The sequence below is a fragment of the Apodemus sylvaticus genome, chromosome 7 (genome assembly GCF_947179515.1).
Source record: "Apodemus sylvaticus chromosome 7, mApoSyl1.1, whole genome shotgun sequence".
Taxonomy (NCBI): Eukaryota; Metazoa; Chordata; class Mammalia; order Rodentia; family Muridae; genus Apodemus; species Apodemus sylvaticus.
In genome coordinates this window covers 92,655,933-92,728,021 of record NC_067478.1, presented here as the reverse complement: position 1 = coordinate 92,728,021, position 72,089 = coordinate 92,655,933, and the positions used below count along the sequence as shown (strand labels likewise).

General features: G+C 35.3%; 3 protein-coding genes, 1 non-coding gene and 2 pseudogenes across 4 annotated transcripts in view; all 6 read right to left on the bottom strand.

Moving 5' to 3' along the window:
- Positions 1-8,967: 8,967 nt before the first annotated feature.
- On the bottom strand, positions 8,968-9,903 carry LOC127690063 (olfactory receptor 145-like; annotated as a pseudogene).
- Positions 9,904-23,265: 13,362 nt separating this feature from the next.
- Positions 23,266-24,198, bottom strand: LOC127690061 (olfactory receptor 145-like). The gene has a single exon (XM_052189620.1). The coding sequence runs from the start codon at positions 24,196-24,198 to the stop codon at positions 23,266-23,268; it is 933 nt and encodes a 310-aa protein (XP_052045580.1).
- Positions 24,199-34,658: 10,460 nt separating this feature from the next.
- Positions 34,659-34,787, bottom strand: LOC127690405 (small nucleolar RNA SNORA17). The gene has a single exon (XR_007979107.1). It is a non-coding gene; the product is annotated as a small nucleolar RNA SNORA17 (small nucleolar RNA).
- Positions 34,788-42,683: 7,896 nt separating this feature from the next.
- On the bottom strand, positions 42,684-43,616 carry LOC127690060 (olfactory receptor 145-like; annotated as a pseudogene).
- Positions 43,617-54,065: 10,449 nt separating this feature from the next.
- On the bottom strand, positions 54,066-55,001 carry LOC127690059 (olfactory receptor 8B3-like). The gene has a single exon (XM_052189619.1). It carries the CDS (start codon positions 54,996-54,998, stop codon positions 54,066-54,068), a length of 933 nt encoding a protein of 310 aa, XP_052045579.1. The 5' UTR covers positions 54,999-55,001.
- Positions 55,002-71,335: 16,334 nt separating this feature from the next.
- Positions 71,336-72,089, bottom strand: part of LOC127690058 (olfactory receptor 8B3-like) — a 933-nt gene continuing 179 nt past the window's right edge. The window contains exon 1 of the mRNA XM_052189618.1: positions 71,336-72,089. This exon is cut by the window's right edge and continues 179 nt beyond it. Coding sequence (XP_052045578.1) covers positions 71,336-72,089 — 754 coding nt within the window.

Here is a 72,089-nt window from a genome sequence, read left to right as displayed (position 1 = left end):
GAAAGGAGGAGTGGCCCCTGGTTCTGGAAAGACTCAGTGAAGCAGTATTCAGCAAAACCAGATCGGGGAAGTGGGAAGGGGTGGGTGGGAGGACAGGGGGGAGAGAAGGAGGCTTGAGGGACTTTCGGGGAGTGGGGTCTAGAAAAGGGGAAATCATTTGAAATGTAAATAAATTATATCGAATAAAAAAAATTAAAAAAAAGAAAAAAATAAATTCTGAATATTAATAAAAAAAAGAAAGTGAATATCCAGTTTTACTTTTACTTACATGAAGTCAGAAACAAATATTTAACATTGTGTAAAATATGAAGACTCACTTGTTAACTGTTCTAATCTACTTAGGTATTAGGTGAATGATTATGGACAGTTTCCTATATATTTGATTATTAATTCTCATCTATTTAGGATACAGGACTGTGGTAAAGGTCGTAAATATCCCCTATGATGCTCTGGGTTTATTGGATATCACTGAATAAAAAATTGTGAATGGTCAGTATAAGCCTGCAGGCACTAACTTTTACTGCTGAACTGAAAGTAGATGATGCTATTTCATTACCTTTCTATTTAAGGTGGTATTTAATATGACAGTGTCCTTTCTAAAACTAAGATTTCAGTGCATCACACTTCTTAAAAACAGAGTCACTTCACATATAAATGTCAAATTTTTATTTGTAAACTAAGTTCAGTTTTTGGATTTCTATTTCACTTTATAAGTTTCAATGCTTTAATGAATAATTGATTTTGTATATTTGAATAATGCACACTATCAAAAGTAAATGTTTCCTTCAAGTAATGTATTCCTTGAAACCATTAGTCCTTCTGTATTCTTCATTGTTTTGGTCTAAATGTTTATTTAATTATAAGTTATATGTAAGACTATAGTAAAATGATCTATAATTCAAATTATTCAGAAGCTATTTCTTTCCAATTTTCTGAGAAAATGCCAGATTGATTTCAAGAGTTATTGTACAAATTTGAACTGTCACTACCAGTGTAGCAGCATTCCTCCATATAATCCATAGCACCAAGGAAACAATCGACCTTTGAAATTATTAAACACTTTGTCAAACTTTCTCCCAAGTGAACCAAAGATTAACAAAACTTAACATAAATTGAAGATAAAAATAAAATATTATTTTAGCTATCATTGGAAAGGAGAGAATCAATAAGATATGAGAAATTCTATTACAAAATATTATAAACTTTTAAATTTCTTACATGAAATTATGACATTGAAAAAGAGCATATAAAAAATCTCTGAAGCAATTAATGACAAATCACAGGTAAAGATTGATTCAATAATAAAAGTCTCCCATCAGCTGGGTGGTGGTGGCACACGCCTGTAATCCCAGCACTCTGGGAGGCAGAAGCAGGCACAATTCTGAATTAGAGGCCAGCCTGGTCTACAGAGTGACTCCAGGACAGCCAGGGCTATACAGAGAAACCCTGTCTCAAAAAAATCAAATTCAAAAAACAAAAAAACCAAAAAAAAAAAAAAAACCAGAAAACAAACAAACAATCAAACAAAGGTCTCCCATCAAAGAAGAATATAGGGCAATGTGAACACATGTATAAATTTAACCTGACCTTTAAGGAACAACTAATACCAACACTTCTAAGAACTATTTAATGATTAGATTCTAAATATGTCCAATTTATTCCTATGAATATACCTCTAACCTACACCAAAATCAGATAAAAACAACCAAAATAAAAAAATGTGGACTAATTTATGGATTCGCATTTTAAAGCCAGTTTTCATCATCATATTAAAAACATCAGACACCATAATCAATTTAATTCACATAAGGCTGGTTCTATACACAGTCAAAATTAGATTATAGCATCAAAAAATATAAGGCCAAATTCACATCATGATTTCAGCAGGTCCAAAAATATTTTAATAAACTCTCAAAGATACTTAAAATAAAATATATGAATGACAGAAAAATATTATTCTCACAACTCAAAATAATAAAGGATATTTACGACTTAACCATTAGCACACTAAATACAGTAAAAGTTGAAAGGATTCCCTCTGAAGAAAATAGGACACACTAGATAGAACCACAAGTACTATACTGAAAAGATATGGAGAGAGAGGGCAGCCTTGTCTAGTCCCTGATTTTAGTGGGATTGCTTCAAGTTTCTCTCCATTTAATTTGATCTTGGCTACCGGTTTGCTGTATATTGCGTTAACTATGTTTATTTATGGGCCTTGAATTCCTGTTCTTTCCAAGACTTTTAGCATGATCAATTAGACAACATAAGGAAGTCAAAGGGATACAAATTGGAAAGGAAGAAGTAAAATTACCACTATTTGCAGATGACATGTTAGTATACTTAAGTGACCCAAAAACTCCACCAGAGAACTCCTACAGCTGATAAACAACTTCAGCAAGATGTCAGGTTATAAAATCAACTCAAACAAATCAGTTGCCTTCCTATATTCAAAGGATAAGCAGGCTGAGAAAGAAGTTAGGGAAATGACACCCTTCACAATAGCCACAAACAATATAAAGTATCTTGGTGTGACTCTAACCAAACAACTTAAAGATATGTATGACAAGAACTTCAGTTCTCTGAAGAAGGAAATCCAAGAAGACCTCAGAAAATGGAAAAATCTGCCATGCTCGTGGATTGGCAGGATTAATATAGTTAAAATGGCTATTTTGCCAAAAGCAATATACAGATTCAATGCAATCCCCATCAAAATCCCAACTCAGTTCTTCACAGTGTTAGAAAAAGCAATCCTCAAATTCATCTGGAATAACAAAATACCCAGGATACCTAAAACAATTCTCAATAGTAAAAGAACTTCTGGGGGAATTAGTGTCCTAGACCTCAAGCTATACTACAGAGTAATAGTGTTTAAAACTGCATGGTATTGGCACAGGGACAGGCAAGTGGACCAATGGAATAGAATTGAAGACCCAGAAATTAATCCACACACCTACGGTCACTCGATCTTCGACAAAAGAGCAGAAAACATTCAGTGGAAAAAAAGATAGCCTTTTCAACAAATGGTGCTGTTTCAACTGGAGGTCAGCCTGCAGGAGAATGCAAATTGATCCATTCTTATCTCCTTGTACTAAGCTCAACTCCAAGTGGATCAAGGACCTCCACATAAAACCAGACACACTGAAACTAATAGAAAAGAAACTGGGGAAAACCCTTGAGGACATAGGCACAGGGGGAAAGTTCCTGAACAGAACACCAATAGCTTATGCTCTAAAATCAAGAATTGACAAATGGGATCTCATAAAATTACAATGTTTCTGTAAGGCAAAGGACACTGTCAAAAGGACAAAACGGCAACCAAGAAATTGGGAAAAGATCTTCACCACCCTACATCGATAGTGGGCTAATATCCTATATATACAAATAACTCAAGAAGTTAGACCCCAGGGAGCCAAATAACCCTATTAAAAATGGGGTACAGACCTAAACAAATAATTTTCACCTGAAGAAATTCGGATGGCCGAGAAGCACCCTAAGAAATGCTTAACATCATTAGCCATTAGGGAAATGCAAATCAAAACAACTCTGAGATTTCACCTCACACCAGTCAGAATGGCTAAGGTTAAAAAGTCAGGAGATAGCAGGTAGTGGAGAAGATGTGGAGAAAGAGGAACACTCCTTCACTGCTGGTGGGATTGTAAGATGGTACAACCACTATGAAAATCAGTATGGAGGTTCCTAAGAAAACTGTGCATGACACTTCCTGAGGACCCTGTTATACCACTCCTGGGCATATACCCAGAATATTCCCCAGCATGCAATAAGGACACATGCTCCACTGTGTTCATAGCAGCCTTATTTATAATAGTCAGAAGAGGGAAAGAACCCGGATATCCCTCAATGGAGGAATGGATACAGAAAATGTGGTATATATACACAATGGGGTACTATTCAGCAATTAAAAACAATGAATTTATGAAATTCTTAGGCAAATGGATGGAACTGGAAAATGTCATCCTAAGCGTGGTAACACAATCAAAAAAGAATACACATGGAATGCAATCATTGATAAGTGGATATTAATTAGCCCTGAAGCTCTGAATACTGAAGATACAATTAGCATATCAAATGATTCCCATGAAGAAGAAAGAAGAGGGCCCTATTCCTGGAAAGGCTTGATCCGGCATTGTAGGGGAGTACCAGGACAGAGAAAAGGGAAGGAGAAATATAGGAGAATGGATGGAGAAAAGAGGATTTATGGGACATATGGGGGAGGGGATTGGGAAAGGGGAAAGCTTTTAGAATGTAAATAAAGAATATAGAAAAGAAAAAAAAAAAGAAAGTAGGATCCAGATGTCCACTCCCAACTTTCATTTAATATAGTAATTAGAATCTGTTCTGTAAGTACAACAAGAGAAAGAAATGTAAGAGAAAACTTGGAGAGTCACAGCTTAAAAATGTGTTTTTATTAAGAGATGTTATGATCCTCTCTTTATAATCCATGAGATACTCTCCTAGCTTTGATACATACTTTCATTAAAGTAGCAGTTATATGGCCCAATGCTGAAGCCACTATGAAATAAAGCAGGAAAACAATGCTATTTCAATATCCTGTAATAGAAGAAAATAGAGGAGTTGAGCAAAGAGGTGCATACAAATCATCTAAAGAAAAAAACTGCATAACATTGAAACCCAATGATTTACACTCAAGAAAATGGAAAGACCTCCCATGTAGTCAGCTAGCAAACATTAAATATAACAAATTGGACAGTATCAAAAAGTCTACTGGTTCAATGCTATAGACAACAAAATTAAGGACTGTTCTTCAAAAAAGTAAAAAAAAATGACAAAATCACTCGAACCAGAGTGCAAAAATTGAAAAGAAAATTAAAAAGAAGAGCATTGTAATTGGCATGGTGATACCTATTATCATACTATGCTATAGAAGCATAGTTTTTGAGATGAGACAGTGCTAACACAGAAACACACAAACAGATCAGTAGAATATGATAAAGGACATACAAATAGAATCTCAGCACTACAGATTTCTAATGCAAAAGTCCTCATAAACATATGTGAGAGCAAAGACAATGTCTCTAAAGTATTGCTAGAGATAGGTGAGATAACAAACATATTCTTGTAATCTCCTCACTTGGGAGATTGAGACGAAAGGATCAGTAGTTTAAGTTACTTTAGGATACCTAGGTAGAAACAATGTAGAGTACACTATGTCTTGCATCTACATTTAGGAAACATAAAAAAACAACACTAATATAAAAAAATACACTAAGGTAGATATTCACATGTAAATGAAGAGAAGTGCATTTCTCATTGTGTAATATGAAACTTATGATAGATCTTTATGAAACACTTGAACGTTTGAAGATAATGGGCAAACATGAAGAAAAACCTACAAGAAATACGCAGAGTAAATTAAATTCCATGTAAGTCTTTTAAAAATCAATTTCTTTATTTTTAAACATATATGTTTATATATGTTATATATATAATATACATGTTGATACATATTAAAAAGTTTATGTGGATTATATAAATCCATGCATATACATGTATATGTACATATATATAAAATGCTTCATTATTTTTATTACATATTTTCTTTATTTACATTTCAAATTTACCCCCCTCTTGCAATTTCTTCCCCAAAAACCCCCTATTCCCTCTCCCCTCCCTCTGCTCAGCAACCCACCCACTCCTGTTTTCTGTTCCTAGCATTCCACTACACTGGGGCATCAAGCCTTCACAGACCAAGAGCCTCTGTTCCTATCGATGACCAACAAGACCATCCTCTGCTTTAGCCATGTGTCCCTATATCCATAGTCTGGCTGGTGGTTAGTCCCTGGGAGCTCTGGCGATACTGGATGGTTTATATTATTGTTCCTTCTATGGGAATGCAACCTGATTCAGCTCCTTGGGTCCTTTCTTTGACTCCTTCATTTTCAGTCCAAAAGTTGGCTGTGAACATCCAATTTTGTATTTGTCAGGCACTGACAGATCCTCTCAGAAGACAGCTATTTCAGGCTCCTGTCAGCAAGCACTTGTTGGCATCCACAGTAGTGTCTGGGTTTGGTAAGTGTATATGGGATGGACCCCCAGTTTGGGCAGTCTCTGGATGGTCTTTCCTTCAGTCTCTGCTCCACATTTTGTCTCTGTATCTCCTCCCATGAGTACTTCGTTTTCCTTCTATGAAGGACCAAAGAATTCACACTTTCTCTTTCTTCTTGAGCTTCATGTGGTCTGTGAAATGTATCTTGGGTGTTCTGAGCTTCTGGATTAATATCTACTTATCAGTGAGTCCATACCATGTGTGTTCTTTTGTGATTGAGTTACCTCCTTCATGATGATATTTTCTATTTCCATCCATTTGCCTAAGAATTTCATGAAATCATTGTTTTTAATAGCTGAGTAGTATTTCATCATGTAAATGTACATTTTTCTATGCATTAAAATGTTCAAGCAGATTATTTAAACACATGAGTATATATATAAATATATACATACATTTTATACATATAATGCTACATTTTTGTAATCAATTTTTTATTGTAGATGTGTTATGTTTACTGGTGTTTATTTAATCCAAGCTATAATCTTTTTTGGATTATAATATAATAACATTAGTGACACATTAACACTTTCTAAACCCTTATAAATACTGCTCCCTGCTTTCTTTCAAATTCAAGGTCTCTTTTTTATTTATTAATAATAAAACTAATTAGCCAAACTAATGAAAAGTATTCCATCAAAACTTTTCCTCCACAGAAAGTGAAACATGAAAAAAAAAAAAAAAAACAGAGAGATGTGTTTGCCAAGTTGTCCTTCAATCATCCTTTATCAGTAACTGGAAAGGAATTCAAACTCAAACATTAATGACAAGACAAAAGTTGATCATTAAATGTTCACAAGAACTGAATATTTCTTCCAAAAGTAAATAGAAAAAGCTAAACCACATGCAATTCAACACCTGTAGCCATCCAAATAGAAATCCAAATTATATTGATATACCATCTCATCTAATTTCTAATGTGAATAAACAAGAAAATTGTGTAATAGGCAACAACAAAGCTGTGATAAAAATGTCACATATGTGCTGCAGCAGGAAATGTAGATATAGAAATTGTTAGGAAGATAGATACTAAATACATAAAAACAGGAGAGTATCACTACATAAATGATCATTAGATAACTAGGGAATCAAATTAAACAAAGAGTATAGCTAAAGATACATTCAAAATTACTACAGTACAGTACACAATAACAATTTCTGGAATTGGGCTAGGAAGCCATCAATTTAGTTTCAACTACAATACATTAATTTAACTCTTTGTATTGTCCTCCTTCTGATTGAAGAATAAAAATGTGTCCAAATTTCAATCATTCTCTACCTGTCTGTTAGACTATAGTATTCAAGGATAAAAAATTCTACTAAAGCTTTATGAAAAGTGAAAAGGAAGGATAATTGTTGGGTTGTGTGTCCCCTGACCAGTCTACTACAGGGCTCAACTCCTTGGCAAGACAGGATATGGCCAGTTTGACTGTGTTTTCCCCATGCCCTTGCCAGCTGGGTGTGAGCCATAGGCCTGCCCAGGATACCACTAAGTGGTGGAGAAGTGCAATCTGAGGTGCAGGACAGCCTGAGCTGGCTTAAGGGTTCCTGGTCCTGCAAAGATGCTGGGGCTGTGTAGTTCTCTGGCTCTTGGACACCCAGACTCTGCGGGAAGTGATGGAAGAGCTGAGAACAGAACCTGGGTCCAGTGCCGGGTAGAAGGTGGGTTCCAGCTTGTCCCACAGGGAGAGTTCTTGGCTTGAGGCAGCAGCAGGCTTGACTTGGTGGCAATTGTGGCTGGGAATGCAGAGGACTTTTAGGGGAGATTAGACAGATGTTCTGTGCACAAAGGCCTTCTCTATGGCTCTCCACAGTAGATTCTGGTGAAAAGAGACAGTCTGTCATCCCAAATTATTTACTGCTATGGTGGAATGTGGATATATATATATATATATATATATATATATATATATATATATATATAACTCAAGTTCTGAGGGTGAGCTTGAGATTACATACTTTTGCAAGGAGTAATGTCTGGGAAAGAAAGTTTATTGGCTAAGTCTTCCAGGTCAACAGGTACCATATTAGAATGGCAGTTTCTGTCTTGAGCTTACCTGACCACAGGTCACATCCTTTTCCTCATCGTCATGTGGAAGTTTCTTGTGGCATTGCTTTTAAATGGCAGATGGCCACAAATTTATAAGGGGCTACACCTAGGGAGTGGGGCCTGGTGCTCAGGAGCAGGAGAAGTTCCAACCATCCTGTCAGGCTCTCTGGAGCTTCTAGCATTAGCTCAAATGAGGACCAGTCTACCTTTCTACCAGGCTGCCACACATATAATCCCTATAACCCTATAATGTGTGTGTGTGTGTGTGTGTGTGTGTGTGTGTGTGTGTGTGTGTGTGTGTATTCCCCATAAAATCTTGGGTTATTATTTGTGAAATGAATATAACAAAACTGACTAACATAGGAAGGTTAAATGCATACTTATAGGTTGTTTTAACTAGCCAGTTAATAAAAACATCTAAATCATGAAAGTCTGGTATTTCCAATGTAAATAATATTGCCCAAGAAAGAATAAAAGACAAACTGGTTTATAGTTCCTTACATAAATTTATGAGACCCACCATTTTGCCTCAGGATACATGTGCCTTTACTTTGTATAAACATTGGCAGTTCATTATATACCTTTAGGATACATCCTAGAAAAACATTGAAAAATAGGTTTAATGACTTACTGTTATGCTTAGTTAAAATGATGACAGAAGATTTTGCCAATAGTATGAATTTAAAGGAAATTTATACCAATAACATCTGGAATAATAAAAATATCCTGATATCCTATCAATGATCAGATATTTTAAATAATAGATTAAAAGGGGGGGGTTGTTTAAATGTACATTCTCATTAGCATAACTATACTGATAAACAATTTTTTATGAAAACCTCCTCTTGCTAAAGATTTTTTTCATGACAATTTTAACATCCTTGTTTCTAAAGCTATATATTAAGGGGTTCATCATGGGAACCACAATAGTATAAAACACAGAAGAGATTTTTCCCTGATCCAGAGACCCAGGTGTGGAGGGTTGGAGATACATAAAGGCACATGATCCAAAGAATAAAGAAACAGCAAGTATATGCGAGCTGCAGGTGCTAAAGGCTTTGGACATTCCTGCAGTGGATCTCATTTGAAGGATATTAGAGAGAATGAAACCGTAAGAAGTAAAGATGATAACACTAGGCACAATGATATCTTTACCGCCTACAATTAGAATCTCTATTTCATTGGCATAAGTGCTGGTACAGGAAAACTGCAGCAAAGGGAAAAGATCACAGAAATAGTGATTGATGATGTTCCTGTCACAGAATATCAGTCTCAGAATGCATCCAGTGTGGATCATGGCACCAGAAAATCCCATTATGTATGAACCAAGCATAAGATAGAAACACACCCTGGGAGACATAGCCATGTTTTACAAGAGTGGATTGCATATAGCCACATAGCGATCATAGGCCATTGATGTCAGGACACAACATTCACAAATTGCAAAAAAACAAAAGAAGTAAAGTTGGGTCATACATCCCATGTAGGAGATAATGTTCTTCCTTACTAAGAAGTTTATTAGCATTTTTGGTGTAATTACAGATGAATAACAAAGGTCAATGCAGGACAAGTTTAAAAGGAAAAAGTACATGGGGGTGTGTAGGTGAGAATTCAGTGCAATTAAAGTGATCAAAGCCAAATTTCCCAGTGCTGTTGTTGTGTGTATTAGCAGAAAGAGTAGAAATATGGGTAACTGGAGATCAGGAATATTTGTTAACCCCAGTAGAATAAATTCAGTAACCACAGTACCATTTTCCAGGCCCATTCTTCTTCAAGATAATCTGTGAGTATAGAAAATAATTGTGCCGTAGTTAGACCACATGAAATAGCTGTCATAGCTTCTCTCACACTTGTGAAGTAAATTGTAGAAGTGCCTATGAGTATTTTTGAGGTCACAGAAATTGCCATTCCTGCTATAATGATATAGAGTGATATTTTCCCAAAGTAGTACTTTTAGGATAAACAGAGTGAAGTCATTCATCAACAACCTAAAGCACCACAACCATTGCTGTCACTTGTTAATATGTCTGCTCAGTTATCAAATAAGAAGAAACAGGACAAACAAAGCAGGACAAGCAGGATGACTTCCATCCCTCATCTCAGCATTCTGTCAATGTTTCAGTCCTGGCCTGACACTTAAAGAACCTGTTGCAACCTGAAGCCAATGTTATCTAGATACTACTGTGATAGCTTCAGGACTGACATCATTGCTTCAAACCTAAATATGATTTAAATTTAGCCACATTCTCTGAATGATTAGGAACACAAGATTGTTGTATTAAAACTTATTAATATATAAAGATTTGAGAGCTGTCCCTCAATAACGAACTTACTGACTGTGACACTGTATTACTTGTATCTCCTAAAACTCATAGCATCCCATGCTGTCTTTTTCAGGATATTATTGTGTGAATTTCATTTTATTCTTATAATTGAACAACTTGAGAAGAAAAGGACACATGAGAAATCTTTGAAGTTCACTATGAAGCCACTTCACAAGCATAATATCTAAGACACTAAATGGAAACACTGTATTATCCTTCTAATATGTATAATAAAAACAGTTACATTCATGAAAAATAAGTAGCTGATTAATGCCTGTGGTCTAAGATATTGGAAGTGAAGCTTTGAAAACTAAATAACTAAATTATTCAAATGTGATACACAGTTAAGTCTTGAAACGAGTGGTGGAACCACAGACTTCTTTGCATAGCCCCCAGAAAAGAGTGATGTCACAGCAGTGACTCCATTTCTGAGTATGGAGGTGAGATCTTTACTTTTCTTTCCACAAATACAGCACTGCAAAGGATAATGGAAAACACCAACACAAGGAGGGAAAAAACACCCTAGTAAAAGCAACAAAATAATCTCCTTTCAACAAATCCAAAAGAAGATAACCACAGAAACATAAAAACAGCATCAAAAACGAACAAAAAATACAGAAAGCAACAATCACTACTCCTTAATATCTCTTAACATTCATGGACTCAATTCCCCAATAAAAAGACACAGACTAACAAATTAGATACATAAACAGGGCCCAGGATTTTGCTGCATACAGGAAATTCACCTCAGTGTCAAAGACAATCATTACTTCAGAGTAAAAGGCAAGAAGACAATTTTCTTAGCAAATTATCGCAGGAAACAAGATGGGGTAGCCATTCAAATATCTGATAAAATTGACCTTCGACCTAAATTCATCCAAAAAAGACACGGAAGGACACTTCATACTCATCAAAGGAAAAATCTACCAAGAAGTACTCTCAATTCTGAACATCTGTGCTCTAAATGCAAGGGAAACCACATTAATAATAGAAACTTTAGTAGAGCACAAAGCACACACTGAACTTCACACAATAATTTTGGGTGAGTTCAACACTCTGCTTGCATCAATGGACAGATCCGGGAAACACAAACTAAACAGAGACAGAGTAAAACCAGCAGAGGTTATGGACCAAATGGATTTAGCAGATATTTATAGAACATTTCATCCTAAATCAAAAGAATATACTTTCTTCTCAGACTCTCATGTTACTTTCTCCAAAATTGGCCATATAATTGGTCACAAAACAGACCTCAAAAGACAGGAGAAGGTTGAAATAATACCATGCCTCCTATCAGATCAGTGTGGATTAAGGCTGGTCTTCAATAGCAATAGAAACAACAGAAAACCTACATTCACATGGATGCTGAACAATGCTCTACCCAGTGATAACTTGATCAAGAAAAAAATAAGTAAAGAAATTAAAGACTTTTTGGAATTTAATGAAAATGAAGGTACAACATATATAAACTTTTGGGACACAATGAAAGCAGTGTTAAGACAAAAACTCATAGCTCTGAGTGCCTCCAAAAAGAAACTGGAGAGTGCATATACTAGCAGTTTAACAGCATACCTAAAAGCTCTACAACAAAAGGAAGCAAATAAAGCCAAGAGGAGTAGACAGTAGGAAATCATCAAATACAAGGCTGAAATCAACAGAGTAGAAACAAAAAGAACTAAAGAAAGAATCAACACAAACAGGAGCTGGTTCTTTTAGAAAATCAACAAGCTAGATAAATGCTTAGCAAGACTAAGCAGAGGGAACAGAGACAGTATACAAATGAACAAAATTAGAAATGAAAGAGAGTTATGAAAACAGGAACTGGGAAAATTAAAAAAATTATCAGATCCTACTACTCCTTATCTTTTCAATATTGTACTTGAGGTACTAGCTCGGGCAATTCGACAACATAAGGAGGTCAAAGGGATACAAATTGGAAAGAAGAAGTCAAATTATCATTATTTGCAGATGACATGATAGTCTTCCTAAGTGACCCAAAAAACTCCACTAGAGAACTCCTAAAGCTGATAAACACCTTCAGCAAAGTGGCAGGTTATAAAATCAACTCAAGCAAATCAGTGGCCTTCCTATACTCAAAGGATAAGCAGGCTGAGAAAGAAATTAGGGAAATGACCCCCTTCACAATAGCCACAAACAGTATAAAGTATCTTGGGGTGACTCTTACCAAACATGTGAAAGATCTATATGACAAGATCTTCAAGACTCTGAAGAAGGAAATGGAAGAAGACCTCAAAAAATGGGAAAACCTCCCATGCTCATGGATCGGTAGAATCAATATAGTTAAAATGGCCATTTTGCCAAAAGCAATATACAGATTCAATGCAATACCCATCAAAATCCCAACTCAATTCTTCACAGAGTTAGAAAGAGCAATTATCAAATTCATCTGGAACAACAAAAAACCCAGGATAGCTAAAACTATTCTCAGGTACAAAAGAAATTCTGGGGGAATCAGTATCCCTGACCTCAAGCAATACTAAAGAGCAGTAGTGTTAAAAACTGCATGGTATTGGTACAGTGACAGGCAGGAGGATCAATGGAACAGGATTGAAGATCCAGAAATGAACCCACACACCTATGGCCACTTGATCCTCGACAAAGAGGCTGAAAACATCCAATGGAAAAAAGATAGCCTTTTCAACAAATGGTGCTGGTTCAACTGGAGGTCAGCATGCAGAAGAATGTGAATTGATCCATCCTTGTCTCCTTGTACTAAGCTCAAATCCAAATGGATCAAGGACCTCCACATAAAGCCAGACACTCTGAAACTAATAGAAAAGAAACTGGGGAAGACCCTTGAGGACATCGGTACAGGGAGAAAGTTTCTGAACAGAACACCAATAGCGTATGCTCTAAGAGCAAGAATTGACAAATGGGACCTCATAAAATTACAAAGTTTCTGTACGGCAAAGGACACCATCAAGAGGACAAATCGGCAACCAACAAATTGGGAAAAGATCTTCACCAATCGTACATCAGATAGAGGGCTAATATCCAATATATATAAAGAACTCAAGAAGTTAGACTCCAGAAAACCGAACAACCCTATTAAAAATGGGGTACAGAGTTAAACAAAGAATTCTCACCTGAAGAACTTCGGATGGTGGAGAAGCATCTTAAAAAATGCTCAACTTCATTAGTCATTAGGGAAATGCAAATCAAAACAACCCTGAGATTTTACCTTACACCAGTCAGAATAGCTAAGATTAAAAATTCAGGAGACAGCAGGTGTTGGAGAGGGTGTGGAGAAAGAGGAACACTCCTCCACTGCTGGTGGGGTTGCAAATTGGTACAACCACTCTGGAAATCAGTCTAGCGGTTCCTCAGAAAACTGGGCACCTCACTTCCAGAAGATCCTGCTATACCACTCCTGGGCATATACCCAGAGGATTCCCCACCATGTAATAAGGATACATGCTCTACTATGTTCATAGCAGCCCTATTTATAATTGCCAGATGCTGCAAAGAACCCAGGTATCCCTCAACAGAAGAGTGGATGCAAAAAATGTGGTATATCTACACAATGGAGTACTATTCAGCCATTAGAAACAATGAATTCATGAAATTCTTAGGCAAATGGATGGAGCTAGAGAACATCATACTAAGTGAGGTAACCCAGACTCAAAAGGTGAATCATGGTATGTACTCACTAATAAGTGGATATTAACCTAGAACACTGGAATACCAAAAACATAATCCACACATCAAATGAGGTACAAGAAGAAAGGAAGAGTGGCCCCTGGTTCTGGAAAGATTCAGTGAAGCAGTATTCAGCAAAACCAGAACGGGGAAGTGGGAAGGGGTGGGTGGGGGACAGGGGGAGAGAAGGGGGCTTATGGGACTTTCGGGGAGTGGGGGGCTAGAAAAGGGGAAATCATTTGAAATGTAAATAAAAAATATATCGAATAAAAAAAAAAGCCTATACTGAACACAACTGGAAAATCTGGATGAAATGGACAATTTTCTAGACAGATAACTAACACCAAATTTAAATCAGGATCAGATAGACTATCTAAACAGTCCCATAACCACTGAAGAAATAGAAGCATTTATTGAAAATCTCAAAACCACAAAAAAGCACAGGTTTGTTTTAGTGCAGAATTCTATAAGAATATCAAAGAAGATCTATCAATACTCTTCAAATTATTTCACATAATACAAAGAGAAATAACACTACCAAACTCATTCTATGAAGGCACCATTACATTGCTACCAAAAGTATAAAAAGATCCAACAAAGAAAGAGAACTTCAGACTAATATCCCTTATGAATATTGATGTAAAACTACTCTTGTCAACAGAATCCAAGAAAACATTCAAATTATCATTCAACATGATCAAGTAGGCTTCATACCAGGGATGCAGGGATGGTTCAATATATGGAAATTCATCAATGTAATCTACTACATAAACAACTCAAAGATAAAAATGACATGGTTATTTCATTAGATGCTGAAAAAGCATTTGACAAAATTCAGGAATTCAAGGCCCATACATAAACATAATAAAAGCAATATACCGAAAACCAGTAGCCAACATAAAATTAAATGGAAAGAAATTTGAAGCAATCCCACTAAAATCAGTGACTAGACAAGGCTGTCATTTCTCTCCATATCTATTCAATATAGGACTTGAAGTTCTAGCTAGAGCATTTAGACAACAAAAGGAGGTCAGAAGAATACAAATTGTAAAGGAATAAGTCAAATTATCACTATTTGCAGAAAATATGATAGTATACTTAAGCAACCACCAAAATTTTACCAGCTAATAAACAACTTCAGCAAAGTTACTGAATATAAAATTAACTCAAACACATCAGTAGCCTTCCTATATTCAAAGGATAAATAAACAGACTTAGAAAGAAATTAGGGAAATGACAGCCTTCACAATAGTCACAAACAGTATAAAATATCTTGGTATGATTCTAACCAAAAAGTGAAAGATCTGTATGATAAGGAGGTCAAGTCTCTGAAAAAAGAAACTGAAAACCTCAGAAGATGGAAAGATCTCCCATGCTTGTAGATTGGCAGGATTAATATAGTAAAAATGGCCATCTTGCCAAAAGCAACCCACAGATTAAATGAAATCTCCATCAAAATTCCAACTCAATTCTTCACAGAGTTGTAAAAAGCAATTCTCAAATTCATCTGGAATAACAAAAAACCCAGGATAGCTGAAACTTTTCTCAGCAATAAGAGAATTTCTGGGGGAATCAACATCCAAGACCTCAAGCAGTACTACAGAGCAATAGTGCTGAAAACTACATAGTATTGATACAGTGGCAGGCATGTAGATCAATGGAATAGAATTGAAGACCCAGAAAAGAATCCACGCATCTATGGTCACTTGAAAAGAAGCTAAAATCTTTCAGTGGAAAAAAAGATAGCCTTTTCAACAAATGGTGCTGGTTCAACTGGTGATTAGCTTGCAGAAGAATGCAAATTGATCCATTCTTATCTCCTTGTACAAAGTTCAAGTACAAGTGGATCAAGGACCTCCACATATACCAGATACACTGAAACTAATAGAAAAGAAAGTGGGTAACAGACTCAAGCATATGGGCACAGGGAAATTTTTCCTGAACAGAACACCATTGCTCTAAGATCAAGAATTGACAATTGGGACCTCATAAAATTACAAAGCTTCTGAAAGGCAAAGGATACTCTCAATAAAACAAAATGGCAAACAACAATCTGGGGAAAGATTTTTACCAACTCTACATCTGACAGAGAGCTAATATGCAATACATATGAAGAACTTGAGATGTTAGACTCCAGAGAACCAAATAACGATATTAAAAATGGGGTACAGAGCTAAACAAAGTTTTTTCACCTGAGGAATATTGAATGGCTGTGGCGAGGAAGGTGAGAAAGAGGAACACTTTTACACTGCTGGTGGCATTTGAAAACTGGTACAACCACTCTGGAAATCAATTTGGTGGTTCCTCATTAAATTGGGCATAATACTACTGGAGGTCTCTGGTAAACCACTCCTGGAAATATACCCAGAGGATTCTCCAGCATGTAATAAGGACTCATGCTCCACTATGTTCATAACAGCTTTTTTTATAATACCCAGAAGCTGAAAGAAACCCAGAGATCCCTCAATAGAGGAATGGATACTGAAAATGTGGTTCATTTACACAATTGAATACTATTCAGCTATAAAGATCAATGAATTCATGAAATTCTTAAGGAAATGGGTGGAACTAGAAAATATGGTTCTGATTGCGGTAACCCAAGAACACACACTGTATTTACTCACTGATAAGTCGATGTTAGCCCAAAAGCTCAAAATACCCAAGATACAATTCACAGACCAAATCAATCTCAAGAAGAAGGAAGAACAAAGTATGGATACTTTGGTCCTTCATAGAAGGGGGAATAAAATATCCATCGTAGGATATATGGAGATAAAGTATGGGGCAGAGAACAAAGAAAAGACCATCCAGAGACTGCCCCTCCTAGGGATCCATTCCATATGCAGTTATAAAACCCAGACACAATTGTGGATGCCAACAAGTGCTTGATGACAGGATCCTGATATAGCTGTCAGCTGGGAGGATCTGCCAGTGAATGAGAAGTACAAAGGTGTATACTTTTAGCCAACTATTGAACTGAGCAGGGTGTCCCCAATGGAGGAGCTAGAGAAAGGACCCAAGGAGCTGAAGAGGTCTGCAACACCACAGGAAGAACAACAATTTGAACCACCCAGTACCCAGGAGCTCCAAGGGACTAAACCACCAACCAAAGAGAACCCATGGAGGAACCCATGGTGGCAGATGCATATGCAGCAGAGTGTTGTCCTCTTGGACATCAGAGGAAGGAGAGGCCTTTGGTCCTGAGAAGGATAGATTTCCCTGTATAGGGGAATGCAAAGACAGGGAATTGGGAGTAGGTGGATTGGTGAGCAGGGGGGAGGCAGGATGGGTTAGGGGATTTGGGGGCTGCAAACCAGGAAAGGAGACAATGTTTGAAATGTAAATAAAGAATATATCTAATAAAATAAAAAAATCCAGAAGCTAATGTTCAGCAAATTTAAAGAATTAAAAATATTGTATGCTTCCATTTTCAATCAAAAGAACAGCAGGTTTTAGTTATCATACCTTAACTTGTATCTACATTCAAAACTGGAAAAGAAAGACTATATTGAGAAAAATCATATGTGAATAATATCCATTCTGGATAATTTCACAAGTAAGAAGTTCTTCAAAAAAAGCTGTACTATATTTATTTATTGATGGTGACCTTTGTAAGTGTTAACAGAGGCAGTAATCCTCAAATTGTTGGGCATAAAAGTTTGAATCATATTTACTTCACCAACACATATGAAACTTAAGAAATCATATACAAGAGCAGTTCATTGTCAACATATTTTTAATACACAATTCAATTCACGGGACTGTTTCAAGGCAACAATCATCCTATTCCAGCTTTAGAGTCCATAATCTTTACAATTCCAAGTGCTCAATAAACTTGAGGCATGACTATTTACAAACTAATTTACAAAATACACCTGAATATGAGTGTAGGTCCTACAGCTAAGACTCGAATTTAATGTGGTCTCTTACTAAGATAGTACAGAGGTCAGAAAGCTTTAAGCTATATGCTCCGTGCCTTTAAGCATGACCCACAAGGATTAGTTTGATTAACTGCAAGACAAAGAGAGAAAGTCTGGGATAAAATTTCATGCAGATTTTGATGAAGACTGCCTCTGTAGCAAAAGGTAGATGACCTCTGCCTTTCCAGATAACAAAACAGGTCACTAGAATATTAATAATATTCAACCCCTGCCACGTGAAGAGAAAACAGTTAGTATATCTCCTTCATTGAGTAAAGGGCCCTGCTTGTTGAACATGCCTGTTTACCTACTGATCACAAAAGACATTTCTGCTCCCAACAATTTAACCTTTACAAATGATGTAGCTATTTCAACTGATGTTAAAAAATGAGTAGACTAGCATAAAGAAATTTTAACTTACTTCACTATGAGAGAAATGTTTTTCTTTACCCCTGTTATGTTGTAGGGTTACATCTGTTTCTGAGGGTTTTGAACATTTGATTCTAAGAAGAGACAACACAGAACTAATATTTTACATACCCTGGAATCTTGCTTAATTTGTCATAATTTATGATCTTACCCTTTAATACTTTGAAGTGATGCCCTCTTTTTATCTCACTTACTGCAAGATGAGACACTAAAAGTTTTGTGGAGTTCACTAGCGTGATAGACTTGGCTATGTCAATATAGAAGCTTTCTCAATCTCTTTTCAAAGAAAAAGATATAAAAAAGTCATGTGTTTGGATACTAGAGTGTGATGCATTTTTGTTGTTGTTGTTGTTCCTTAGAGACTTGGAATTTCAGAGAGGCATGCTGTTCTCTTTAGGGACTGTACTGTGCTTGAGCCAATATAGAACCCCATTTCCTAATAGCCTTCATATCTTAAGGGAATTCAATTGTACTGCTTCCTTTACTCATTGCTTCTCTTTCCTTAATGGTAATTTTCTACAGATACTATTCCCAAATTTCCTTATTAACTTATCATTTCTTTAGGATAGAATGCAGCAAAATATCTAAGCTATTATCTCTCCTGAGAGTTCTCCAAGTCACTTTTCAAAACTAGTTTATGCTTGTATTTTAGTCTTCAGTTCTCAAGATGATTATCGTGAAGTTAATCAATGCCAAGCACGAACTTTCCCAATCAGCAATATCCCTACACATCCAAGGCACTATCATCACTGCTATATCATTTCTATACCTACTTGAAATTTGTGTTTTAGTTCCTTGTTAAATTCTTACATATAGCATTTTATTAATGTGTTCAACATTATATATAAAGATTGTAGAAAAAGTATGGAGCCCAGTTATTTACGGATACATACTATTTAACTGATTTGTGAATTTCTGTAAAATAGGTGTTAGAAAAAGTCATGTCATCAATTTCAATATTGTGGTTATAAACTAGAAAATAATCATAAAACTTGTTACAATAAATTGCTACCTAATGGGAAATATTGAAACGTAAGGGCTTAATATAAATCCAATTGGCTTTATGAAGTAATCATTTCTTGAGTCATCATTAATTTAAATAGCTTGTGACAAATGTTATTTTTAATCTCAAGGTAAATAAAGATTAGATTATTCCTCTTCCAGAGATTACTAAACATGGGTATATTTTTGAAATGAGGATTACTAGAACCAGCCATTGGAATATGCATAGATATCAGTCAGTAGATGAATAAAGGGATAGACATGATATTTATGAACACATTTGAGCTTATAAAGAACACTATTTAGTCAATATATGTCACATAAAAGCAAAGGTACATGAACTATTGCTTGAGTTAGGCATGGTGGTATATTCGGGAAGTTTCTTATCTGGGAGGTTAAAACGAGAGGATCATGTAATTTTACACCAATCTTGAATACATAATATCATTTCTCAAAATTTTAAGAGGAAAAAAGAAAACAATAACAAAAACAGACAAACTGATAAAAACAACATAGCCACATGTAAATGAAAGGAATTGTAACCATACATCTCATAGTATACAGAAATGAAAATGAAATGTATAAAAGCTCTTAAGGAAATACTTGAAAGCTTAAAAATGAAGGGCAAACATGTGGGAAACAGTCTAAGATAGATTCAGAATCAAAGAACTTCAAGAGACAGAATTCAGTATTTTAACTATACTTTTTATTTGAGATTATAATCACAACATAGAATCCTTCCCTTTCTCCCATTCATATAACCCTCCTTGTTCTTTTCCAAATTCATGTCACCGTTTTTGTAGGTAGGGATTTCATGACATAGGTAATGAAATTAAACTCTGGCCAATAGGTTAAAATCAAACAAGTAACTCTCCAAAATGGCAAAATACTTACAAAGAATGTTGGGTTGTGTTTGCTAGCATTCCTTCAATAAGATATCAATGTCTGGAATATGCAAAGCAATTAGGTGTCTTAATCACTAAAACAAAACAAAACAAAGAATGTAAACAAAACACATGTGGTCAATCAATGTGTACCAGATCTGGGTACTTTTTCTTTTCTCCTTTTTTTTTAAATTTGAATTTTTATTGGATATTTTATTAACATTTCAAAATAATAAGATAAAAAGGGAAAATTGCACAAATACTTCAGCATTTTTTGCCATGCAGCAATCAAAATCCAATCTGTATTGATATTATTTCTCATTTAAAATACAATAAATATTAAGAAAAATTAATAACAAATAACAGCAAGGCTGTTATCAAAATAACACATCTATACTGCTGCAGGAAGTGTAGCTACAGAACTTAGAAAGGAGATTGAAAAAAGACAACAATTACTGGTTGTTAGATAAATAAGGATATGAGATCTATCTACATGGGTAGACATGCAACCATGATTATTACAGTACTATTCATAATAATAACTTATGGAAATAGCATAGGGCCTCACCAATGGATAAATGGCTAAAATGCAAGATATACAAATAATAGAGAATTATTTAGTCAAACAAAGAAAAATCATTTGTCACAGGAAAATGCATGGAACTAAATTCCATCATTTTAATACATATAAGGAAGAAAGAAAAAATGTGCTTCATATTTTATAGCATATGTGGTATAAAAATCCACAAAAATACCACAGATAAATTTAAAATGAGTGAGAAGGCATATAGGGAAATTTTAAAAGATTACTATTGACAAACTGCTAGCCATGAACTCATTCACATGTTCAGTATTCATATGTGGGGTTACTATTAATGAACTACTGTGAGGACATTCATATGTTGCAATAACACATAATTGGGGATACTAGTGAGGAACTACTGGCCATGAGTTAATTCCTATGTTACAATGATACATATTTTTGTATAATTAGTATACATTAATCATACAATTGTACAATTGTAGTCAATACAGAGAACAATGTTACCCAAAGAAGCAGTATGTAGAGGAGAAATTAAAGATTTTCCAAAGCAAACTTAGTTCTTCTATGAGAACAGAACATTTTGAATAAAAATACAGTATCTGTAGCCTGAAGAGATGGTTTAATGTTTAAGAGCACTCAGTGTTCCCCAAGAATAGGGTTCAATTCTAATACCCACAGGATGGTTCACAACTATCTGTAACTCCAGTTTTATGGCATCTAACATCTGCTTCCAGTCTCTGAAGACAATACCCAAAAGTGATACACATACATATCTGTAGATAAAACTCTCAAACACATATAAGAATTAGCCAATAAATAAGTGTTTAAATAATTCCAATAATTTGAGTCATTGAAGAGATAAATGGTCACTTTACAGTAAGAATAAATATATTGATACAAAACACCTAAATCATAAAAACAACCTCGAAATTACTTTGAACAAACCTCAAGGAACATGAAAATAGTAATATAATTCAAGTTATCATGGAACAAATGAAGTTCTCACTTAGTATCAGATTATGAATTATGTGCTAAAATATTTGCCTGATTTCTCAGAAGAAAAAATAATCTTTGTTTTGATGTTCAAAATATTTTGTCACACCAAGCAGGACTTCCAAATTATTCTTTTCTCACCTTCGGGAGTTTTCAGTTCATTAACTTGTACATATCAATAATACATGAGCTCCATGAGAGACAAGGATGCTTTAGTGGTATTCAGGCTCGATTATCTTGCTGATGTTACTGTCTTAATAGCAAATAGTATTATTCAACAACACAACAACAAAATATAAAATTCCTATAATCATAACTGTTTCTAAGACCTTCCATTGGTCCTGTGAAGGATTGATTCCCCAGTGTAGGGGAATGCCAGTCAGGAAAGTGGTGGGGGAGTTGGTGAGCAGGGGGAGGAGGAATGGGATAGGGGGTTTCAGAGGGGTAACAAGGAAAGGGGATACCATTCAAAATGTAAATATAGCAAATATTTAATAAAAAGGAAAAAAGAGATGAAAAGATAACTTGCCAGTTCTCCATAAATTGATGTTGCAAATTTCTTCCTACATTGACTTTTAACTACATATCATTGCTCTGCTTCCTGCAATTGTATTAATTCTCCTCCAAATGGAAAATAATCCATGTTTTCAATCATTCTCCATATAGTTGTTAGACTACATTTATCAAGAATAAAAGCTTCATGAGGAATGGAGAGGAAGCACAATCAAGAATGTCCTATGATATATATATATATATATATATATATATAGTTTATATTCCTCATACTATCTCTTGCTTTATTATTATAAATTCAATGTAAAACATGCAGGATAAGAAGGTCAAATATACATGATTTATACCCACAATGTAGATTATATTCAATTTCTAGTTAATAAAAATATCTGGCTCATAAAGCTCTGGCATTCCCAAGAGATACACTGCTTTCAAAGATAAAATAAAAGACAATTTGGTTTGCACTTTATTACAGTGACAAATGAAAGCCAAGTTATTACAACATACTTCAAAAATATGTCTTACTCTTTAAAACCATTGGCAGATCGTTGGTTAATTTTAAGATACATCCCATAATGACATTCAATTTATGGGAAAAGATGTTTAACTATGTGATTTTACTCTTTAGTTAATATGATGAAAGATTACAACAATATTGTATAACTAAAATATAATTATACCAAAAACATATGGAAGAGCGAAAATATACCAATATCCTATGAATTATCAGATTTAAAAAGTAGATAAAAAGATCAAGTCTACAGACTTTGATTAAATCCACAGAATTTCTCATTAGCATAAGTATAATATATATATATATATATATATATATATATATATATATATACTAATTTCTTATCAAAATCTTCTCCTGCTAAATGTTTTTTTGAGGACAAGTTTAACATCTTTGTTCCTCAAACTATAGATTAAGCAGTTCATCATAGGCACCAATATAGTATAAAAAATAGAAGAACGTTTTCCCTGATCCATAGACTCTGGTAAAGAGAGTTGAAGATACATAAATGCTCCTGAACCAAAGAATAAAGAAACAGCAATTATGTGGGAGCTGCAGGTACTAAAGGCTTTGGATCTGCCCTCAGTGGATCTCATTTGAAAGATGTTAGAAAGAATGTATCTGTAAGAGGTGAAAATGATGATACTGGGCACAATGATATCAACCCCCCCTACAATAACAATCTCAACCTCATTGGCATAGGTGTTGGTACAAGAGAGCTGCAACAAAGGGAGTAGGTCACAGAAATAGTGGTTGATAGTGTTCCTGTCACAGAAGATCAGTCTAAGCATCCATCCAGTGTGAATCATAGCACCACAAAATCCCATAATATACGAACCAAGCATAAGATAGGAACACACCTTTGGAGACATAGCAATGTTATACAAGAGTGGATTGCATATGGCTACATAACAATGATAGGCCATTGATGACAGAACACAATATTCACTAACAGCAAAGAAACAAAAGAAATAAAGTTGAGTCATACATCCTACATAGGAGATAAAGTTCTTCCTTACTAAGAAGTTCATCAGCATTTTGAGTGTAATTACTGAGGAATAACAAAGATCAATGAAGGACAAGTTTAAAAGGAAAAAGTACATGGGGGTGTGAAGGTGAGAATTCAGTGCAATTAAAGTGATCAAAGCCAAATTTCCCAATGCTGTTGTTGTGTATATTAGAAGAAAGAGTAGGAACAAGGGTAACTGAAGATCGGGATCATTTGTTAATCCCTGCAGAATAAATTCAGTCACTAAAGAACCATTCTGCAAACCCATTCTTTTTTAAGATAACCTGTGAATAGACAGTAGAAAAATAGCTTTGAAAATTATAAGAGCACATGAAATTACTACCATAGCCTTTCTCATATTTGAGATGAAGAATTTGCAAATGCATTATGATTGCCAATTAAATTCACAGAATTCACTATCCATACTGTCATGACATGGAGAAGTATTTTCCCATATTACTGCATGAAAGGCTAAATAGAGTAAAGTAATTCACCAACAATCTAAAAAGCTATGACCATAGCTTTCACTTGCTAGCATGAGTGCTCAGATATCAGATAGTAGACAGGATAAGTAGAGAATTTCCCATCCTCATCTCCTTTTTTCATTGCTTCAGTCCTGGCCTGATACGTGGAGAAGCTGTCCCAACCTAGAGCTAACCTCATCTAGATACAAGTGTTGTGGCATCAAGATCAACACTATTGTTTCACATCTAAATAAAGTTTAGATTTATCCAGATTCTCTGAATGTCTAGAAACCTGTGCTTGCTATAGGAAAGTTTATTAATCTATAAAGGTCTGAGAGATAATGCTTAGTATGAAAGTTTATTCACTGTGACACTGTATTACCATGTCTCCTGAAACTTTTAATATATCATGCAATCTTTTCTAGAACATTTTTCTGTGAATTTCATTTCATTTTTAGAATTATATAATATCAAATGAAAGGATACTCCTAAGGTCTTAGGACTTCAACCTCAAACCAGCTACAAGCCTAAGGACCAAGGCACTAAAGGGAGACACTGTTTCATATCTTCAATATGTACAAGGAAAACAGCTGAATTTATACGTAATGTAGTGTATTTGTTGCTGGGCCTCATAAGTTCAAAAATCAAGAGCTGCAAGATAAATTTGCAGAATCATTCAATCAATAATCAATTTGCAAAATCATCAATAAATGAAACATGTATTTTAGCCTGGAAAGCTAATCTTCAACAAGTTAAAGTAGTTCAGAATGGTGTGGATTCTGATTTAACAAAAAAAAAAAATATTATCTTATCACCTGGATGTTCATTTCTAATGAGGAAGAAGATGTGTGAATAAACATTTTGTAGGAGAATTTTGCAATTGACAAATGGGTCAAAAAACTTAACTCACATTTGTCATTTTATGTATCATAGCCAAAGATTGTAAATAAAAATGATGAAACCAGCATAAAGGACTTACCACTTACCTCATCATGAGAGAATCCTCATCATTCCTTTACCCCTGCGATGTTATATCAGTCTCTGAGGGTTTTGAACATTTGATTCTAAGAAGACATAATACAAAATTAATTTTCACATACCCTGGGATCTTGTTTAATTTGTCACAATTCATCATTATACATTTTAATCCTTTGAAATGTTGTCTACTCTTTATCTCACTTACCACCAGATGAGATATGAAAAGTTTTGTGTAGCTCGATAGCATGATATGCTTGGCTATGTCAAGCTAGAAGCTTTCGCAATCTTTTCTCAAAAAAAACAAGATATAAATGAAAATAGGAGGTGATGGTGTTTGGATGCTAGACCGTGCTGCATTTTTGTTCCTTAGAGAGATGGCATTTCAGAAAGGCATGCTGTTCTCTTTAGGGACTGTATTTCTGTACTTGAGCCAATATTGAACCCCATATCACAATAACTTTCATATCTTTAAGGGAAATCGTGTTGCTTTCTTTTTTCATTGTTTCTCTATCTTTAATGGTAATTTTCTACAGACACTATTCCCAGTATTCCTTATCATTTCTTTAGGATAAAATGAAGCAAAGTATCTAAGCTATTGTCTGTCCTGAGAGTACCCCAAATTACTTTGTAAAAGTAGTTTATTATTGCTGTGTTTTGTCTTCAGTGCTCAAAATCAATTTCTTGGAAGTCATGTGTGCCAAATATGAGTTTGCCCATTGAGAAGCATCCCTAGACTATTAAGGCACATGTATAGTGTTGCATCATTGCTACCTCACACCAATACTTACTTGAAATTTTGCATTAGTTTCCAGGTATTAAGCTTTATTAAACAGTTCAGCTCACGAGTCTATAAACATTGTAAGAAAGTATAAAATGTATAAGAAAGCTCAGAGAGTTACTTATGTAAGCTATTAAACTAATTCTTACATTTCTGTAAAATAGGAATAATAAAAGATCATGTCTTCCATTATAGTCTTATGGTGATTAAAAATCCTAACATTGCTTCAGGCACCCGCTTTGGGATCTGAACAGCCTGGGCCACAGCACTCGGTCTCCAGGAAGTGCGGGAGACCTGGTGTGCACGCAGAGGCAGTCTGGGAGCTCACAGCACAGCTCCTTCCTGTGGCACAGAGCTTAGGCTTCAGTCCTGAGGCCTCTGGAGGTAGCCCTCAGACCTCTCAACTTGCACTGGTGAGTCCAGTATTGACAAGACCAACTAACACCAGTGAGAACTAGATGGCAAAAGGCAAGCGCAGGAACGTCACTAACAGAAATCAAGGCAATATGGCAACATCTGAACCCAATTCTCCTTTACCAGCATGTCCTGGATACCCCATCACACCAGTAAAACAAGATTTGGATTTAAAATCACTGGTCATGATGCTGGTACAGGAACACATGAAGGACATACTTAAAGAGATTCAGGAAAAAATGGATCAAAAGTTAGAAGCCCTTACAAGGGAAACACAAAAATCATTGAAAGAAATCCAGGAGAATACAAAAGCCAATAATGAGGAAACACAAAAAAACACTAAAGAAATACAGGAGAACTTTGGTCAACAGGCTGAGGTCATGAAAGAGGAAACACAAAAATCTCTTAAAGAATTACAGGAAAGCACAAACAAGCAAGTGAAGGAGCTAAGCAAAACCATCCAGGATCTAAAATCAGAAATAGAAAAAACTAAGAAAACTCAATGGGAGACAACTTTGGAGATAGAAAACCTTGGGAAGAAATCAGGGGACAGAGATGCAAATATCAACAACAGAATACAAGAGATAGAAGAAAGAATCTCAGATGCTGAAGATACCATAGAAACGATGGACTCAACAGTTAAAGAAAATGCAAAATGCAAAAAGCTTGTAACCCAAAATATCCAGGAAATCCAGGACACAATGAGAAGACCAAACCTAAGGATTATAGGCATAGATGAGAGTGAAGATTTACAATTTAAAGGGCCAGCAAATATCTTCAATAAAATTATGGAAGAAAATTTCCCTAACCTAAAGAGAGAGATGCCCATGAATATACAAGAAGCCTACAGAACTCCAAACAGACTGGACCAGAGCAGAAATACTTCCCGTCACATAATAATCAAAACAACAAATGTACTAAACAAAGTAAGAATATTAAAGGCAGTAAGAGAAAAAGGCCAAGTAACATATAGAGGTAGACCTATCAGAATCACAGCAGACTTTTCACCTGAGATTATGAAGGCTAGAAGATCCTGGGCAGATCTCATGCAGACTCTAAGAGAACACAAATGCCAGCCAAAACTACTATGTTCAGCAGAACTCTCAATCACCGTAGATGGAGAAACTAAGATATTCCATGACAAAACCAAGTTTAGCCAATATCTATCCACAAACCCAGCCCTACAAAGGATAATAGGAGGAAAACACCAATACAAGGAGGGAAACTTCACCCTAGAAAAAGCAAGATAGTAACCTTTCATCAAACCCAAAAGAAGTTAACCAATCAAATTTAAAAAAGAACGTCAAAAATGACAGGAAGCAACAATCACTATTCCTTAATATCTCTTAACATCAATGGATTCAATGTCCCAATAAAAAGACATAGACTAACTGACTAGATACGTAAACAGGACCCTACATTTTGCTGCTTACAGGATACACACCTAAGGATCAAAGACAAACACAACCTTAGAGTAAAGGCTGGAAGACAATTTTACAAGCAAATAGTCTCAGGAAACAAGCTGGAGTAGCCATTTTAATATCAGATAAAATTGACTTTCAACCCAAAGTCATCAAAAGAGACTCTGAGGGACACTTCTTGCTGGTCAAAGGAAATATACAACAAGAAGAACTCTCAATCCTGAACATCTATGCTCCCAATGCAAGGGCACCTTCTTTTGTAAAAGAAACTTTATTAAAGCTCAAAGCACACATTGCACCTAACACAATAATTGTGGATGACTTCAACACTGCACTTTCCTCAATGGACCGATCAGGAAAACAGAAACTAAACAGGGACACAATGAAAATAATTGAAGCTTTGGACCAATTAGATTTAACTGATATATATAGAACATTCTATCCTAAAGCAAAAGAATATACATTTTTCTCAGCACCTCATGGTACCTTCTCCAAAATCAACCATATAATTGGTCACAAGACAGACCTCAACAAATATAAGAATATCAAACTAATTCCATGCCTCCTATCAGATCACTATGGAGTAAAAGTGATCTTCAATAGCAACAAAAACAACAAAAAACCCACATACACGTGGAAACTGAACAATATTCTACTCAATGATACCTTGGTCAAGGAAGAAATAAAGAAAGAAATTAAAGACTTTTCAGAACACAATGAAAATGAAGACACAACATACCGAAATCTATGGGACACAATGAAAGCAGTGCTAAGAGGAAAACTCATAGCCCTGAGTGCCTCCAAAAAGAAAATGGAGAGAGCATACGTTACCAGCTTAATGACACACCTGAAAGCCCTGGAACAAAAAGAAGCTATTTCACCCAGGAGGAGTAGAAGGCAGGAAATCATCAAACACAGGGCTGAAATCAATCAAGTAGAAACAAAGAGAACCATACAAAGAATCAACAAAATCAGGAGCTGGTTCTTTGAGAAAATCAACAAGATAGATAAACCCTTAGCCAGACTGACCAAAGGGCACAGATAAAGTATCCAAATTAACAAACTTAGAAATGAAAAGGGAGATATAACAATGGAAACTGAGGAAATCCAAAAAATCATCAGATCCTACTACAAGAGCCTGTACTCAACACAACTGGAGAATCTGGAGGAAATGGACAATTTCCTTGACAGATACCAAATACCAAAATTAAATCAGGACCAAATAGATCATCTAAACAGTCCCATAATGCCTAAAGAAATAGAAGGAGTCATAGAAAGTCTTCCAATGAAAAAAAGCACAGGACCAGATAGTTTCAGTGCAGAATTCTATCAGACCTTCAAAGAAGAGTTAACACCAATACTCTTCAAATTATTCCACAAAATAGAAACAGAAGGAGCACTACCCAATTCCTTCTATGAAGCCATAATTACTCTGATACCAAAACCACACAAAGATCCAACAAAGAAAGAGAACTTCAGACCAATTTCCCTTATGAACATCGATGCAAAAATCCTCAATAAAATTCTTGCCAACCGAATCCAAGAACACATCAAAACGATCATCCACCATGATCAAGTAGGCTTTATCCTGGGAATGCAGGGTTGGTTCAATATACAGAAATCCATCAATGCAATCCACTACATAAACAAACTCAAAGAGAAAAACCACATGGTCATTTCATTGGATGCTGAAAAAGCACTTGACAAAATTCAGCATTCTTTCATGCTTAAAGTCTTGGAAAGAACAGGAATTCAAGGCCCATACCTAAACATAGTAAATCAATATACAGCAAACCGGAAGCCAGCATCAAACTAAATTGAGAGAAACTTGAAGCAATCCCACTAAAATCAGGGACTAGACAGGGCTGCCCCCTTTCTCCTTATCTTTTCAATATTGTACTTGAGGTACTAGCTCATGCAATTTCACAACATAAGGAGGTCAAAGGGATACAAATTGGAAAGGAAGAAGTCAAACTATCATTATTTGCAGATGACATGATAGTCTACCTAAGTGACCCAAAAAACTCCACTAGATAACTCCTAGAGCTGATAAACAACTTCAGCAAAGTGGCACTTTATAAAATCAACTCAAGCAAATCAGTGGCCTTCCTATACTCAAAGGATAAGCAGGCTGAGAAAGAAATTAGGGAAATGACCCCCTTCACAATAGCCACAAAAAGTATAAAGTATCTTGGGGTGAGTCTTACCAAACATGTGAATGATCTGTATGACAAGAACTTCAAGACTCTGAAGAAGAAAATGGAAGAAGACCTCAAAAAATGGGAAAAACTCCCATGCTCTTGGATCAGTAGTATCAATATAGTTAAAACAGCCATTTTGCCAAAAGCAATCTACAGATTCAATGCAATACCCATCAAAATCCCAACTCAATTCTTCACAGAATTAGAAAGAGCAATTATCAAATTCATCTGGAATAAGAAAAAAAACTCAGGATAGCTAAAAACTATTCTCAGCAACAAAAGAAAGTCTGGCGGAATCAGTATCCCTGACCTCAAGCAATACTACAGAGCAATAGTGTCAAAAACTGCATGGTATTGGTACAGTGGCAGGCAGGAGGACCAATGGAACAGGACTGAAGATCCAGAAATGAACCCACACACCTATGGCCACTTGATCCTCGACAAAGAGGCTGAAAACATCCAATGGAAAAAAGATAGCCTTTTCAACAAATGGAGCTGGTTCAACTGGAGGTCAGCATGCAGAAGAATGCAAATTGTTCCATCCTTGTCTCCTTGTACTAAGCTCAAATCCAAATGGATCAAGGACCTCCATGTAAAACGAGACACACTGAAACTAATGGAAAAGAAACTGGGGAAGACCCTAGAGGACGTGGGCATGGGGGGAAAGTTCCCGAACAGATCACCAATAGCTTATGCTCTAAGATCAAGAATTGATAAATGGGACGTCATAAAATTACAAAGTTTCTGTAAGGCAAAGGACACCAACAAGAGGACAAATCGGCAACCAACAAATTGGGAAAAGATCTTCACCAATCCTACATCAGATAGAGGGCTAATATCCAATATATATAAAGAACTCAAGAAGTTAGACTCCAGAAAACCAAACAACCCTATTAAAAAATGGGGTACAGAGTTAAACAAAGAATTCTCACCTGAAGAACTTCAGATGGCGGAGAAGCATCTTAAAAAATGCTCAACTTCATTAGTCATTAGGGAAATGCAAATCAAAACAACCCAGAGATTTCACCTTACACCAGTCAGAATGGCTAAGATTAAAAATTCAGGAGACAGCAGGTATTGGAGAGGGTGTGGAGAAAGAGGAACACTCCTCCACTGCTGGTGGGGTTGCAAATTGGTACAACCACTCTGGAAATCAGTCTGGCGGTTCCTCTGAAAACTGGGCACCTCACTTCCAGAAGATCCTGCTATACCACTCCTGGGCATATACCCAGAGGATTCCCCACCATGTAATAAGGATACATGCTCTACTATGTTCATAGCAGCCCTATTTATAATTGCCAGATGCTGGAAAGAATCCAGGTATCCCTCAACAGAAGAGTGGATGCAAAAAATGTGGTATATCTACACAATGGAGTACTATTCAGCCATTAGAAACAATGAATTTATGAAATTCTTAGGCAAATGGATGGAGCTAGAGAACATCATACTAAGTGAGGTAACCCAGACTCAAAAGGTGAATCATGGTATGCACTCACTAATAAGTGGATATTATCCTAGAAAACTGGAATACCTAAAACATAGTCTATACATCAAATGAGGTACAAGAAGAAAGGAAGAGTGGCCCCTTGTTCTGGAAAGACTCAGTGAAGCAGTATTCAGCAAAACCAGAACAGGGAAGTGGGAAGGGGTGGGTCGGAGGACAGCGGGAGAGAAGGGGGCTTGAGGGACTTTCGGGGATTGGGGGGGGCTAGAAAAGGAGAAATCATTTGAAATGTAAATAAAAAATATATCGAATAAAAAAAATTTAAGCAAACAAACAAACAAAAAAATCCTAACACTTGTTACAATAAATCCTACATATTGGAAATCGTCAAATCTAAGCTATGAATAAAAATTATATTGGCTTATTGATGGAGCCATTTATTGAGTCGCTCTAAGTTTAATATAGCTTATGTCAATTGTATTTTTGTCAACTTTTCATTGATTCATTGTGAATTTGGCAACATACATCCCAACCCCTATCATCTCCCCCCTCACCTCACACCTACCCTTTCCCCTTGTAATCTTTCCATAACAGAAAAATATTCTTATTGTGAAAGCTTTAGTGTGTGTGTATGTGTGTGTGTGTGTGTGTGTTCCACAGCATAGCATTTTGTCCACACTTTGCTTGCAAATGTTTATTGCAATAAACCATGTATCTAGTTTTAGGCCTCTGGATTTTGTTTCTGTATCCATTCTTGAAACTTACTGAGATATCTCTCACATATCCTGTTGTTGCCCTAGTCATGGAGATCCTGCAGTTTTAGATCTGAAGGACCAGCCTCTTCATGCACTCTAGCAATTCAATTAGTTTAGAAGTTGTGGTGGGCCAATTCAGTCTGAGTAGTGTCTGAGCTAGCCAGCCTCCTTGCTTTCCTGCTTCCAATCTTTTGGGACAAGTTCCTTGAAGCTTTTCTGTCTAGTGCCTACTCTATCCTGATGGTCAGGCAAGGTGCAGGTTCCACTCTCCCAAGTGTTGCAGCTAGTGAGGGAATGGCTAGTTCTCCCGCTCTCTTCAGCTGTGTTTATGGCCAGCCAACTCTTCCACCTGCCACAGGTGGCAATGGGTGAGGTGTGGAGAAAGAGGTGAGAATTTCTCCCTCTTCCACATCACTACACAACAGACACAGGATAGCTTTCCTGTACTCAAGCCCTTACTGCCAGCTCACCTGTAGCTCTCAATGTCTAGGGCCATCTGGACTGTGCTGCCCAGGTGAGGAGAAGTGTCTGCTTTCCCAAGTGTTGCAGCATGTGAGGGACAGGTCACCTCTCCCAGTTGTTTCTCATGGGGAGGGCAAAAGTTAGGGGTGGAAATCTCTCGCTTGCCCAACATCACCATTCAGCAGAGAAGAGGAAGGGTTATTTCTCATGGATGACACACCTAAAACCTCCACATCCATGCTAACTGTACTATGCTGCCGAGGCAAGGTCCGGGGCCTACTCTTTTTAGGGCTGCATCTGGTGAGAGACAGAGACAGCTCTCTTGGTCTCATGACCCCAGCATCTGTCACACTTGGTAAGTGGGGGAGGATGTAGGACAAAGATATTTCTCCCTCATCCACACCATTGAAGAAAAATGAATGGCAGGACAAGCATTCCACACTCATATCTTCAGTGCAGGTTCACCTACAACTCCCATAATGTGTTGAGTTTGCTATTTTAAGTACTGAAGCTGGCTAGTGGTGGTCTGTTCTTCTGCACTTATGACCACAGCATCAGCTCTCCCAGGATGTCCAGGTGACAGGTAAAGCCAGTTCTTCACAGCCCTTATACATCAGCATGTCCCTGATGGGGACACACAGACTGTCCCTTCCCCCCACAGCATTTTGCTGTGACCCTCCTGGCTGGCAACCCCCACTCTTCCCCTGGCATTATCTCCAGCCTATTCAAGCTGTGACATTCCTGGCCTACAGCCTCCACCCTTCCCCTGGCATTATCTCTGGCCCTTGTTCCATTGGGAACAATACAGCCACTTTCACCTTAACTACCAAGGCCGCCCCAGGGCAGTTTCACCTGGAGACCAGCAGAAAACTGTGTGACTGGAAGCAGGCAACCCTCTGAGAAGAAGATCCAAGGAATTCACGGCCATTTGGGGGGCAGGGTGGTTTTCCAAAGACTATAAATATTGGCTAAATAATAGTAAAGTCAGTCTCTATGGGCAACTGTCCTCTTGACTCATTTCTCTTTTGCCCCATTTCCATTACCCCAGAATTCTCTTCCAGGGATCCGGTTCGCATGTGGCCGTGGGCGGCTACAACAGACCATGGATGTCTGACTGGTATTGGTGATAACTGCTCCATGATGCTTCATTGCCTCAGATTCAGACATAGCCCCCAATGACAGCACAGGACAGGACCCCCACATGGTCCCAGATGGCATCACCAACTACTCACAGCCTGTTACTCACTATCCACCATTTTGTTTTGCTTTGATCACTAAAGGATTTTACCTCCATAGTAGCTAAGACTTGATAGTTCTGCACCAAGAAAGGAATTGTAGGCACAGTTATTTGGATACATTTTTTCTGCTATGGTCACTTTGTGCCCACATCCTTCTCTTTCTCTTTCTCTTCCATTTCTCTACCACTTACCTATTGCAATTAGTGGTATCCATGGTCTCTGAGCGTCATCTTTGGGATAGTCTGTATCACCAGACCCTTGCAGCACTGGACTGGTTGTCATCTCAGCTATCTTCCTGTCTGGGTCTCATGGCAGCACGCTGATAGTTTTATTGACATCACTCCTTACTAAGGACAGTCCAATGGCTCTGTGTGAGGGTTGTCTGTTTTGGTCTCATTCCTTCTCAAGGCCTTCAGTCCCAGGTAGGTAGGGTTCTTTTAGTTTCCTTCTCACTTCCCTCCCTGGAGCCTGTCTGAACCTATGTGATATTGGACTGGTGGTTGTCTCAGGGTACCTTTCTGAATGGGTACCTGGCACTGGGATGGTGGCTGCCTCAGGCTAACTTTTTTAGGGAATGGCAGTCTACTAATCATTCAGAAGTTTGTAGTCTGAACACAGAGCCTACACTTACTCACTCCTCTATGCCACTTACTGAGGCACATGTGATACAGCAGCAGTATCTGTAACATCTCCAAATGCAGGATACTTTTAATCTTATTCCTCTCATGGAGATTACTAGACAAAGGAGGTTGTATTTTTAATGGGTTATACTCCAACTACTTACTGAACCTTTGCTGATATTTAGTGACATATATTATGTATGTTTTTATACCTCATATTTGGCAAATGAGATTTCCAGTTATTTTATCACTTTCCATTCTTACTTGACTTCATTTTTTTCTTTCCAAAGCATTTATGATCAAATATTAGTACTTGTGGTCCAATTTATGGTCATCCATGTTTTGTCTATTGTATTTTATTATAATTTTTATTTTTATTTTTTATTATATTCAACACAATATATATATATATATTTGTACACCAATCATAAAAATTATGGATGTGTTATTAAATGGACATAAAAACATAAAATCTTTTTGTTTGTTTGTTTTGTTTTGCTTTGATCACTAAAGGATTTTACCTCCATAGTAGCTAAGACTTGATAGTTCTGCACCAAGGAAGGAATTGTAGGCACAGTTATTTGGATACATTTTTTCTGCTATGGTCAAAACTATTTGACTTGAGTTGAGTGGTTGTCATCATTCTCAGACTACAGGAAACAGGTTCATTTAAGAAATGGTGCATGTATCAAGATTATCTATCCATGAAGTCATTAATCAACTGTTTCAATGAACAATGGCTCTACTTGGAGGGTGGCACAGACAGTAGGTGAAGGTAAGATGTTGGCTGTGATGATTTTGAAAAGCATTCATCTCAGAAAAAGAGTAACTTAAGTCAAACATTTTAAACACTGTGTCTACTACTGGCTGCTAGCCAAATATCAAGTGGTAGAAAGTCTAAAACAGAAGCATTGCAAAATTAAAACATCTTTGGACTTAGAAAAAGCCTTAGATTCAAACAATTTCTTGTCTCAAAAATCAAAAAATTAGAAAAATTAAGAGTAAAAATAGAAATTGAACCAAATTCTTAAATTAAATCAAGTATTATGAATTTACCCTTGCTTTTTATAAAAGTGAGACATAAGTCATTCTGGACTATGCTAGATGATTTGTTATGTTAAAATATCTTTTGGTAATAAATAATTATATCAAGTAAATTCTGAAAAGATTTATTTACAGAACCTGAATATATATCTTCCCAGGCATATACAAAGCACTGTGTATTTGCATATAACTGAACAACAATAAAAATGGTGATGATCTCTATGAAACTCATGGGTGCTGATGTAGTAATCCTGTCTAAAATAAAGGTGAATTTAACACAGCAAATCACTTTTTTCTAAGACAGAACATATATATCACATTCGATTAAAAATATAACGTATTTTGATATGCTACAAACCAGAAGGGTAGGATAGGATAAAGATTCTTTAAATGAATGTTATTGGACTATAAGAATTAATGTTCAAAGAGTAAATAAAATTTTACACAAAATGACTTTGGTTAAAAAAAGAAACAAATAATTGAAAGAAACAACAGCAAAAACAAACCAAACAATAAGAGAACCAAAATAGCAGATTAATAGCACACAGTCCTTTACAGAATTTGAGCAGCCAAGAATTACTGCACTGAGAATTTATTTTGCCTGTGAGGCAGGTGTCTAAGAGGATGCACTGAAGTTTCTTTTGTTTGCTTGGATTTTGCTTTGTGTGGTTTGTTTTGTTTTTTGTTTTTTGATTTTTTTTTTTGTTTTTGTTTAGTTTGGTTTAGATTTAGAAGACTTTTGATTCTGGTTATTAGAACAGAAGGCATGGAACAGTTTATCATCAGTGACTCCAAGTTTTCCTGGTGGGAGAATTTATTAAAAGGAAAAAATGCGGGCAATATCTCTAGGAAAAGGATACAAGGAAACAAATGCTAAATAAATACACTGACAGAACATAACTAATCTGGGAGCTCTATTTTTATCTATGACATGAGAAGAACTGTGACTTTCTTAATATGAAAGCATAATTTAACAAGGAGCCATGTGTGATAGCTATGCTGTGGTCAAGTGTGGTTCTGGCACACTATAACTAAATGAAGATCATGAAGAATGATCACATGAAATTGGCTTCAAAGATTGGTAATCCTCAGAACAAGCTCCTAGATAAACTAGTCAATGAATGAACTCTGAGTTTAGTTAAGCAACCCTGTCTCAATAAATAAAACAGCGAAAGATCATAGCAAAAATGATACATTATATTAACTCAGACTTCCACAATACAAATTTACATGAGTATATATGTGCCTACACATACATTACACATACATACATGTAATACCCATTCAGTTGTAATTGGTATTGAAAGTATAATTCATAAATGATAAATTCTTATTATGTTAAAATATATTTCTTTAAGCTATACGGTAATTAAGAACCAAATGCTAACATAAAATATTTGAAACCAGAACTGTTTGTATTGATCTCCAGAGGATTTTCCAGCCTCAGTAAATCTGTTCAACCATGTACAAATACACACATACATAAATAATTTTAAATCTTTTTTTAAAAGTAAAATTATCCTTACATACACATAATATCATTTTATATATAAAATACCTTACAAACATCACTGTAAAACTTTTAGATCAGAAAACTATAGTAAGTTCCATGAAAACTTATCTCTCTAAAATAAGTTTTGCTCTTTGAACAAATGAGGAACTTACTAATAAAGAAATTAGTCATTCAATAACTGGTTTATCTAGGAGCTTGCCCTGAGGATTACCAATCTTTGAAACCAATTGTATGTGAGGATTCTTCATGATCTTCATTTAGTTGTAGTCTGCCAGAGCCACACCAACCATACCATTAACACCAACTTCACAAAAACTGGAAGAAGCCTAAGTAAAAATCTGAGAACTCTACAACTGGGGCTTTAAAACTCTGGATAAAGGAGAGAAAAACTAATAGTCATGGACTAGAAAAGTAAATATCTTCAAAATGTATGTTACCAATAAGGATGTGCAGATTCGATTAACTATCATGAAATAATATTATTCTTCACAAAAACAGGAAAATCCTAAATTTACATTGAAGCATAAAAATTTTAGGTTTCCAAAGAAAATCTTAAATAAAAAAAATAGAGCATTGCTTGTAGTGTGAGACCACCTATTATCATTGCACACTACATATTCACATAGCAAAAGCAGCAAAGAACTCCTCTAATACTGACATTTAGACCAACAGAATAGTAGACTTTGATCTAAGCAACTGATTATTGAAAATAGTGTTAAGACACTTTGTAGAAATGACAGCATCTTCAGCAAAATGGGTGAGGAAAATTGTGTATCTTTATAAAAGAGTACAACTAGAGGCCTTTTGTCATTTTATGCAAAATAAATTTATTTGGATCCGGACTTTAATGTAAGTTCTAAAACTTTGACATCATTAGTTGGGGGGAGAAACACATGAGGTGTTAAGACTCTGAAACTATCTTTAAGAACTTGATAATCTATAGCAAAAATACAGCAATAAAACAGAATGGAATTAAAATTTTCTGCCTCAGCAAGTAAAACAATCAACAGAGTGAAGAGGAAGATTGAAGAATGGAAGAAAGTTTTGCCAACTATATTTCTAATAAGTTATTAATATCTATACTGTGCAAAATGCAAAACATTAAATGTTAAGTCACAGAATTACTTAGTCAATAAATGTATAAATGAACTAAGCATTCAGTTTTGAATGATATAGTATAGATTGTGTCTGTTTATTATGCATGTGTGTGTATGCATGTGTGTGTGTGTTTGGGTGCATGTGTATGAAAAGTGTGTGTGTAAAGTGTGTGTGTAAAACTCATCATCCTTAGTGATCCTGGACACACATGTCAAAACTACATTGAGACACCACCTTATCTCAGCCAGAATTTCTATGGGACAAGAAAACAAATGGCAGCAAACACTATAGAGAATGGGAGAAAACTGAAATGCTTACCTACCACTGCTGCATAGGCAAATTAAGGCATCCATAATAGAAGTTCATAAAACATAACTATAAAATGCTAGAGCTGTGAAAGTTCTAAAGCATAACAATTAAATGTTCCAGACATATCACTCATGTCATAGAGATTTTACAACCTTTTTCCTGGACATAACTTAATAAAGCAACACACAGGGTAATGTAAAACATAGGGAGAGTTTATAGCACTGTCAAGTGGAGCATTCTCAAGGGTTAAGAGTGGACATTTGCCAACATGACCATTGCAGACCAGAGCATTTATAGATAAGATTGTATAATAGTCAAAGAAACTTCTGTACTAGTTTGTAGTTTCAGCAGACTTTATTTCTTCAAAGACTTTGAAGGCTAACATGGGCATTTTCCTATCCAGGTGATTGACAAGATCACTTTGATTACATTTTAAATGATGGAACCGTGATGTGCCTCTGTTCTCCATAAGAGCATTTCTTGCTAAACAAAAATCTTATGACCATATTGGAAGTTTATAATACCATGTACTGCAACCCATGACATAAATATATCCCAGGTTTTAGTCAGATTAGTTATCAGAGTCCTTCAGTTTAATTTCTTAATGTAGTAGATGCTGATTAAAAGGGAAAGATCTGTCTATTATAATATCCAAGCAAGCTAATACATAATTAGGGATATAATATTCCTTTATATACACTCCTAAGTGACAAAGAAATGGCCTACAGTGCCCTTTTTGTAGATCCATGTTTATTATAGCATTCATTGCAACTATCAAAAAATGGAATATGTCCAGATGCTTATCAGTGGATGCATGAATGAGGAATAAGTGGTATTTATAAACTCAATAGTGTTTATTAACCTGTGTCACTGTGTTACCTAAAATAAAATATATAGAATTAGAAATATTCAGGTTAAATTAAATACATGAGACTGAGAGAGACAAATTGCATATTTTTGGGTCATGTTCAGGATCTAGACTTAAATGTATGTGGCATGAAACTGAATGAAATGGGATAAGGAAGAGAAGAGAAATAATGGGTTGGGGTGAGAGAACAGTAGGATATAACATAAGGAAAAGAACACAAATACCATCTTTTCCCTCATTTTCAAAATCAAATAATAAATATAGATTATCCATAGGTTAATATTAAAATCCCATGACCTTAATGCTGATAGCATATTTGTAATAACAATGTTGATTAGCAGGAGTCAGGTGAATTTCATGCTTTTCTGAAAAATGAATAATGTAAGCAAATATTTTGTTTGTTAAATAAATAATACAAGTAATAAATCAAAGTATGACTATGAATAAATATAGCTTTAAACTTGAATATTCACTAAACATATGAGTTGAGTTTGAACTATCAGCTATAGATACAATCATATAGCTACCTTTATTAATTAATTTAAATGCCCTTGCCTGGCAGGAAGTAAATGTTTCATTAAGTATCTCACATAAGAACAAATGTAGCCATAAATAATATTGTTGATAATTTGATCAAATTTTTATTATTTAACAAAAATTTCTTCTAAAGTACATTTGGTAGAGAAAATAATCACAAAAAGCCTATATCTGATACAAAACCATATAGGCACAGTTTCATAAGTTCTAGGATTTTACTATATCTAGTAGAGCAGGTAAGTTATGACCACTATACTGCAAAGAAAAAGATTACAAGTAATGCCAACAGTATGCATGACATAAAAATGCACTAAGAAACAATTCTGTAATTCTATAAGCTATAATGTAATTTAAAATAGTTCTGTATATAATATATTAATATATATAAAATTTAAATATATATTTTCCATTTTACTGCTCTAAACTAATTCATAATAATCATGAAGACAGCGGCGCATAGTTTGACTGTTACAAAGTCATATTCAGGTTGGCTGATTGTTGTCAGGGTCTTCCTGCAGTAGCATTTCATGTCAGATGAAGACAGATAGGCTAGGAGCAAGATTCATGATCTAAGGAAGAGAATGAGCAGTAGACAGACAAAAATATTATTTTTATGGAGAATCTAATTCCATAAACATAATTCTCTTTCTTCAATAGCTTCACCAATGTAATGAGAACAACAGCTTCCATGATTGATTATCTCTTAAAAGCACCACACTGTACTGTACACTGAAAATGACATTTTAAAATGACATTAAGGGTAGAGATTTAAACTATGGTAAAGCTAATATTATTTGCTCTTGCTATCAAAGAACATTTTAAAATTAACACAGTTAAAAGCTATTATACAACAGCACCCAAAACCAAAACCTTAGGGATACCTCAAAAAGATGTGCACAACAGAGATTTTGTTGTTTATTCAAAATTTATTTATGTGGTGAGTTTGACAACCAGTTTACTTCTTTTTATACCATATACCTGTTGTTTCAGATACTATCTCACTATGACAAAGAATTTGATGATTAAACTAAGTTTGCAGGCCAGTGAGCTGAAGGACTCACCTATATGTGACTTTCTAGTATTGTCATTAGAAATGTCTTTCTTCCATTACACTTTGCTTTTATTTCCGGTGAAGAAGGGGGAATAGGAGGTTTAATCATGTTCTCATTGCATGCATCCCCTTTATCTGCTGTGTTATCTTCCCAAAATCATCTTTAGTTTACTGTAATTGATAAATAGGACATTTATACCATGTTTCTTCCAAAGAACAATGAATATGATTTTTGAAATTTTGAATATATAGAAATATTTCGAAAAGCAAATATGAAGGACATTGTTGATATCTTAAAAGTAATTGTGGAAGTTCCATTGACCTCACATATTAGTTTTCCATGTTTAGAATTAATTCGAATTTTATGTTTAAAAAGCCCATTGTTATTAGAAAATAGTGAGCCTTTCCACTTTAGTGTTTGTCATGTAAACCTTTCTTTCCTATGTCAATAAAAGTCTCATGTGAAATGTGATAATATTCTTGGCTCACATTGATTTTCACTAGATAAGTCATTAAAGATGATTTTCATAGAACAGAAGTGATACAATGAGCTCTACTTTCAATGACCTTGAGGAGTCATCAGAAACATCATTAATAACACATAGATGGATAGACTCTTGTTCTAGTGTTGAAAAGTGATAGTAATGCTTCTGAGCTGAGAACTTTATTTTGCAAATCCCTTACTTGTTTCTCTTGGAGGCACATTGCATAGTGGGAATAGATTAGTGTGATCACTATTCTTCACAGTTATATAACTAGTAATGGAAAAGTCCCTGTGGTTTATTATAGAATAAGTTTTCTGGAGTATTTTAGTTTTCACTGTGAAATTCACACAGCACTCAATAAACCTTTATTTGGTTTCACTATAGAAATTGTGCCATAACATACTACAAAGCTCAACAACAGCAATAGATATTGACTACTTGAAAAAAGTGGAATACATTACTGATGGAAATGCAGGAGCTGTTTTTAATACTCTGGTAGTAAAAAAAGAGAGTTACTGTAGCTGGGAACACTCAAATGACTTATGGTCATCAAAGAAAGGGCATCAGGACTAGGGATCACAACTTAAAAAATTTGACTATTTGACTCACAACTTAAAAAAATACAAATAATTGTACTGTCTAATGACAAGCTGACATTTATTATTTATGTAATTTTTATTTGGAATTGTTAGAACCACTAATACATTTGAGAATGTGGTATGATGATAATGAAAGGGAAAAGTTGATTACTTACTTATGTTCCTAAATTGCTGAAATGGCTTTTTGCTCAAATTTTTTTTTTTCATGTTTGCAAAAACTGAAAGCTTTCCAATGGCAGGGATCAAAGAAAACATACTGAAAATAATACAAGTTACAAATTCTCCTCTCGTGGTAAACATAAAATGAAATAAAAACAAAAATCCAAAAATCAAAGAAACACAAACACACACACACACACACACACACACACACACACACAACAAACTATGATGAAGAATGTAGGAAAATATATTGATGAATATATTTTATTGACACAATAAAACTTGAGTTCTAACTCAAATACCAAATTCTGTTTAAAACTTTCTTTTGGTTATGGTTTTTATCAGAGCAATTTTAACATCTTTGTTCCTAAGACTATAGATCAATGGATTCATCATGGGGACCACAATATTATAAAAGACAGAAGATATTTTTCCCTGGTCCATAGAACCGACTGAGGAGGGTTTTAGATACATAAATGTACATGAGCCAAAGAACAGAGAAAGAGCTATTATATGGGCGCTACATTTTCTGAAGGCTTTGGACCTGCCTGATGTGGACCGTATTTTGAGGATGCTGGAGAGGATCAAGCCATAAGAGGTAAAGATGATCACAGTCGGTATAATAATATCCTTTCCTGCTACAATGAACAACTCGATCTCATTTACATAGGTGCTAGTGCAGGAGAGCTGGAGCAAAGGGAGGATATCACAGAAATAATGATTGAAGGTGTTTCCATCACAGAAAGTCAGTTTTAGTATACATCCAGTGTGGATCATGGCACCAGAAAATCCCATCAAATATGAACCAATCATAAGGTAAGAACATATCTTTGGAGACATGACAACGTTGTATAAGAGTGGATTGCAAATGGCCACAAACCGATCATAGGCCATTGCTGTCAGCACATAACATTCAGAAATTACAAAAAAGGCAAAGAAGTAGAATTAGGTCATGCATCCCTCATAAGAAATAACATTCTTTTTTAATACGAAGTTCATCAGCATTTTAGGTGTAATGACTGAACAATAACAAAGATCTATGCCGGAGAAGTTAAGGAAGAAAAAATACATGGGAGTGTGAAGGTGAGAATTCAGAAAAATCAGCATGATCAAAGTCAAATTTCCAAATGTAGTTATCATGTACATAACCAGAAAGAGTAGGAACAGGGGTATTTGTAGGTCAGGCTGGCTGGTTAACCCCATCAATATGAACTCAGTGACCAAAGAAGCATTTTCCAGAGCCATATTTCTCTTAAAGAATCTATACGAAGATAAAAGGTGAAATTAGGTAACAAAACAACACACCACCAAAACTTCTCCTATATAAGCAAGTTATGTATTAGAAATGCCTGAAAGTTATTAATTAGAAAAACTGAGGGAGATGGGTAAAGCAGGTTGTCCCAACTCAAATTGCCCTTTCTCTCTTTAGTATCATTACTTTAACCCATCCTTTCATTGGAATAGAAGAAGCTAGAGTAACTTGCTTCTGAGCATCTAAATTGGACTCTTGTAGATAGAATTCAAACATAAAAAGAACTCAATTCTAGGGTTAGCTAATGTAGAGAACTCTATATCTTTTCTGTACTTTACAGTTTAAGGGGACTATCAGGTACTGATAGATTAGCTTTTTATAAATGGAAACCAACAGTTTATTGTATATACTTCAAAATGTAGTACCCTTTACTGGGTAATAACTAGAGAGTTATCTATTGCATCAATAATGACTTGAAAGGATCACATTTAAAATGCTTTTCAGGTTCGACTGAGTTTGTCTCTATCTCTGTCTCTGTATCTTTATCTCCATGTCTCTGACTCTGTCTCTCTCCCTATCTCTTTTTCTCTCTGTTTTTCTGTGTTTTTGTCTGCCTCTCTGCCTCTATCTGTCTGTATCTCTGTGTTTCTGCCTGTCTCTGTCTCTGCCTGTCTCTCATTCTCTCACTGCCTCTATCTGCCTCTGTCTATCTCCCTCTGTCGTTCTCTCTGACTCGATCTTTCTCTCTGTCTGTCTCTCTGTCTCTCTGTCTCTATCTATCTATCTATCTATCTATCTATCTATCTATCTATCTATCTATGTATTTATGTATCTATGTATCTATCTATCTATCTATCTATCTATCTATCTATCTATCTATCTACCTCTGTGTGTGTGTGTGTACATATATTTGTTTGTGCATGGCCAGGTATGGAGAGGTATGTGCTCGTGCATGCTTGTACATGTATTTTTCCAGCATGTAACTCATAACAAAAAAGAGATTAGGACAAATCTACAGTTTGGTATAGAGTTATTGTCATCCACCTTGCAAGGAGTAATCTTTACTTGATTGTCTTAATCAAGAAAGTAGAGGCCATGCTAATCAGGGACATTTAAATACATATTTTCAGGGGCTTCTGTTCAGGTACTGTTACTAGAATGTAGCTTTTGAAGACAGCTGCAGAATTCCTTATGTTAAGTATTTAGAATCCACAGACTTGTAAAAACTTCCCTAGAAGAAAATAACTTCATTTTCCTGTTTGTTATTGATGGATCACTCTCCAGTTTAGTTACCAGTCCTCTCACAACAAAACCCATAAATTCAGAAGTGAGCTTTGTCTACTGAAATAGGACATACTGATGAGGGCACCAAAAGCAACTGCTATTTTATTAACTCTATAGATATCCTCTGCCCAGTTTTCAGAATGTTTCTCAGTGACTTTTGGTTAAATTTTATCTCTTTGCTGATTAGAAAAGAAAGGAAGATCTTAGACACAAGATTCCAACTTTACATAAAGCCTTACTGCATACATAATAAGCTCAAAACTTGAAATAAAAACATTTTATGACTTCTATTATATGTGTGATCTAAGAGTTCTGTAACAAGATTGATGTCATATAGGACATAGGCCACACATATAGGACATAGGATGCTGGTTACTAGAGCAAATGGGAGAAAACACTCAGGATTAAAGAGCAAAGGAAGGTCACATGTCACTGTATAAAATCCCGAGTAAGGAAAAAAAAATGCTACAAATAAAAGATGTTGGTTTCAAACACATGAGAACTTTGTCTTAAAAAGAAATCAATTCAGTTGGAAAAGATGTCCAGACCTGGAGATCTACTGGTCAACATATTAACAGGAATTTTGCCTGATTGTCAACTTGAACTGTTAAGAGAGTATACCTTAAGATCACCTTCTCACTGTACACACATTAAAACCAAATAAAAACAGGACCATGTTCAAGAAAGCCATGTTTGAATTAACTTTATTGTTGAGCATTTCATAAATATATGGGTTAAAATAAATTTATCTCAATTAGCATTTTAGAGTTAGAGATATCTATGAAAAAGTAAAATATAAATATAGAATTAAAAACTTACCATCCTTTGCTGAGAAAAGTTTTTTGCTTATTATGGGTTTTATTTACCTTGGTATCATGAGGAGAGTTTGGATGTCCTTGATTCCCAGGTAATGTAGTACAAAATTAATATCCTACACTTGCTGGAAATTCTTTTGAATTACTGATCATAATTCACAAAGATATTCCCTAACACTGTGAAGAATCACAGGGAACCATAAAACTTTTCTTTTTTGCATCCTGGCAACTGAGTGAGATAGCAGATATTTCATATAATTTACTGTGACGCTACATGTGGCTATGGTTAAGGAAGGGGCTTTCTCAGTCTCTTCTCTGGATACAGGCCTCAGATATAAAGAGGAAACAGAGTTATTTCATTTGCATGCTAGGCTGTAATGTATGGCTAGACCTTTAGGGACCAGTTATCTATTCTGTTATGCCTTCTCCTTTAGGGAATGTGCTTTCTCCTGCTTAGACCAATACTGAGCTCCTGCCTACCAGTCACACTCATCTCTTTTTTTTTTTTTAACAGTAAGATTTTTTTTTATTCGATATAATTTATTTACATTTCAAATGATTTCCCCTTTTCTAGCCGCCCCCCACCACTCCCCCGAAAGTCCCATAAGCCCCCTTCTCTTCCCCTGTCCTCCCTCTCACTACTTCCCAGTTCCCCGTTCTGGTTTTGCCGGATACTGTTTCACTGAGTCTTTCCAGAACCAGGGACCACTCCTCCTTTCTTCTTGTATCTCATTTGATGTGTGGATTATGTTTTGGGTATTCCAGTTTTCTGGGTTAATAACCACTTATTAGTGAGTGCATACCATGATTCACCTTTTGAGTCTGGGTTACCTCACTTAGTATGATGCTCTCTAGCTCCATCCATTTGCCTAAGAATTTCATGAATTCATTGTTTCTAATGGCTGAATAGTACTCCATTGTGTAGATATACCACATTTTTTGCATCCACTCTTCTGTTGAGGGATACCTGGGTTCTTTCCAGCATCTGGCAATTATAAATAGGGCTGCTATGAACATAGTAGAGCATGTATCCTTATTACATGGTGGGGAATCCTCTGGGTATATGCCCAGGAGTGGTATAGCAGGATGTTCTGGAAGTGAGGTGCCCAGTTTTCGGAGGAACCGCCAGACTGATTTCCAGAGTGGTTGTACCAATTTGCAACCCCACCAGCAGTGGAGGAGTGTTCCTCTTTCTCCACACCCTCTCCAACACCTGCTGTCTCCTGAATTTTTAATCTTAGCCATTCTGACTGGTGTAAGATGAAATCTTAGGGTTGTTTTGATTTGCATTTCCCTAATGACTAATGAAGTTGAGCATTTTTTAAGATGCTTCTCCACCATCCGAAGTTCTTCAGGTGAGAATTCTTTGTTTAACTCTGTACCCCATTTTTTAATAGGGTTGTTCGGTTTTCTGGAGTCTAACTTCTTGAGTTCTTTATATATATTGGATATTAGCCCTCTATCTGATGTAGGATTGGTGAAGATCTTTTCCCAATTTGTTGGTTGCCGATCTGTCCTCTTGATGGTGTCCTTTGCCTTACAGAAACTCTGTAACCTTATGAGGTCCCATTTGTCAATTCTTGCTCTTAGAGCATACGCTATTGGTGTTCTGTTCAGAAACTTTCTCCCTCTACCGATGTCCTCAAGGGTCTTCCCCAGTTTCTTTTCTATTAGCTTCAGAGTGTCTGGCTTTATGTGGAGGTCCTTGATCCATTTGGATTTGAGCTTAGTACAAGGAGACAAGGATGAATCAATTCGCATTCTTCTGCATGCTGACCTCCAGTTGAACCAGCACCATTTGTTGAAAAGGCTATCTTTTTTCCATTGGATGTTTTTAGCCTCTTTGTCGAAGATCAAGTGGCCATAGATGTGTGGGTTCATTTCTGGATCTTCAATCCTGTTCCACTGATCCTCCTGCCTGTCACTGTACCAATACCATGCAGTTTTTAACACTATTGCTCTGTAGTATTGCTTGAGGTCAGGGATACTGATTCCCCCAGATTTTCTTTTGTTGCTGAGAATAGTTTTAGCTATCCTGGGTTTTTTGTTGTTCCAGATGAATTTGATAATTGCTCTTTCTAACTCTGTGAAGAATTGAGTTGGGATTTTGATGGGTATTGCATTGAATCTGTATATTGCTTTTGGCAAAATGGCCATTTTAACTATATTGATTCTACCGATCCATGAGCATGGAAGGTTTTCCCATTTTTTGAGGTCTTCTTCCATTTCCTTCTTCAGAGTCTTGAAGTTCTTGTCATACAGATCTTTCACATGTTTGGTAAGAGTCACCCCAAGATACTTTATACTGTTTGTGGCTATTGTGAAGGGGGTCATTTCCCTAATTTCTTTCTCAGCCTGCTTATCCTTTGAGTATAGGAAGGCCACTGATTTGCTTGAGTTGATTTTATAACCTGCCACTTTGCTGCAGCTGACACTCATCTCTTAAGGGAAATTTGCTGATTTGTTTTTTCTCTTTGCTACCATAGCCATACAGTTTAGTGTCATTGTTATCTACTATCTCACTTTTATGTTCTTATAAAAAAGTCAGCTTTTGAAAATATTTTTCTTGTTGTCATGTTTTATTTTTGTATTGGGTATCAAACTCAAGAAGTCACCCATGCCAAGCATGTGCTCTACCACTGAGCTGTAACATATCCAAACATCCCAAACACAAAATCACATTTCTTGTTCTGTGTGAGGTTCTTTTAATTCCATCACTCAAGAGATCAAGGCAGATATATCTCTATGAGTTCAAGGCTAGCTTGACTCTACAAATTAAGTACCAGGACCGCCATGGTTACATAAACATACATATTTCCTAAAAAATTCAAATAAAATCACATTTATGGTACATCAACTCAAATTAATATTTTAAACAATTATTTAAAAATTCTGATTGGTGCTCTGCTTTGTCATTAACAGTTTAGTAACAAGATGAAGATTTTTTTCAATCCAACAAACTTGTCATTTAATGGTTAAAAAACAAATGAAGACTAATCTTTAAATGAAATGCATAAATGTACTATCTATATATTAGTATAAATAGTAAAAGTTTAATCTCATGTATTGGTTTGTGTGTCTTTTTTCTGTTTTCATCATTTTTTATCTTGCTAAACCCTAGCTAGCTGATTGGTGGAAAATTAAGGTAGAAAGGGAAGCTATACAAATGATCATTAAAACAATAAATGTTTCTAAGTGTATTAAATATGATTATCCAACAGAAAATGCAAATTAAAACAACTTTGATATCATCTTACTTCATTCAGAATGGCTATCATTGGGTAACCAAATTACAACAAATGCTTATGAGGATGCAGAGAAAGAGGGATCCTTATCCACTTTGGTGGCAGATAAACTGGTAGAGCTACTATAACAATCAGTATAGGGGGGGTCTTCAAAAAGCTGGAGACAAAAGTAGCATGGCTGAGTTACACCATCGCTTAATACATGCCCAAACTGACTCTATATACTACTACAGAGATATATATCCATACACATTGAATACTGCTCGAATTTCAGTAGCCAGAAAATAGAATTGGCCTGGATATGAGTGAAGTATTAATGGATAAAGAAGAATCACATCATTCTCATGCCTGAGTCTACAAATGTGTGATATTATGTAATTAAGTTTTGCAAACCAAAAGTTTCTTGTTTTGTATGCTATTTTATATAGATAAATTGATAATGATGAATAAGCTTTTTAATATGTTGTTGAACTGCTTATATTGAATTATTTTTGAATCTTTGGAATGAAGCAAAGTTCTCATTGTGATTGCTTTTTGGGATGCATTGTGAATTTGATATACTAGATTTTACCAAAAAATATTTCATACCCTTTGATTAGTAAGATAAACATAATTTATTCTTTAATTGTTTTTTGTAGTTTGATAATTGGAATAGTAGTTTATATTCTCTAATTTAGAATATGAGATTTTTCAGTATGCTACAAAGATCTTCTGAATTTTATCAAACTATATTGTAAGGTCTCCTATTTCTATTTTTAGTCTTATTAATTTGTGCCTTATCTCTTTTGGTTAATATGGATAAGGAATGGATAGTTTTAGTTATCTTTTCAATAACCCATTACATCTTTCTTTACTTTTTTGTAATACTATTTTCATTTCTATCTCTATTTCTTTGTTTCTTTCTTTCTGCCTTTCCATCTTCCTTTGTTCCCTCCATCCCACCTTCCTTCCTTATTTCTTCCTTTCTTCCTTCCTTCCTTCCTTCCTTCCTTCCTTCCTTCCTTCCTTCCTTCCTTCCTTCCTTCCTTCCTACCTTTCTTTCTTTCTTTTCTTTCTATCTTTCTTTCTTTCTTTTCTTTCTTTCTTTCTTTCTTTCTTTCTTTCTTTCTTTCTTTCTCTTTCTTTCTTTCTTTCTTTCTTTCTTTCTTCCTTTTTCTTCTTTTTATTCACTTTACATCCAGCTCACTTCACTGGCCCCTCCCAGTCACCCCCTCACACAATCCTTCCATTTCTAGTGTCTCTGCCTCAATATTTATTATTTCTTTCCACTTATTTGGGATTTAATTCATTTTTATTTTTCTAAAATCCTAAGATATTCTATTAAGTTATATTTTTAAATTTTCTCCAATTTTCAAAACCTAAGTATTTAACTCTGCAATTCCATGATCTGCCATTTTTCTTACACCCACAGGTTTTTTTATATTTTATTTTCATTTCATTCTGTCCTACAAATATATACTTTCTTCTGTATTTCTTTAGAACATTCATGATTAAGACATAGGTTATGTTGCTCAATCTCTGTGACAATATTTTCTCATATTCTCGATATCAGTTTTTATCCACTCTAATCAGTTAAGCCACAAGAGACCACTTCAGTTTTTTCCTCTTTTAACTGAAGCACTCTTCATGTCCTAAAATATCTATTTTTAGAAAAGTTGCACGGGCTCCTGAGAATAATGTATTTTCTAGTTTTTACACAAGTAACACTTTCATTTCTGTTAACTTATTTTGATTTATGTTTTCATTTAATTCTGTATTTTATTTTTGCCTTAACATCCCACATGGTGATAGAAATGGGGTATTGAAATTAATATTTGTGTGCACTAATGCTTGATACATTTATATTTAGAAATATAATATTCTCTAGCCTGATTATCCATATGAATTGATATTCTTTGTCCATATGGAATATTTTTAAAATATGAATACTGATAAACTGGTTTGCATTTTAGTTGCTGTTTGGAATTCAAATTTCTAAACTATCACTCTAACATTTTTGTATTAACCACTAATTTGCATTTCTTGGAGGAATATAAAAAATCAAATCTATTTTATATCCCAATCTTCTAGCATGTGTCTTTATTTAGAGAACTGAGATTGCCACATTTATGCTTAATTTTGAAAATCAGTTGCTGTCATTTAACTGTTTTATAATGTTTGACTCATTTCTAATTTTCATGTTCTTATTGACTGTTCTAATACGGTTTATTCTTTTCCAGTTTTGTATGTGTGTTTATCTTTCTCTTCAGTATGTAGGCTTTCTTCAGGTAACTCTAGGCTTTGTCGTCATAAATTACTTTGCTTTGCACTAGTTCTGTATATTAGATGCATCAGCATGAATCATTATGGTTGTCTACCTTACTGATTTTCATTTAATGAACTTTAGTTCTATTAGCATTGCATAAAATATGGCCATAAAGTTCTTATTACATGGTTAGTATAGAATGCTTGTGCTATGTGATTATATAGTAAGGAGAAATGCAAGTTGATGTTCCAAAAAGAATAGAAGATGAGAAAGAAGGAGCCTACAAATCAAAATTCCATTTGTGATTTCATAAACCTTTAACCATAATATAATCTGATCACATTCTTTTTGAAATGGGCTAACAGTTTACTTGTTCATTGTTTACATCAAGTAATTTCAAGATAAAGCCACCAAATTTTTCTTGTATTTATTAAGAAGGAATCTACTTTTCTATGTCATCCTGTATGTCCAAACTTTCATATTGTTTTAGATACATATTCTTTATTAAATGTAGGAGCAATGGAGCCCCATGCTTTTCTTTCATTTAATTTTAGCTGTGACAATTTTCTCTTTCTCTGTTTCTCTATGTATATCTCTCAGTTTCTTTGTCTCTGTTTCTGTATCACTTTGTTTCTCTGCCATTGTGTGTGTATGTTGTATTTAATTTTGTGATATATGCACATGTACCAAAGAATGGTGTCAAGTCCCTGTGTTATCACTCTCACCCCTAGTCATTTTAAATAGAGTCCTCCTAACTAAATATGGAGGTGGTATTTAGCCAGTAGGATCCAGTGTTCCTCCTGCCTGCATATATAACAGCTCCTGTTTTATAAGCATATATGTATGTAGTCCTGGATTTATTATAATGAGGTTTCTGAGCTCCACACTCAGACCATTATGTCTGTGCAGCAAATGTTTACACTATATAAATAATCTCTCTATCCCCAGTTTTTGTCAAAAAAAAAAGCTATGAGAAAACACCAAAATAGTGAATGGTATTCTAGGACAAAGCTGTATATTGTTAATTGTTTACTAATCTTCAACACAATCAACATTTGTTCTCTGATCTCAAAGGTAAAAAGAATACAACATCCTATTCTAGAAGTGAAATATAATAGTTTGCGTTTGAGAACAAATTTTCTCTTATTACTTGACTTATCCATTTGTTTAAGTTTTTCCAGTGGAAGTAGGATGTTTGAGTGATGATACATTTATATTGAATCAGTATATAAGTCCAAAGACCAGAAAAACTTTAATTGTTTCCAGATATTCTGATGGCAGACAGATATAAATAATTCATTATTACCTATAACTTCAACTTAGAAACTATATTCTACTTAGAAAAGTCTAGAAAGTTCAATATATTTAAGGGCTTTTAATTTATACATGAAACATAGTGGGGTGCTTAAATTTCAATTTTTAAAAATTTTCTAAATTACTGGCTTGACATCTAATTACCATGCCTCTTTCATTCCCTATAAATTAATTAGTGATTAATTCATATGGTATATGCACATCAAAGTACATATGCAGAAGCCTGAGGACAACCTTTTGGATATAATTTTCTTTTTCCTTCTGTCATGTTGGGTTTTAGAGATTAAACATAGAACATTATGCCTTGCAGCACATGCCTTTGCCTGATGAACGCTGTCATCTAACCACTGTTTTAGTATGTAGCCATTTCCCTTTTACATACAAAGATAATTATCTTCTACAATTGTAGACTGCATCTTTTCTTAAAACTTTGAACATAGAAGATAATAAAGGATCTCACATAACAAATATGTCTTTTGATTGAAATGTCTTTGATGGAGTTTGATTGAAATCTTCTAAACCCTGGGTAGGAGGTAACTCACACATTTGGCTTTGTGTCTGCTAGGGTATGATGTCATGTTGTTAGGCTCTTTTCTTTCCGAAACTGATCTTAATTATCAAACACCTAAAATTATTCCAAATTCATATTTTTGATCATTTTTGTACAAAAATCTGGCTTTTTAGGCAGTCCCTTCCAAAATATTTTAAATCACAACAAAAAGAGTCAATAAACTATTTTCTGACAGAATATAAATCAACATTTATCCTGGTAACTGTGTTAATTATCTAAAACCAAAACAGTTGGATTTCTAAAGGAATAGTGCTTTTATTTACTTTCATTTTTCACATTTACTGAAACAAATTTAATAAATATTGTGTCAGAGAGTAAGAAAGAGGGCATTCTTTTACTTGAGGTGTAATTTTTGACAGCTTAATTATAATTCTTGGTGCACATCAATATGCTATCCATGTGTTTTATATATATATGTGTGTGTGTGTGTGTGTGTGTGTGTGTGTGTGTGAAATTTATAGTGTGATTTGTTGGTACAATGTTTAATATAAAATTACAACAAACAATCTCAATGTTTAGGGTTTACAACAGCAAAATGTATTGCAATGATAATTTCTGCTGAACTTTGTCTATACATAAGATATACATTTGTGAAGTTGTATGATGAGATTAAAGATAGACAATGGGTCATTTGTGAGTTCATTAAAATATAATAAAATTATCACACTTTTATTATATTAGCAATATTTCATCTCAGCATTTGTTTGATTACTTAATGAATAATTTATCTTTCTTACAGAAAAAATCAACAATAATTAAACTGTAATGAATTAAATCTTTTTAACATGACAAAAATATGTAATAAGTGATAAGGAGAAAGGAGTAGCTATTATTAACAAAACATGCAAACAAATTTAGAATATATTTAATAATTACACAATACAATAGGAAGACATTTCATCTTATTATATTTTAATAAAATAGATAAATTTCCACATCACTAAAAACAAATACAGGTGCTGTTTCTATCACAGTTTCCACCTATTCAAGGTTTTCTTCAGGGCAACTTTAACATCTTTGTTCCTCAAGCTGTAGATTAAGGGGTTCATCATGGGAACCACATTGGTATAAAAAACTGAAGAGATTTTTCCTTCATCCATAGACCCTGCTGAGGAGGGTTTAAGATACATAAATGCTCCTGATCCAAAGAAGAGAGAAACAGCAATTATGTGGGAGCTGCAATTGCTGAAGGCCTTAGACCTGCCCTCATTGGAGTTGATGAGGAAGATGCTAGAGAGAATGAACCCATAAGAGATAAAAATGGTGATGCTAGGCACAAGGATATTGATGCCCACCACAATGAAAACCTCCAGTTCATTGATGTAGGTGCTGGTGCAGGAGAGCTGCATCACCGGTAGGATATCACAGAAGTAGTGATTGATGGTGTTTGCATCACAGAAGGTCAGTCTTAGCATGCATCCTGTGTGAGCCATGGCTCCAGAAAATGCCATTAAGTATGAACCAAGCATAAGATAGGAACATATTTTAGGGGACATAGCAATATTATATAAGAGTGGATTACAGATAGCCACATAGCGATCATAGGCCATTGACATTAACACATAACACTCAGAAATAACAAAAAATGAATAAAAATAGAGTTGGGTCATACACCCAATATAAGAGATGATATTCTTATTTATTATGAAGTTTAATAGCATTTTGGGTGTAAACACTGAAGAGTAACAGAGGTCTATCAAAGACAAGTTAAAGAGGAAAAAATACATGGGGGTATGAAGGTGTGAATTCAGTCCAATTAGAATTACCAAGCCCAAATTCCCAGTCATAGTTACAATATACATAACAAGAAACAAAAAGAACAGAGGGAGTTGGAGATTGGGCTGATCTGTTAAGCCAATCAGGATGAATTCAGTCACAATAGACTTATTTCCAAAAGCCATTCTTTTCGATTGGAATCTGCAGGCATAAGACAATGTGTTACATTCATTACAAGACAATTTAGCTCTTAAGATATATATCTTATCACATATATATCTTGCCAACAACATATATTCACAAGAAAATTTCAAGTCTACCTCAATCTCAAACTGTAGAATTTTCCTTTATCATGACTATGAGTAGCATAGTCTCCATTATTACAGTCGTTCCAAACTAAATATGTCAGTGATCCTCAGCTACTTATACTAATTAATGAAGACTGGATCATTTTATGAAAATGTGAATGCTCAAGAACCAAAGCATAAGGAAGTTGAAAGTGTAGAGAAACAACTTTCACGGCATTACTTATTTCTTTACTTGTTTTACTTGATTTCTAGGGAAAAAATAGCAAGAAACTTTAACAATTGGTGCTGACCTCTATTCAGATTAAATAAAACTAAAAAAAGAATCAAACTTTTTTCATATGCAAGTAAGGACTATGTCTATAGGCAATGTTACTAACTAATTTTCATCACTAATCAAAGTTGTAAATTTACTATTAAAAGTTATGTACTTGGATAAAGAATTATTCATACTGTATTTGTAAACTATCTCTCCTTTCTATCTGAATCATATTTATGTCAGGTGTACTTACATCTCAAAGTTTAATAAGTGGGAAAGAAATGAACCTGTCTTATATCCCTAAACTTCCCTTATTTAAAAAAGACATTAAGGTATATAGATTTGACAAACTCACCCTTGTTGAGGCAGAAAACATTGGTGTTTCCTTATTCTTGTTTGAAAAGAAATTTTCAGGATTTGTATATCATTGGGGATTTTGTTGTTGTTACTAAGACTTAATTAGTAATTTATCTTAGAAATATTTAAGATTTCTAATGTACATTTTCTGGTGATGATTTTTGATTACAGAGAAAGTAATCAAGAGAAAGTTTTCTCTTTTTCATAATAGAGAAAACGTTCTCGTGTTGGTCAATTTGCAACTTTATAAAACAGAAAAGCTTCGATGTGAGGGTAATAATATTAATACAGTATACTGGGCTTTAAACACAATGAAATCTTGTTTGTTCCCTTCCCTTGAAAACAGACCCATGATGTACAAAGGGAATATGAGGATTTTGTTTACACCATGCGTCAAGATCTATCTTTAATTCCTAAGGGACTAAAAATTTTACCGAAGTTTTTCATTCACCCTCAGGCTTGTACAACTCCCAAGGCAAGCCCCAAAACAAGATCCTTTCTCTATGTTGTATCCATATCTGAGGGGAATATGTGGTATTATTTCATTCCTTTCCTGCAGGCGTACAGCCCCAGCATAGGCTAGGTCCCTCAGAGGAGATAAGGCATAGAAGAAGGAGAAGTGAGTCAGACACAGTGGTCAGAGGCATTCTTGTAGCCTGACTGGCTGGCAGTTGAGGTTCTTCTTTATTTGTTCACAACTCAGTAGGTAGGAATAGATTCATGCTGTTCCAAAACTTAGATCATATCATTTTTGTCCTCAGACATGTGTTTGCACTTCCTATTTATCACACATAAGTTTAGTCATGATTGCTAAACCATGACACAACAGTTATCTTTTACTATCATTTTTCCTCATCAACCCCATACCCTAAGAATCTAGAGGCATAGTTTGAGAGATCATGAAACACAGGCTTGTATCTTTTATTGTTTCAAAGACACTAGATAGAAAATCTCCAGGCGAGCCTGCATAAACTGCTGTGCTGAAGCAGTATATTATCAACTTTTCATGGGCAGAGTGTTAATTGTATTAGCTCCAAGAGAAATTTTCAGGTCAAAACTGCTGCAGTTATTATTCAATTTTTGTCATAATGTGATGTTTATATCTTTGTAAAATTCATTTATATGTCTAATCTTAGTATTATTTTGTTCCTCGGACATACAATACTGCAGTGTTCCTGCACAAGCTAACTTTTCTATGAAGTGGAAGTCGTGATTCTTCAGTATTTATTATTTATCCACACCATTCTTTCTCCATCAGTTTAAGCTTCTGTATAGGGAGGGCATTGTCTACTCCAGCAATCTAATTTTGTTCCCTGTATCTTTTCCTGGAGGGGCATACCATATGTGGCCCCTAACCTTCTATGCTACACAATCTCCTGATCATATAGTAGAAAGATGCTTTTAATCTGATATGCTGCCAACTCTCTAGCCAACAGAATCTTGTTCACTTTTAAAAGCTTATTTTATTCCTATTATCTTGTCCCTGAGTAAGTAGAGGGGCATATGTTCCAAGAGTGTCTTAAGTCAGAGACTCATATGGAGATCTCTGGTGTCTTCATCTGAATCACAACTTCCAGGTCATAAGGAAGTTGTTCATGTATGGCCAAATAAGGTTATCTCCCTAAGAGCATAAGGGGTAGCATGCTCAGAATGTTCCTGGGGAAACTTAGAAATCTATACTCCTGGAAGAGGCATAAATTGTTGGTTCCTAAGAAATTTCCCATTGATCGCATATCCCCAAGTTGTAGAATATTGAACAACCCCCTTGTACACACAAGCTACTATGCAATAGGCTGATAACAAGACTCAAAGTGGAGTACAACAGGACAGCAATTGGATCGCATGGCTCAGTTTTGCTGAATCTTTGTGTTTGTGTCCTTATTATGTGCAGGGAATCCTCTGGGTATATGCCCAGGAGTGGTATAACAGGGTCCTCTAATAGTATCATGCCCAGTTTTCTGAGAAACTGGAAATGTGATTTCCAGAGTGGTGGTACTAGCTTGCAATCCTACCACCAGTGGAGGAGTATTCCTCTTTCTCCACATCCTCACCAATATCTGCTGTCTCCTGAGTTTTTTTTTTTATCTTAGTCATTCTGATTCCCTAGAATGTCATAAGAACACATGCTCCACTATGTTCATAACAGCTCTATTAATAATAGCCAGAAGCTGGAAAGAACCCAGATGTCTCTTAATGGAGGAATGGATACAGAAAATGCGGTATATTTACACTATGGAATGCTACTCAGCTATTAAAAACAATGAATACATGAAATCCTTTAGCAAATGGATGGAGATCTAAAATATCTTCCTAAGTGAGGTAACCCAATCACAAAAGAACATCCTGGTATGCACTCACTGATATGTGTATATTAGCTCAGAAGCTCAGAATACCCAAAACACAATTCACATATCAAATTATGTTCAAGAAGAAGGAAGGAGAGGCCCCTGGTCCTAGAAAGGCTAGATGTAGCAGTGTAGGGGAATACCAGGATAGGGAAGCGGGAAGGGGTTGATTGGGGAACAGGAGGAGTGAAGAGGGCTTATGGGACTTTCAGAGAGGGGGGAACTGGGAAAGGGGAAATCATTTGAAATATAAATAAAGAATATATCTAATAAAAAACAACAAGAAATTATGTTTGCTTTCTGATTTTTGCTGTTCCTATTAGATATAGCTGGGTCACTTCAGACATTTAAAATAGAAATGTCCTATACATTCTCATTCTATATTTCCTATTTCTTTTGTCTGAAATTTTTCAATAATTGCAGTAGCTCAGTTCAATAGTCTGTATTGGAATACTTCATTTTATACAATTTCCTACCTCCAGGTTTTACTTTCATAATGGTTAGTAATTGTAACATAGGTTTCCTTCTAAGAATTCAGTATAATTAATTTTATTAGCTAAACGATTTTTGCTTTGTGTTTATAATTTATACAGTTGCAATCATAACTAAGAGCACATATTTCATCAGGTTACTATGACAACTAAATAAAATTCTGTAAGTAAGTTGGTGATAGCATGGTGGCACATGGCAAATACCTAAAACAACACAGTGTATTGCTATTGTTCTTGGTTGCCCAGCAAAGCCAGATAGAAATACCTTATTCCTGAAGAATACACTTTGGCTTCAGGACAGAAAAATCATACTTGAAAGGAAAAAGAATCTTTCTCTTTTTTTCTGTCTCCTGGGGATCACTCATTGTCTGGGAAATCATTATGCATAATGATGAATATAAAAAGACATTAATGATATCGCTACCTACATACAACATTGCGAATGTACAAGTCAAGATACCCCCACTGGTGCAATAATGGAAAGGCTGTTTAATCAACTGTACTTTATGGCTTTGTGTTCAGTTTCAAAGGGGGGATATTTTACACGGTACTGAAAGCCATTCCAAACCCATGGATAGCAGGATAGGTATATTATGGAAAACCTACTGAACATGCATTTATGAAAGGATCATCTTTTCAAATGGACTCCTAATCTTTATATATATATCCATAGATCTTCACTGTTTTCTTTTTTTATTTGATATATTTTTTTTACATTTCAAATGATTTCCCTTTTCCTGACTCCCCACTCCCAGATATTTCATATTGCAGATGGTGGTAGTTATTTCCGAGATGCTTAATTGCACAAAGTGTTAATAATAAATGAGTTTGAGTGATTAGCCTTTGAAAGGATATCTGTATCAACACTAATACTCCATGTAAAGCTTAGGATGCATTACAGAAGGGAGATGAAATTAATCTGAGAGTCTGAAGAAAAAGCAGAGTCATGAAATGCTACTTTCTGAACATGATGTGTTCATGGCACTCATATTACAGCCACAGAGAAAACTAATCTTACTCCCTCATCAGTAATCAGTTGTCAATAGCTCCTCTGCTAGGGTTGGGCTGAATGAATTCTTTCCTTATCCAAGCTAGAATTCTGACTCTATTAATCTTGTATGGATCCTAAGCAGGCAGCCACAGTTACATTGACACCATTTATTCCAGCTGCTGTCTTATATACAGTAAACATGTGTTTAAAGTAGTCCCCCATAACCTTTGGCTCTTCCATCCCACCACCTTTCTTCCAGGATATTCCCTTACACTTGGGACCAAGACTCTAATATATATGTCCCATTCAGGAGTTTGCATTCTGAAGACATTTTTCACTGTACTTGACAAGTTGTAGGACCTGTATTAGCTATTGTCCATAGCATAAAGTAATTTCCTTAATAAGGATGGAGAGTTGTACTAGTTGTACCAATAAAGGGATTAATATAGAGACTAATACAAGGTAATGTGAAACAACATCAAGCTAGAAAAATAATTGTAATTGTTTTCTCCTTTAGCCTCTGAGCTCCCCACTCAAGGAATCTTGACCAGATTTAGTACAAGCCGTGAATTTTCTTTTTTGGAGTGGGCCTTAATTACAATAAGTAAGTAGTTAATTACATCAATCACACTATCAATGCATCCATGGACATATTAGTTATCCCTCTATTCATTCTTTCCTTTGTCCTAACCTAATGTCCCCATATCTTTGAAACTATTCTCTGTTTCCTTTTATCTTTATAATGCCTGTACTTTATTACTCTACTGTCTTTAAGATTTTCTCCATTGTCCTCGTTTCTTAGCTTCCAGAGTTTCTTATACAATTTAAATTTTCAATCATTTGGTCCACATATGAGAGAGAGCATGTAGTGTCTCACTTTCTGGATCCCTGTTCCTTTATTTTGTGTTTTTTTTTCCCTAATCCCATACATTTAATTTCAAATCTCATAATTTTATTTTTTGTAGATGTAAAATACATTTTTATTGTCTATGTGTACCAATATAGATTTTCATTGTTCCTTCATCATGTGCGTGGCTCAGTCATTTTAATATCTTAGATGTCATTAATAAAGCATCCGTGAACATTGTTGTACAAGGGTCTTCATAGTAAGAGTAGATTCATTAGGATTTATGCCTAGCAGCAGACAGCTCATTAACATGGTGAGTTTATCTCTAGTTTTCTGAGTAAACTGCAGGCTGATTTCAAAAGTCCCTGAACCAATTCACAAGCCTATAAGCAATGTGCAATGCTTTCTTTATTTCTCCCATCCCAGTCAGCATTTGTTATTAGTCTCCTTGCTGATGCATCCCAAACAGGAGTGGGAAAGAATCAAGTAATTTTAATCTGTGTTTTCCAAGTGTAATATGATAATCTAAATTAGAATTGTCCTCCCACTGGGCTATGTATTTAGATATTTGCTCCATTATTAATGGTGCTGTATGGGGAGATCAGGGTGCCTTTTAGAAGTGTAACTTTGCTAGAGAATATATGTAATGGGTGCTGGATGGCTTTGAAAATTTGTAGCCTTTCCCTGCATCCAGCTCATTCTCTGATTCTTATATGTGAGTGGAAATGTCATAAAATGGCTTCCTGTTTTGACTTCCTGCTGCCATGTGATATGGATCCTCCTTCTAGACTCATAAGCCAAAGTAAACTCTTTGCAATAACTATTCTTGGTTGTCAACTTGATTATATCTGGAATGACCTACAATTCAGGGATGGAAGACATATCTGCAGGAGATTTTTTTTTTCTTGGATTGAAGTGGGTAACACTACTTTTAGTCCACACCATTGAAGAAGACACACCTTTAATATGGGTCATACATTGTCCTGGACCCATATTGGACATGTGCTAGACCTATATAAGGACATGAAAGATAGAAGCATTTGGTCTTAGGGCTACTTTCCTTATCTTTGTGGACATCTTTTTTGCACTGGCAATGGAGTCTATTTCTGTGGGATTCCAACATATACTGAAGACCAACTGAGATATACAGCCCTGTGGACTGAGTAATTTCTGGATACCTGAACTTTCTGTTTACAGCCAGAAATTTTTGGATTAGCTGGACTTCAGCATATAAGTCATTCCAGTAATCCAGCAACAAAATCTCACTAATACAGATAAAGATATTGAACAATTTTTCAAGTGTTTGTTAACCGTTTCTAATTCTTCTATTGAAAGCTCATAGTGTAGTTTACATGTATATTTTTAATTCATTGGTACTTTTGTCTTATTCAGCTTTTTTCAGTTCCTTACATATTATAATTGTGTAACTTCTATCCTATGTATTTTTAGAGAACCTTTTCTCCCATTATGTGACTACCTCTTCACTTAATAATTTTCTTTATTGTATCAAAGCTTTTAAGTCAGTCACATGAGATCCTCACTGTTGATTGCTGGTAGCATTTCCTGTGCCACCAGATTCTATTCAAAAACAATTTTTATGTCTGCCTACTTTCTGATGCTTTCTAATTTTCACTTTATAGTTTTAAGTTATGAGGTCTTATATTAAGGAGTTGAGTTCTGTCCAAGTTAAAATGGTTTCATTCAGTTACATGTTAATGGTGAGGATTGTCAGGATCATTTATTGAAAATGTCAACTTTTCTTTCTTTTATACTTTTAGTGTTATATTTCCAACCTTAATTTTTAATACTTTCACTAGCTATAAGATCAACTATACATATTCAAGTCTGAAAATACAATAGGGGAGAATCTATGATTGTAATTTTGCAAAGTTAACATAATAATCACAGTTTCCTAAAAGTTTAGGATTTTACTCCAAACTATAGAAAAGTGTTATTCTAGGATGTAGTCATAATCATGCAATCTTCTTTGGCAGTGAAAAGTAATGAATGCAAAGACTTATGGGTGTTCTGGGTATTAGGAATAAGAGAATAAGTGACTGTTGAATCCTCAGTATAAGAGAAGTGAGAGGAGCTAAATTGTGCAAGAATACTCAGGATGCACTAGACTAGATATGTGTATGAAATTATCAAGAAAAACACTTAAATGTACAAACTAAAAATCTGCCAATATCAAGAGAAAGGATAATTCTTTGTGTTTGTTTTGGGTGTTTTGTTTTGTTTTGTTGCATTATTCTTCCTGGAAATGTGAAGTTGCTGATATAAATCTTTAAGTATAACAGTAACTTACAAAAATACAGAGTTAGAACAACTTATGTTGTATAAACCTTTTTTTAAAAAATGAATAAAATCATTTCTAGTGGTGTTCTGCTATCCTCACAAATCAATGCCTAGCCGAATTGTCATCAGAGAGGCTTCCTGCTGCACCTAACACCTACAGTCAAACATAAGGAGGAAGAGCCCAAATTGAAGATATCCACCAGGTTTCTCACCTGGAGCTCATGGAATCCTGTGGAAGGCATAAGGTGGCAAGGGTGGGGGTCAGGAGTCAAAGGGGTCAAGAACTGCAGGAGAACACAACACATGGAATAAACTAAGCCAGGCTTTTTATGGTCTCACTTACAGACTGAAGTGGCAATCATGGAACTTACATGGGTTCTAACAGTGGGAGTGGGAAGTCTCTTTTTCCCACTCTTGGGACACTTTAACTCCTACTGGGTTGCCTTGCCTAACTCTGATATGAAGCTTTTTGTTTAAACTTATTGTATATTGGTATATACTGTTCTGTTGATATCCCTGGATATCTGCTCTTCCCTGAAGGGAAATGAAGAAGGAGTAGAACCAAGGAAGAGGGGAGATATGTACATGAGAGAACTGGGAGAAGTGAAGGGTGTGGATGCATGATATTAGAGAGGAATAAATAAAAAATAATAAAACAGCATATTACTTATTGATTTTTTTACATATTTCATTATTTCCCAATACTGAAAAAATATACAAACTCAGAGATCTATAAATGAAAAATATAAAATCAAAATGTCAGTGAGAGAACCAAAAGTGAAGACCTGAAGAGAGGTTACAGAGTGAATGACTTTTGTCAATAACAACAATAAATGAAGAAGATTAGAACATAGGAAGGGGCAATGGGGAGGGAAAGGGAGAGTTAAGGCTAAGGTGTAGGGAAGGACAGGAAAGATGGCTAGATGGCCATGAAAATGATTGGAAATCTGAAACTGAAGTAGGTGATGGGGAGCATCTCCAGGATGAGACAGAGTCCTGGGATTGGAGGGGGCACCCAAGAATAAATAGGGGTGACTTTGGCTGTGACTCATTATATTGGGGATATGGAATCTGAATGGAAATGAAATGAAGAAGCCACTTCTTGTAGCCAGACTGGAATCCTGATAGAGTGGCAGGAACACCAAGCCACCCACAAAAAGTTTGGCCTAAAATTTATCCTGACTACAAGTAGTATAAGCATGGGCTTAGGAGCAAAGATTGAGGGAATGGCCAATCAATAACTGAGCCAACTTGACACTCATCCCATGAGCAAGGACCAGTTCCTAACACTATTAATGATACTCTGTTATGCTTGCAGACAAGAGTATGTTCTCTTAGAGGCTCCACCCAGTAGCTGACTCGGAAAGATACAGACACCCATGGCCAAAGAGCCAAAGGAGGTGGGGACTCTTATAGAAGAACAGGCAGAAGGATTGATCATAACCAGAAGTAAGTAGGAAACTCACAGGAAGACCGACAGAATTGACTACCCTGGACCCTTGGGGCTCTCAGAGCCTGAAACACTAACCAAAGGACATACACAGGTTGGACCAAGGCCTCCTAGCAGATATGTTGCAGATGTGCATCCGATTCATTATGTAGGTCCTTAATAAGTGGAATAAGGGCTATCCCAAAGCTGTTGCCTGTAAGTAGAATATATTCTACTACTTGGGTGCCTTGTCTCGACTCAGTATGAAGGGAAGATTTTAGCCTTGCAGAGACTTGAAGTACCAGAGTGAAGGGGATACATGGGTGAAGGCACTGGCTTAGAGATGGGCAGATAGGACTGGGGAATGACTGTGCGAGAGTGTGACAGGGAAGCAGACAATGAGCAGGATAAAAAGTGAATAAGAAAAATAAATAAAACAACACAAAACAAAAAACAGATTTTTACAGATTAGATCATAAATTGGGAGACACTTTTTAAAACTCTGAATGTTCAACATGGAAAATGAAGGATTTTGTTACATGTATAGAAAAGTATATATTTTTTTAAAAATAATCACAGCAGAAAATTTCCCAAATCTAGAGAAAATGAAGCACACCAAGCTACAAAAGGCATTTAGAGCCTTAAGCAACAAAGGCAGGAGGGAAATCCTGCATCATATTATGGTTAAAATAATAAATACTCAGAAAAGTAGTACATTATAATCTATAATGAAACCACACCAAACAACACTAAAAGACAGGTCCTTTGGCATACTTGCAAATTTATCAAAAATATCTTTATGAACCTGTAAATATCTTTGTTGCTGTTATTATTTTTGAGATTGCAACTTAATTACAAACAATTTTCCTTCTCTTTCCTCCTTCCAAACCCTCCCCTATATTCCTCCTATTTCTCCTTCAATTTTTTGTCTCTTTTTAATTAATATATATATGTATATAGGAATATGTATGTGTATATGCATATATGTATGTATATATATGTGTATATGTATATATGTGTATATGTGTATATGTGTATATGTGTATATGTGTATATGTGTATATGTGTATATGTGTATATGTATATATGTGTATATGTGTATACATGTGCATGTGTATACATATATACTCAATAATTGCAAATATATATGCAAAATAAAACATTTTGACTCCACTATTACTGGTATTTATGTTTTCGGGGTTGATGATTTGGATCTGAACCACAAATTAGTATGTTCTTGCCTGAAGCTCTTGTTTCCAGCTTCGCTGGACTAGCAGATTTTTGTTTAAGGGTGAGGCCTCTTGGGCTTTACTCCATCCATTTTGACATTTTGTTTGTGAAGTACTGCAACTTTTAGAGGTGTTGGGCCTAAAAAATGTAGGTTTAGAAGGTAATTTATATTTACCTTCTAAAGGTAAACTTCTGGTAGAGTCTTCTACCAGAGTAGCTGCATTTTCTGAATGAGACCTACTATGTTTTCAGACTCACCTCTTCATTTTCCTTGTCATGACCCTTTCCCCACTTATCTCCATCTGAATCTTTATGGATCTGTTCATCTCCATGCTAAAAAAAAAATGTGCTTTTAGTATGTGCATGGCATGTAACAATAACTAAATGCAGCCTGTTGAGTACATATTAATTTTATGTCTGTTTTCAGGGCTAATCATTTGGCATTGGACAACCTCTTTAGGTGCTCTTCTGTGAACAGGATCACATATCCCTCTTCCAAGTTTAATGCCTGTAGTTCTTTGTGTAGGGCTTTTTATCATGGGCCTTTCCCAATCTATTCTTTCACATTCTTTGGAGTCATCTTCATTCTGCTCAAATTTAAAAGGCCATATTGTCAACATTTTGCTGATATAGATTCTGATACTCACAGATAGAGGACAGCCCGAGGTTATCTAGAGTCACCAAAGCCGCCGGCGCCCGCCCCGCGGCCGGAGCCGAGAGGTAGCTGACCGGGTTGGTTTTGATCTGATAAATGCATGCATCCCCCCCCCCCCCCGGGTACCCGGTTTACATGTGGCTGCTGGCAGCTACAACAGATGACTGTAGTCTCTACTCCTCATCAGGGACTATTCAAGTAGTGTGTTTCAAGATTTAAAGAGAAATCCAAATCCAGACTAAACTACTCAGAAAAATAATTTGTTGTAATTAAGGACAAAAATAATTTCCATGATGAAAAGAAGTATGTGGTTACTTAGTCATGTCTATGAAATATAAAAGAAAGAATCCTTTAAACTGAAGAAAAATTAAAATATCCTGAAGGATATAGGAAACAACTGACCATATTAAACCATTAGTTCAACACATGAGAGGGTAAAAACAAACAAACAAAGAATAAAGTCAACAAAATGACAGGAGTCAGTAAACATATTTTACTAATGGGTTAAATTTTCTAATCATAATACATTGACTAGCAATATGAATGAAAATAGGAACAATTTATGTGTTGGCTCCAAGAAATGTACTTTTCTAGTCAGAATCGTGACTATGAGAACAAACTATCAAGAGGAAATTTTAATTTAAACACACACACACATACACACACATACACTCACACATATATATAATACAGATGCACTCAATTTGGTAAAATATTACTTGATATAAAGGCATAGGCTAACTTCTTTAAAACAGGAGATGATTTTAATACTCTATTCTCATGAAGAAAAATGTCATCTCTCAAAAATTAAACAAAGATTTAAGCTGTATGAAATGCATGACATTATATGTTTGGATATTTGAATATTTGAAGTTACAAATCTGTACATATGAACAAATAACTCATCATTTCGTATTTTTGTTTAGGAACGGTGTAAATACTTTTGGAGGATCCTTAGAGCTGCCCTCTCCTGATGCTGGTCTGGAATTTTAAGCAGGATTAGGCAGCATTCATCAGTGTCTCTTAATCTTGTTTTCATTATACAGATAGCGATAAAACCATCAAGATTCCTCCAAGTTTTACTAGAATTTAGAGCATCAAGTGTTTTAGAAAAAACTAATGGTCTTTTTTAAAAACACATGCATAGATAAATACCCTCAAGAATATAATTAAAAGAGGTCTCAGACTATGAGTTCAATGTAGATAAATTGAAAAATGATACACATAAAGTGAATGGTTTTTATACTTCTAATTCTGTTAAATTTTCTGTCATTTTGTTGATAGATAAATACATCAAAAATATATTAAATAATTAAGAATAAAAGAATAACATCAAATGTGAAGATCCACAGCCTGAAAATGCCTATTCTAACTATATAGAAGTTCACTGAGATATACCTCTTTCAGTAGAGAAAATTTCAGTGTATTGTTTAAATTTCAAAGTTTTTATGATAACGTGACTTTAATTTTTTTTTTTTTTTTTGAGACAGAGTTTCTCTGTGTAGTCCTGGCTGTCCTGGAATTCACTTTGTAGACCAGACCAGCTTCAAACTCAAAGATATTTAATTTTTAAAAATTGTATTTAAATGTTTTCATTTTTGTTAATAGATGCTGCTGCTGTTGGTACTCAATAGATAATAGATAAGATAGAAAATATTACAAATATATACTTAGCATATACATTTTTGTAGACTTTAACAAAGTAGATTTAAATTCAATATCTATTTTCCATACAACTCTCAAAATATGAAACCCTTTAGGGAAGTCTAATACAATACTTTTGCTTTATAGACCTAATAGCTGGAATTGTGTCGTTCCAACTAGATCATGCAAGAAAACCTGGGTCTGATAATACTTCAGAGGTTTCAGTTGACACTCCCTTCATTATCAATGTCTTGTCTCCTGTAAAGTGATTGTTAATATTTTTATTCCATTTTTTTATCCATTCTCTTATGTGTGTATGTTAGGGGGGAGTACAAAACAACATTCTTTTCGTCACTTTGATTTTATTTAATAATATCCCCAGGAGTTCTCTCTACAAATGTACAAAAGCTAATTGACTTAAAAAGCTAGAATTTGATTTTAGCAGTACTTTATTCAGATTGAAAAATATGTATAAACAGAATTCATCGTAAACTTGACACACATTACAGTGAGAACCATAATCAATGCACTGGAAATCCCTAAAAGATACTCTTGTCAAGCTGCAGGTAATCTAAAAGTGTGTGCAGCAAGGTACAGAACTCAAAAGTATGGTACAGTGCAGCCAGAGAGGGAAATATGTGAATCAAGTATTCAAAAATGCAAAAGGTACAAGAGAGCATTGATATTACTGACAAGAAACATTTTTTTCTCAACAAAGAAAACCTCTTTATTGGATCAAGAGACATGGCTCAGTTGTTGAAAATATTCATCACTCTGGCAGACGACCTGGGTCTATCACAGGTAGTCCACACTGAGGCTCACAATCATTAACTCTAGTCCTGTGCTTTGGGTGCCCTCTTGTGGCCTCTGCGGGCTTCTGTGTGCCCATGGTCCAATAAGATCATACAAGCACACACACATGTAGAGTTAAACAAAGAATTTTAACCTGAAGAACTTCGGATGGCGGAGAAGCATCTTAAAAAATGCTCAACTTCATTAGTCATTAGGGAAATGCAAATCAAAACAACCCTGAGATTTCACCTTACACCAGTCAGAATGGCTAAAATTAAAAATTCAGGAGACAGCAGATGTTGGCGAGGATGTGGAGAAAGAGGAACACTCCTCCACTGCTGGTGGGGTTGCAAATTGGTACAACCACTCTGGAAATCAGTCTGGCGGTTCCTTCGAAAACTGGGTACCTCACTTCCAGAAGATCCTGCTATACCACTCCTGGGCATATACACAGAAGATTCGCCAGCATGTAATAAGGATACATGTTCCACTATGTTCATAGCAGCCCTATTTAAAATAGCCAGAAGCTGGAAAGAACCCAGGTATCCCTCAGCAGAAGAATGGATGCAAAAAATGTGGTATACATAAACAATAGAGTACTATTCAGCCATTAGAAATAAGAATTCAAGAAGTTAGACTCCAGAAAACCAAACAACCCTATTAAAAAATGGGTACAGAGTTAAACAAAGAATTCTCACCTGAAGAATTTTGGATGGCGGAGAAACATCTTAAAAAATGCTCAACTTCATTAGTCATTAGGGAAATGCAAATCAAAACAACCCTGAGATTTCACCTTACACCAGTCAGAATGGCTAAGATTAAAAATTCAGGAGACAGCAGGTGTTGGCGAGGTTGTGGAGAAAGAGGAACACTCCTCCACTGCTGGTGGGGTTTGCAAATTGGTACAACCACTCTGGAAATCAGTCTGGCGGTTCCTCCGAAAACTGGGCACCTCACTTCCAGAAGATCCTGCTATACCACTCCTGGGCATATACCCAAAAGATTCCCCAGCATGTCATAAGGATACATGTTCTACTATGTTCATAGCAGCCCTATTTATAATTGCCAGATGCTGGAAAGAACCCAGGTATCCCTCAACAGAAGAGTGGATGCAAAAAATGTGGTATATATACACAATGGAGTACTATTCAGCCATTAGAAACAATGAATTCATGAAATTCTTAGGCAAATGGATGGAGCTGGAGAACATCATACTAAGTGAGTTAACCCAGACTCAAAAGGTGAATCATGGTATGCACTCACTAATAAGTGGATATTAACCTAGAAAACTGGAATACCCAAAACATAATCCACACATCAAATGAGGTACAAGAAGAACGGAGGAGTGGCCCCTTGTTCTGGAAAGACTCAGTGAAGCAGTATAGAACAAAATCAGAACAGGGAAGTGGGAAGGGTTGGGTGGGAAAACAGGGAGAGGGAAGGGGACTGATGGGACTTTCGGGGAGTGGGAGTCCAGAAAAGGGGAAATCATTTGAAATGTAAATAAATATATCAATAAATTAAAAAAATAGAAATAATGACTTCATGAAATTCTTAGGCAAATGGATGGAGCTGGAGAACATCATACTAAGTAAGGTAACCCAGACTCAAAAGATGAATCATGATATGCACTCACTAATAAGTGGATATTAACCTAGAAAACTGGACTACCAAAAACATAATCCACACATCAAATGAGGTACAAGAAGAACAGAGCCCCTTGTTCTGGAAAGACTCAGTGAAGCAGTTTAGGGCAAAACCAGAACAGGGAAGCGGGAAGGGTTGGGTGGGAAAACAGGGGGAGCAAAGGGGGCTGATGGGAATTTCAGGGAGTGGGGGTCTAGAAAAGGGGAAATCATTTGAAATATAAATAAAAAATTTATCGATTAAAAAACCATTTTTAACTAAAAATGCTAAATGAGAACATTAAACAACAATTTCAAATATATGCACATGTGTAGATGAATTCTTTAAAAAAAACAAGGTGGCTAATATTGGTTTCAGGTGGGTAAATAGTTGTGATTTCTGAAATGTCAGTACCAGATTTAATATTGTCAAAAACTACCATAATATAAAGATCAATTGCTTATTCTGTTTCAAAGTGTCAAAAATTTTAATGAAGTATAGAAAAATTAACACAATACTTACAAGTTATGTTTATGATATTTATATTGGAATTTGATAACATTAAATTTGATAGTGTTTTATAATTTTCCCTAAATAGTAATAGTTAAGCATCTTGTTTCATAAAATATATTACCATAACTTCTGTTATTCTGCAAATAAGATCTGAAGTTTAAATTTGCCATTTTTATGTTGAGTCATTTCCAAATGTTTTTGTCTCAAATCATGACTGACTGTAATTACTGTGAAAAATGTTTTAATTTGGCAGATTAACTAGAAAATTTTGCTAAAAATTTTTTGGAAAACAGTGCTTGTTAATATGAACATGCAGCTTGAGTTTACTATGAAAACTTCCATTTCCAATTTGTAAAGGTTGTATCCTAAACTAGTGTAAGGGATGTCCAGAATAGAAGCATACTGTCACCTTTTTGAAGGCTTGCGCCAACTGAGTCCCTCCATGTCCTTGACCCCTTGTGCAGCATGGTCATTATTAGACATTAGACATTAATTTTTTTTCACATGAAGAAAAGGTAAAATATATAATTTCAAATGTATAAATTTATCCATATACATGTGAAACAAATTAAACATTCTGATGATAAGAAATGGAAGTCCTTATCTATAAAAAGTAGAGATAAATTATTGAAAGGAAACCTAAGTTTTCATAATTCTTCTAACAAAAAATAATGACCACTCATATGAAACTAATGACTTTCTAAGCCTAATAACTACATGAGACAGGACAGTCTTTCAGATCAACACTTTCTCTTACTCAGGGTCGTTATCAAGGCACCTTTAACATCTTTGTTCCTCAAGCTGTAGATTAAAGGATTCAGCAGAGGAACTGTATTGGTATAAAAGACAGAGGAGATTTTGCTGTCATTCATTGACTCAGCAGAAGATGGTTTGAGATACATAAATGCACCTGATCCAAAGAACAGAGAAACTGCAATTATATGGGAACTGCACGTGCTAAAGGCTTTGGACCTGCCCTCCTTGGACCTGATATGAAAAATACTTGAGAGGATGAAACCATAAGAGATAAAGATGGTGATGCTGGGAACAAGAATATTAATGCCCACAACAACAAATACCTCCAGCTCATTGACATAGGTGCTGGTGCAGGAGAGCTGAAGCAAAGGAAGGATGTCACAAAAATAGTGATTGATAGTGTTTTCATCACAGAAGATCAGTCTTAGCATACATCCTGTGTGAGCCATGGCACCAGAAAATGCCATCATGTATGAACTCAACATAAGGCTCAAACATAGTTTAGGAGACATGACCATATTATACAAGAGTGGATTACAAATGGCCACATAGCGATCATAGGCCATTGAGGTTAAAACATAACACTCAGAAATGGAGAAAAAACAGAAAAAGAAAAGCTGGATCATGCATCCTCTATAGGAAATAATGTTTTTCTCTGATATAAAGTTCATCAGCATTTTAGGTGTGAACACAGAAGAGTACCAGAGGTCAACAAAGGACAAGTTAAAGAGGAAAAAG

Coding starts and splice junctions, on each gene's coding strand:
- LOC127690061 (XM_052189620.1), bottom strand. CDS start 24,198: ATGGGTTTGCAGAATGGTTCTTTAGTGACTGAATTTATTCTGCAGGGA.
- LOC127690059 (XM_052189619.1), bottom strand. CDS start 54,998: ATGGCTTTTGGAAATAAGTCTATTGTGACTGAATTCATCCTGATTGGC.